This window comes from Vulpes lagopus, chromosome 23 (assembly GCF_018345385.1).
Source record: "Vulpes lagopus strain Blue_001 chromosome 23, ASM1834538v1, whole genome shotgun sequence".
Taxonomy (NCBI): Eukaryota; Metazoa; Chordata; class Mammalia; order Carnivora; family Canidae; genus Vulpes; species Vulpes lagopus.
The window spans coordinates 35,978,970-36,051,058 of record NC_054846.1 but is presented as its reverse complement, the minus strand read 5'-3'; positions in this window follow the sequence as shown (position 1 = coordinate 36,051,058).

The following is a 72,089-nucleotide window of genomic DNA, read 5'->3' as shown; positions in this document are numbered from 1 at the left end:
TATTGTGTTGCTACAAAAATTTTTTTCCATTAAAAAATCAATATATTGCATGTAATATTTTTGATAAAATATATGTGAGTGCATCAAGCTTGCTTTTATATGCTTATAATCTTACATGCATAAAAGGATTTTCACAGGTCACAATTTTGAAACTACCTCAAGATTTTAAGAATACTATCCAGAAATAATTATGTTTCTGGTAAGTACTAGATTCTACTTAGAAAGAGCTTGTATTATATAGAATTATATGTTACTTGTGTGAAGGAGAATAACTATGTTCACATGTGGGTAGTGCATTCATATACACATACATAGGTACTATATGATATATTGAATTTGGCTTATGACTTCAGTGATCTTCCCTAGTTTATATGTAAAAAAAAGAAATTATAAACAAATAATATTTACCTAAGTGGGTAAAAAAAAACCCTCTCACATATACCAAATTAATACCAAATTTTGTTTTCATCATTTATACTTCAAGTTTCTGAAAGGAACTTTTCATAAGCTATTAACACTAGTTTTTCATAGTAAATTTAAGTTACATTTTAAATCATCACTCTCATTTCAAACTAGTCGTTACTATTGTGTGTGTGTGTGTGTGTATGTGATTTTGTTGTGTATTTTTCCTACTATACCTATGCTGCTGAAAGATATTATTTCTTTTATAGTCTGGTTAATTGATTTTTCTTTAAAGAGTATATTTAGGTGTATCAAATACTTATATCCCACACTGTCACAGTTTATAAATTATAAAACTTTGTCCCTCGAACTATACTTTAATTAAAACCACTTAAAAATATATGTTACCAGGAAAGACCATAATAAACACTGTTTTTGTGCTTGATTCTGCATTTCTGAAATATTTTTCTACCTCTTATGAGAAAATGCTAGATTGCTCTTCCCCACTTGGCTGGTATGTACAGGGTGCAATGATTAGCTTTTGCTAGCAGGATTTCTAACAGCTTAGAGAAATATTGAAGAATATGAGGTGCAGAGTGTGGTGCTACAAAATTGGATCCACAGAGTTGCAGAAATATGCTATGTTTCAAAGCTTCTTTAAACAAGCTGTATCCATGCAAATACTCCCTATTAAACATCATTTATAGCAATTTGGTAAATTGTCACAACCAAAAAGTATTGGCAATGATACCAAAATGCTAAATTCAGTCCCTCATATCCTATTACTATACTATGCATGCTGACCGGAGACACAGTCCTGCTACTGCTGTGTGAGGGGAGAGCCACACAGGTGGAAGCTAGGATCAAGTGAAAGCCTGATTTTCTCCACTAATGAAATGACATATAGTTCTATATTTTCAAAGTATTCTCATACGGCACTCCAGACATATAGCACGTATGTTTTCTAACAATTATTACCCATATATCAGTCTAAGGAAATAACACAGAAGGACTGTGTGGGTATTTGTATGCATTCATTCTCATGCTCAATATTTTTTTTATAGTCAAGTCACATTACCATATCCAGAAGGATTCCTTAGCACTTATAGAACAATTTTATTGGTAGAACACGTAATATTTTGAAAATTGTTTCCTCTCTCCACCCCCACAGCTGTCACCCACAAAGCCCAGATTACTTCTTTCATGAAAGTCAACATGACATGTTTTTTGTGGGAGTTCCCATAGCAGTTTCCTCAAACAATGTGTTAGTCCATCTGATTTATCTTGCTTCCATTTCTAGTAATACCTTTACAACCCATGTCAGATTTCTAGCCCCAAATCTATTCATTTTCCAGAGCATTTTTAGCTAACCCTACATTTTTCAGACTATTTCACTGAAGAAAAAAAGATATGAATGTGCTAGAGGATTCTATACTAGATACTCATAACAAATGACATGTGAATAATAATAATCATATATTTTGAAAGCTATAAGGACTAAATGTATATGATTAAAACTCTAAGACCTATTAAAATGACATATTTCTGTGTCTTAAAGAAAATAACATACATGGATCTCTATTATAATTCATGATAACTAGTCTTAGAAGTGCCTTTGGTTCAGATGCTCTTAAATATATTTAAATATTTTAACCCGTATATTTTGAAGCAAGTATTTTGTATTGGAACTGCATTTTACACTGAACTCTATGTGCCTATATACCAATATAAACCAATAATCCTTGCATCCAGTACACAACTCAATAAATATAAATTAACAGTAATAGAATGTTTATATAAATTCATTTATTTATATTAATTTTATTTGATATCTAAGTATATATTTAAGTATTATACAAATCATATTTATATTAAAGTATATATTTGAAAATTTATGTGAAATTTTGATATATTAATCTAGAGCTAAAATGTTAATACATACTTACCAAGTATAATTTATGTAAATGTATAGATTTATGCAATATATATAAGCAAGTATATATTATTATATAAAAGAATTACCACATGTGATTAAAATTTTTTAAAACCATAAGTAGTAAACATATAAGGAATATATGAAAGTATGTTATGTACTATTAGAAGAAATGTGATAAAATAAAGCCTTATAAAAGTAGCTATATGGTGGTACCTAAGTCAAGAAAGATACTCAAATTTAGAGCTAGAACACATACAAATGCTGACATTGGCATTCATACATATATTCATAGGGGTATAGGTGTCCTCTGGGTCAAATATCTACAAATGGAATCCCTAGGTTCAAGGTAGGTGTGTAATTTTTCCAAAGTAGTTGTTCCAACTAACACTCTACTTGGAGTGACTGAGTGCTTATTGATCTATATTTAACCATTACCAACATCTGTTTCCTAAAAGATGCTAATTTAGTGAGTAGAAAATAATGCCTTCTGCTATATCACTCTGATTTTTGATATGTCTATCTCTATCCATCTATTGACCCATCTATCTCTACTTATCTACCTACCAATCAAAATATATAGGCAATTTGTACTTTCTCTTTGAAATTCTTTTTTTTTTTTTACTATTTTTCTAGTATTTGTTTTCTTTTCATATTGATTTACAAATGTTCATTTATTTTCTATAAGGTAACTAATCTTTCAATAGTTAATGTGTTCAAAAAGAGTTCATGGCATTTCTTTTCACTTTCCTGAAAGAGTTGTTTAATAATATAAATTCATAATGTTGGATAATTAGTGAATATTTTATTGCTTATTTTAATCCTGTATATGAAATCCTTATAAATATCATGAATATGGTTTCTTATACTTTATTTTGAGCATTTAATATACTTACATATTTACATATTTTCTTTGAATTTTAAATGCACATTTCGTAAGATAATGATCTAGTTCCATTTTTCCCCATGCAATAACCAGATACTTGGAATAAAAACAAGAAATAAAGAAATGATCCTTGTTCCCCTGTCCAGCCTATCTTTGTCTTATCAAGTACCAGTGAAAATACTCTTTTCAGTGTCACTTGGCTATTTTTGGACATTTGCACTTGTATTAAAATTTTAGAAATTCCATATCAAATACTACAAAACATATTTGTAATTTTAATGTGATTGAATCTATAGATCAATTTAGGGATAATTAGAATCTGCTTTACCTGCCTCTCTCCCTTTGTGTCTCTCATGAATAAATAAATAAAATATTTTTTTAAAAATCTGCTTTACCATTAAGCTTTTTGATTTAACTGAATGGAATATCTCTAGATTTAAGAATCCCTACCTTAGTATTTTTGTAAAACCTTAAAATTTTATCCATAAAGATTATTAATGTTTCCATTCTTATTACCAGATGTTACTATACTATTGTGTCATATAAGATAAATAGGATTTATCCCTGAAGATAGTCATGCCTCTTTGCCTTTGGGAACTTCATATGAGTATTGAGTCAATAGTCGAATTGCATTTGGGTTTTGTGGTTGATTAATGCTCTTCTGTGTACATGACTTCAAATTCCTACAGCATTCCTTCAAATTCCTTAATGTTTTATGTTGGGTTTCTAGGATTTTTTCAGTGTTTCTGCCCTATTTTCAGCAGTCCCTGTATGGAGGCATCCATTCCCATGCTCTTGTTTCATCCTTAGTACTTGATTACTGTTGAGGACAGAGTAGGATTTTTAATTCTCCTATTCTTACTCTGGTCTTATGTAAGCTATGTACAGCTGGAGCTCGATGATTTAATGTGGATGTGATGATATTCAGTCTCATTCTCTTAATCTTAGACTGTTCATAGTAGAAACCAACTAATATTTGCTAATAAATATGGAATTATTAAGACCAGTTTTTATGAAGTTAGTATAAAGTAAAATGTTTTAGGGACAAAAACCTTTCCTAGAATAATTTTTTACTTAACAAATACTCTTAGCTCTTTTGTCCTTACTTGTAAACAAAGAAATCTCAAATTTTAATTTAAAAAATCCAAATTTCATTTTATATATGAGCTTAACATTTTCAACTCCCTCTTATCTAATATCATCTTTGCTAGCATAGGAAATAAATGTATAGAACTTTCCACAAAGGAAAAAAAAATATCATTCAGAAAACATTCCTTTGGAAATAAGGTTATATAGTCTCATTTCAGGAAAGCAGTTTCAAGCACAATAAACAACTGGGAAAGATATAACATTTATACGAAAACAGTGCTGTGTCTAATTTATTTATAAATGACTATTCTACATATAATAAAATTTGATTTGAATACATAGGAGTTAGAATCAAATATTCATATTCTGTATTCATATAAGCTTTTAAAGGATAATTATATGCACTATTGTCTAATTGGAAATTTAAAGATATTCTATTTTAAAATATGGTTGAATGTAGTACAGCAAAATGAGCCCTCATTAAATCCAAGGATGATCAAAGTATTTTAAGTTCTGGACATAGTTAAGTGAATATTGAATTAATTATTTCTTCAAATAAAATCCCTAAGGATCTATAAAACATTCTAAATATCTTCTCTTTCTCTATTATCCACTTGAAACTTGGAAAATGTTCACATTTAGTTGTATAGTACTAAGTTATAAGCTACTCTTTGGAACTCAATGAGATAAGCAGTTGTTACTTGAAAGAATTTAATTAATTTTAATGTAATTTATTAATGATAAGCCTAGAAGATATATGGCTTCCTAAAGTTCTAAACAAGGACATTTTCAAATCTAGATAGTTTTGTCCTTGAAAAACTTTAATAATAATAACATCAATGACAAAAACAACACTAAACATTATGGCTACTATGTATTGACTCTTCCTCTATGACAGATACTGCTTAACTCTACATATATTATCAAACATTTCACATCCTCCTTTTATAGATTATTCTCTGAGATATCAGCAATTTGACTAGATTACAAAGTTCATTACTGGTAAAGTAGCATTCATACTCAGCCTGATTTGGGGGTTTTAGCCATTACCCATTATAACCTATGGGCTCTGAACCAATTACTAGGTTTTTAAAATAGGGCCTAATATATCCTATATTAATGTTCAAAATAAATACTTTAAAGGGAGGTCAGGATAACTTATAACCAATGAGGACCATCATTATGGCAGTAACAGTGACTTTCATCTATTCCCAAGTAAGAAAAAAGTGTTTTCTGGGAACTTTGATGTGGGTATTTAATAAAGAAATCACTTTTCCACATTTATAACACTTGAACTGTAAAACCCTTAATGCTTCACCATCATCTTGATTATCATATTTTCTTCACCACAGTACTGTGCAAATCAATATATACTGTGACTTGTCAGAGTCATAAAGTTAGTTAAAAATTAGGAACAAAAATGGTATCATGAATCCCATGGTTTCTCTGCTCCACCACACAGCTGCTTCCATGTATACAAATTTGCAGTGGTATTCTTTACTTCATACTTGCATTTGTACATCTCGGTCCAGAAACTTTCAAATCATAAATTAAAAATAAAAGTGGGAAAACATTAAAAATCATGTGAAACTAATACTATAATATAGCCAAGTTTAAAAATAGTTAAATCAAACAGAGACTGAAGTAGAAGGCATTATATGAAATGACTCCAAGATATTAGTTTGGAAGATAGTGACATTGTGATGAAAATGATGAAACTGGGGATCCCTGGGTGGCGCAGCGGTTTGGTGCCTGCCTTTGGCCCAGGGCGCGATCCTGGAGACCCGGGATCGAATCCCATATCAGGCTCCCGGTGCATGGAGCCTGCTTCTCCCTCTGCCTGTGTCTCTGCCTCTCTCTCTCTCTCTCTGTGACTATCATAAAAAAAAACAAAAAACAAAAAAAACAAAAAAAAAAAAAAAACGAAAATGATGAAACTAATAAGAAAATTCAAGTTGGTGATTCTAACCACAACTTCATAAATAATCCAACAAAATGACCAAAATAATCTCAACTGAGTTAGAGAACATTTAAGAGACAAGTGTATGTGTGTATGTGTGTGTGCATGCACAATTAGAATCGAAATATATATGTATTTAAGAAAAAAAATATCCAATTACCAAACTGTCTACCACATAGTACAGAGTTTTTATTCATTTAATCATTCATTTATTCATTCAAGACCAGGTGTTGGGGACAGAAGGAGAGGGAGAGAAAGACTCTTAAGCAGGCCCCATATCCAGCATACAGCCCAATGTGGAACCTGACCACATGACCTTGAGATCACGACCTTAGCCAAAATTAAGAGTCAGATGCTTAACCTACTGAGCCACCCTGTACCTCTTTAAAACACAAATAAAAATTACACACTTCTGGACAGTGTTGCTGCCTCAAGGAATTTCACTCACTGCAGGTTTTTTGTTTGTTTTGTTTTTGTTTCACTACAGTTTCGTCAAATTAGAAAGGCCTTCTGAAATGATTTTGGTCAAAATTCAACATATGTTATACGATGAATAATCTTTTTTGTACATTAAACTCTGACCCAAACTCAGAACAATAGGAGTCAGCAAAACTGACATATTTGCCTTCAGTGTAAAAGGGGGATATTATCACAGGGTAATAAAAGTCCTATATAATAAGAAGAGGTCATGAGGTCAAATAACGTTAAATCCAATGCCAGGTTTATTTGGGTGCCATTTTCTTTTGAATGTTAAAAAAAATCTGATACAAATGTTGAATGAAATATAGCTTTCCCCAATTTTCCTGTTAGGAAACTCTTCTACTAGCTAGACCTATTTTCTTTTCTGCTCTACTTCACTCTAAACTTTGATACAACTACATAATTAACAAGAGCTATAGATTATATCTCCCCTTTTCACCTTGCTATTTTGAATTCCATTCCCCTCGTTTCCCTTATGGGTTAGCTCTTATTGAAATATTCAGTTGTGACATGTAATTATTTATTTGATATGTTTATCTAGGAAAGAGCAAAGTACTTCTCATTAATACTTCAATATGCCTGGTATAGAGTAGATATTCACAAACATTTTGAAAAAATAAATTCAGTTTAATATTGCCATTCACCTGTAGAAGATGATGTTAAAGGACAGTAAAGTGGACAAGATAATCAAAATTTGACAGAAGTTCATAATGTTTCAGACATACGTGAGTGACAAAAGGATCCAAACCACCAGCACAACCCTCATCTGCCTTTACCACAGACTGGCCATTATGGATAACCAAGAGTTTTTTTCCACACTAACTTAGGTATCTATTTCTTCCTATCTTAGTGAGGATGTGGTTAACACACACAGGGCACATATTACTTGTTCAGACTAAAAGCTTGAGTCCTAGTAAAAAGTAATTCAAGTTTTAGAAAGAAACAGAATTCATGTTGTTAATTTGTTCCAAAGGTTAAGGTAAATTTAAAAAACAGAGAATGAAATTTTCTGAAATATAACATTCCCAAAAGTTAATTTATCATTTTAAATAGCTAGTCCACTTTGATTATAAGGATCAATTTTCATTGTTTTTCTTTTAAAAATTGAATGATTCAATAACAATCTAATCACCATTAAGTCAAAAATATATAGTGTTCAATCAGAATTTAATCAATTTTGTGGTTGTTACCAATGTGAATCCATCTTATTCTTCAAATGAAGCAGAATTAGTCATATAAATATTAAGGAACAATCATTTTCCCACAAAGTGTAGAAATTATGCCACTGACTTTTGTTAAAATAGTTGCAGGAGAAAAAGCATGAAATGAGGCTAATATTGGATCTCTTATAAATAACATGTTTTCTGCCTAGAAACCCTTAACAAAATTTTCTGTTTTTTTAAAGAAAAAAAGGAACTGTATATAGATATTAATCCTGTTTTCATTATTTTGTCTATAAACATATGAGATTTATAGTAATCAAATAAATATAGCATAGGTATGCAATCAAATGACTGATAGGGAAATTTAAATGTACTGAAGCGTCCCATATTGTGACTTTTTTGATTTTCTAGTAATATAAAATAGCATGTGCTACATACAAAAGAAACTTCAACTAGAGGGTAATATGGGAAAAAATTGTTAGTGATTCTTTCAGAAAGAAATATATTTAAAGTGTGCTAAATAGCTTTTAAGAAGAATATTTTTACAATATTGATGAGAATATTCTCATTTATTCATAAGAGGCACAGAGAGAGGCAGAGACATACACAGAGGGAGGAGAAGCAGGCCCCATGCAGGAACCCGGTGTGGGACTCAATCCCAGGTCCCTGGGATCATGTCCTGAGCCGAAGTCAGACGCGCCACCGCTGAGCCACCCAGGAGTCCCAAGAAGATTATTAATGGAATTCTTTTACATATTTCCTTTGCAAGGAAGAACGTAGGAGAGAAAAAGAAAGAAAGAAATGCCCTTTCTGACCCCTTTTCTCTTGATTTATAGTATTTTTATTCCCTCTTTATGAGAAACATTGGAGATTTAAAGAAAGGACTTATCAGCTAGCATAAGTGTGCCCAACCTAAGTGAAGATGCTTCCCTTTCTTTCTCTGATGGGATGCTGCATTATTTCTCTACTGCTCTCACACCTTTACTGTCTCTCTTCCGTAACAATGGGCTATTCTACTTTTTTCCTCAGAAATTTTCTGGAAGCATAATCAGAGACTGAGATCACATTGGGTCTTTAAAATCTAGGTGTTTTTCCTTCTACATAGCAGTTCTCTACCATTGCTATTTTTCGATTTTAATACCTCACAATGGGACTACCTTTGTAGTCTGCTGATGAACTTTTTATTGAAGCCCAAGATCACTTACAAAATTCATTAAGGCTTAATTTAATTGAGAAAAAATACTATGGCCATAGAACACAAATAAAAATATTGATTTATTTATAACACTATATATATATATCTGCTCAGCAATAAAAGTCCAGCTGTTGTGATTCATTATTTATTGATAGAATCCTTGCTCTTTAGAGATTTAAATGAGGAAAAAATAAGTTACAAATTCTGGAGCAAGTTTAATGCACCTGAATTACTAAAGTCAGTAAGAATGAATATAGATATTAACCCCAAAATGTATTTTAGTGAAATGGCTTATTAAAACCACTTTTCCTTTTTTCTTTCTTTATCATCACTTATATAATCAGAGGCTCATTAGTAATTCGGGCAATGTATTATGGTAGAATAAGAATTGGACTAAAAATGAGAAAACTTGGTTTCTAATCATGGCTTACTCATTGCCAATATTAGATCTGTAAATGTTGTTTTCTTCTGCAGCATGCCTGAACCCCATCATCCTGCATTTGTCATTACACCCAATACGTATGCTCCATTGTTATTCATTCGTTCAAATATCTGTTCAACAAATATCGATAAGATGCATGTCCTCAGGCTTCACAGTGCTTTAATTTCTCAGATGTGAAACAGACAACAAATGATACATATATATATATATATTTATTTATGAACAAACAGATAAGGAGACTGTGAAACAGAAGTATAAAATAAGGGGAAAAATAATCTAAAAGTTCGGGAAGACATTTAGGAGAAAGTAAATGTCTAAAGTATTTTGAAATTAAAAGTGGGCAAGAAGGGTCTGTAGAATTGAAGAGACCACAAAGGTTGAAGTCTGGAAGTAAGAAAGAGCATGGTCCATGTGTGGAACTAAAATAAGTTTCATTATCTCTAGTGTAGAAAACCTCCACTGTGAGCTTACCTAAAAATTTAACTTCCTCTTGTATGCCAGGCTACTAGAGACATTACAGTTCTCTTCTAGGTGTATACAATTAAGGAGTATGCTACAACTGAATAAGTTTACCATGGATAATTTCATATATTTTCCTTTTCTTGGCTTAGGATTCAGAAATAAATTCTAAAAAGAATGAAAGAGTAAAGAATAAGTCAAATATAGTAAATAAAGAAACTCCTTGGCTTAATATATATTACCAATAATTATGAAGCAATAGGTACCCATTTACCCTCTGACTATTTTGATCTATAAATATCATCTAGTTTGAAGCTACAACCTTATGGCAGGTATAATAAGACACCTTTTTTATAGGATTCCTTCCCAGCAATAGGTCTTTGAAATCTTTCTCATAAGTATGGGTGTCAAATTCCCAAATTCATAGTTTAACTTTCATTCTCTATGGCAGTGACACATAGATTGTAGGAAGACTTCGAAGCAGTACAGTTGTTAAGAACAGACTCAATAACAACAATGACAACAACAAAACAACCCAATTTCAAGAAGAGCTGTTTAAGCTCAGCCAAGAGAGTAAAAAACATGCTAGGTCCACTTAGGCATATATCAAACATGGCTTTCACTGCATTTAAATGAAGACTGAACAAATGAAGAAGGTGAAATAGAAAAAGATCTGATCAGATACCTCTGTTCAATTAATTAACACACTAGAAAAAGAGAAATACAGCCAAGAATAAGTTGATGGTAAAAATGATTATGACATATATAGTATCAGAGTTTAAGCTGACTAAATCAACTGAATGTCTTAATATAGAATTTGTTGAAAGTTAATAATCATAATTACTATTAATATGGAATGGATGGCTACCATTTCAGAATACTTATGAGGGTCCAGCCATTCTACATGGTAATCATCATTTGAAGTACTTCAGTCACAAGAGAAAAAAACAAACTGGCTAATTACATGTAGGAAAAATGGGAATGCCACCATTATGTCTTCTCACGGATTGCTTATAATAAATGAAATTTCAATGTATTATGATTTCACTACTTGGCCAAGATTTGTTCCAGGTGATTGAGAGTTAACCTAGTTAAAACAAATGAACCATATTATAATAAATATTTTCATGCACTTGAGAATGAGAAAAATGCAAAGGGAGGAAGTCAACTCTTGTCAACTTTATGGTTTTTATAGTCCTTATATACATTTTATATAGTGGAAAATTGTTGAGAGTTTATATGAGTTGTTTAGAAACTGAAAAAGTATATCTTTTATTTTTTTAAGATGTATTGATTTATTTGCGAGAGACAGACAGAGAGAGAGAGAGAGAGAGAGAGAACGAACATGAGCAGGGAGAGGGGCTCAGGGAGATGGAGAGAATCTCAAGTAGATTCTCTGCTTGAGACATGGGGCTTGATCTCACCACCCTGATCATGACCTGAGCCAAAATCAAGAGTCAAATGTTTAACTGACTGAGCCATCCAGAAAAATTATTTCTTGATTAGTTTATAGGTAATAAGACAAAAGCTGGCAGGTCCAGTTTAATAAGTCACTTTAAGACCTGCTAAAAAGTATATCCTAAAATCCCTGGTCTTAAGACTTCTGAACAATATCTATCATTCTACAAAATGTAAGATTTTTATAATGGATATGCAAATATATATATAAAAATATATACACATACATATGCACACATGTACATGTGTGTAGAGAGCTAGAATGATAGATAAAAATAATTTTTTACATCCTATTTAGACTTAATTATGCTTTCAAGCCAAATAAAATACCCTTTCCTGATCAAAAACTATATATCATTAGAAAATAAAAGACATTGCATTGAAGTTGTGAGAATTACTCTCAAGTTATGACCCAAAGTTGAAAGAACATTTTGTAATTATCACTATACTAGTTTTGTCTGAAGAGACATTGATCCAAATAATTGTATTCATCTTCTGGAAAATTACCTCAGAGAACAGATAGTTACAGACAATAAAAATGCTATGTATTTTGAAATTCTCAACATTCCCAAAGCTTTACAGCTCTGGTCATTTATACAAGTTGATCAAATGCAACAATCTTGAAGATGTTGACTTTATCTACTGATAAAGATAAACAAAGGACTTAATTTGGGGCTTTTACTGTATTTTCCAGGAAACCCCCCAAAACAACTGCACAACGGTCAACAATATGACACCACTATAACTGTGACCAATACACATGATGGCAAAACATCAAATAAATTAATCCTTAATTCTCATTTTTAACTTGAGCACATTTTTCTCCAAAGTTTAGCAGAATTCACTCTTAGAAGGATTTTCTCGGTGTAATGTAGTTTGGAATTTGTGAAACATAAATCTGTCATTCCAGGTTCACTTGTTTAACCAAAAGTGCTAAAGAATGTAGATACAATCGCTAAGGACTTTCTTAAAAGATGTAGTGCTCATTATGAAGCTGTATATGTAGGAAAGACACATTTCGACAGTTAATTCAACCTATAACGTACTGGGTGATCCAAAGGAAAATGTGGACACATGAATATAAGCTCAGATGTTTTCTACTGTATATGTATTCTTGGAGTTACTGCATTTGAAGATGAAATTTGAGACATAAATATTAAAAAAGGTACAAATATTGCAAAAAGCCAGAATAAGATTTGAATCATTTACAGTGAAACATCAAGTTTTAATTTAACCCTTGAAGAATGACTCAGAAAAATATGGAGAAGTTTATTATCTTTGCAACAATAAAATGTAAGGAAATGACTATTTGCAGAGGAAAAAACTGAATTTATAAGACAAATGCCAAAAGAAATGATAAATGATAGTGGTGTTACATCATCAGAATAAAATAAAAAGACAGTATTTGAATGCCTCAGTTGTTTTTATTAACAATGGACAATTATTCTAAATCAGTAGATAAAGTCAATGTAATAAACATTTAGAGATATTTTCCCTGAAAAAGAAAGCCTTAAATATCTTGTATCAAATGTAACAGAAATGTATGATAAACTATTTGGTGAAAATATTTTTGGATTACAAAATACTGGAAATCTGCTAGGATCAATTCTGAAGAAATATACACATAGACATTATGGAATATCTGGGTTTTATTTCAAAGTTTATTTTTTATAAATCCTGACTAATTATATTTAAGAATATTTTTTATAATTGTCATATCAAGTGAAACAACCTTTTGAAATTAAAAAAATATTAAAAATATTTTATCAATCATGAATGAAAAAATGGAACAATTTGGCTATGCTATTTATTAAACAGTAAATTAAAAATATAGATCTTGACAAAACTTTTGGCAAGTTTGCAGAACTTATGGCTCAAAACTAAAATTTGATAATCATTCATTTCCATGATAGACCAGTACTGTAGATATAAAATAAATTGTGGGTTTTTAAGGATTTTATAAAAACATAGATCATAAAAATTAAAGTGATTTAATCAGTAAATGTCTTTCTTTTTGTATAGTGATATTTATTTTATATCATTGATATTTATTTTAATTTACCGTTATTATTATAAGTACAGAATTTAACAAAAGAAAAAACTCATTGTATGCTTTACTTGACCATTATTATTACTTTATTTAAATTCATGATTATTTCTGAAAATAATTTAATCATATAAGGGAAATTAGTAATAAAAAGAGATTAGCTCTGGGAATCAAATACACTAGTATGGCACTCCCTTTTGGCTCATTAAAATCAATCTCCTCCCAAACTGTGATTCATCAGACTAACCCCAGCCTAGACTCAACATACTATTATTGTTCTGACTATCCTTGGACACAACATATACACTATTTGAATATCCTCTGGTTGCAGCATCCAAATTCATGCCAGCTCTAGAGAGCTTTTGCAGGTTCAACCTGACAGAGCATTGCTTCAAGATGGAGATCTTGCACTGTGAGTCTTGCCCTGGAATTTTCATGAACCATGTGGGAAATATCTAGTCAGACAGACCTGTGATCTGGAATTATAATGAGTATAAGAAGTTAATGTCAACAGGGACAAAAAAGTATTGGACACATATTTCCCTATTTTGTTTTTCTTTGGGTGGATTTGGTAATGTCCTCAGAAGGTTGCAGTGGGAATGGGTAACAGTTGCCCAGAGAACATCCAACTCCGTAACACATAATTACAATGGCTGTTCCTCCTTCCCTATTTCATTGACTCTCACTGCCTTGCATTCCACCTCCTACCTGGGATCACATTCTAAAATGAACTTACCTTATATAAACATTGACTTAGGTTCCATTTTCAGGGTGACCTTGAACTAAAGAACATTTAATGTGTCATCCTACCTGTTCCTTAGAGGCAAACTGTATTAGTTTATTAGGCATTTTTCATGAAAAAACAGGAGGTACCAGTGTCTCTATCCAGGAAAATTATTCATCTTGAAACTCACATTATAATGTTTAAAGTTTTTACATTGATTTGTCCAGTCATCTACCATAAAGTCTGTCCAAATGTTCTGTGACAACTGAATACAGCTGTCATGATATTTAAATAGTTGTTCCTTAATAGTTGTTCCTTAAATAGTTGTTCACCTCTCAATCTGCTGCTGTAACAGGTCATATGCCAATTTCCTAGCAAGTCTTACCTCCCTCTGAAGGAGTCATTCCAGTTTGCTCTCTCTTTTCTTGTGTCTTCCTTTGTTAGATGTTATTGTATTCTTTTGTACCATATCAAATTCAGAAACAAGCTTGACTGACAAAAAAGTCAAAATGATGCAGATGAAATAGCATCTTTACTACAGATATAGGTTAATGGGGAGGATGCAGCTTTGGTGAATTTTAATAATTGGTTTTCTATTAATGTACCAGAGCAAATCCTTCAATAGGGAAAACTGAGATATAAACCAAAATGTACAAAAAAAAAAAAAAAGAAAGAAAGAAAGAAAGAAAGAAAGAAAAAAAGGCAGCCCACCAAACTGTACAAACAGATGTCAATTCTTTGTTTAGGAAATGTTCTAAATTTACAGCTAGTATTGCTTCCTTGTTTTCTCATATTTTAATAATTATCCCTGAAAAATGGAAGTTCATCAGTCATAAAGCTTTAATTTTGTCATATGCAACAAAAAGTATTTTTTCAAATCTGAAAGTTTATTTTTAAGAAAATGCTTTATTTTCTGGACAGTCTGCTTTGAGAATGATAGGCTTGGGGAATTCTTATTGCAACATAAAATGACTTTTGTTTTCTCAGGTGGTTTCTCTCTTATTGCTTCTGTTGAACTCCATCCTAATCTTGATGACCCTCTTTGCTTATAAATCACCACTAGTCTACAGGGATTTATGTAACTTTTGACTTTGGAAAAAATCAGATCTATACAAAAAAGAGAAAATACGAAAAGAACAAATAATACCTTGAAAAACTCTCAGCTGGCTACAAGTTTGTGAATCATTATAATCATCTTCTTAAAATTTGTGTTCAATTAAGTATTTTCCATAATAAGATTAAATATACATATATATTTAGATCAGGTATTGTGATTGGAACCATTTTTCTCTATTGTCCTAAATGCAAGGAAGATTCCTTTTTTATTTTAAAGAGACTCCAACCTTATACTCATTCTTAGAGCAGATCCTGCTATTCTACCAAATTCTTCTGTGTTTAACATTTTTCCCTGTTTTTCTCTACATCTTTTCATCTTAAATTGGTCATTTTCCTACACCATGGTCATTTTTTTAAAAAAATTTCTCCATTTGGTATTTTCTATGGTTTACCCCTTTTCCCAACATTGTCTTCAAGATATAAAATTAATCTACTAAAAATTAGTAGATCTTTCTCCATCACAAGCCCAGGTTTATATACAAATAATGACAGGCTTTGGATAAAGGTCATTTGGCTTATAATATCACATCACTAATCTCACACGTATTCTTGCTGTTCCAGAAAACCCAACCCAGAAAAATAAAAAGACGGAAGCAATACTATTTTTCCTTTCAAGCACTTTTAAAAAACTCATTAATATGACCATCAAAAAAAAAAATGACCGTCAATCTGCCAACCTTCAATACCTAACACTCACATCGGAACTTTTTCTCAAAACCTTAGCATTGCCTGGTCCATCAAACCTCAACTACTATATCATGAACCAGTGCTAATTAAGACCTCACATCGAAATGCATGCCTTAAACTATATCCAAAAATCTCATAGGTATCCCATTTTTCCTGTCCTTTCTCTGAAACACTATTAAACATTCATAAGTAATTAATCTCCTTTATCATGCCTATCAACAAATTGTTTTGGCGGAATTCAGCACTTTGAATGACTGTGAATTAGAATTGTGTTCATGGGGGTGCCTGGCTGGCTCAGTTGGTTAATTGTCTAACTCTTGATTTTGGCTCAGGTCAGATCTCAGTATCATGGGATTAAGTGCCATATGGGGCTCTGTGCTCAGCAGGCAGTCTGCTTCTCTTTCTGTATTTTCTCCTCCCTCAGCTCATGTGTACTCTCTCTCTCTCAAAGTAAAATCTTTAAAAAAAAGAATTGTGTTTATGAAATTTTTTCCTGATTTTTATACTAGAAGGGCCCGTTTCCGTTATCTTACTGCAGGGATACAATTTTCTATGAGTTTATTACTTTTTCTCTGTCTTCTGAGGAGAGGTATTAACAGTTTTTGTTCCATATCATCTTTCAAGATTGCTCAAAGAGCAAACAGCCTCGGAATTTAGAGTGTCTACCAGAAGAGAAGGCATACTAGTTTGCTGTTCACATTAATAATGACAATGTCTCTTTCCAGGGCAAAGCAGTTTTTTTCCTCTAACACAACCCACTGTGTGTACAGGCATCACCCAGACCTTGTCATGTCACCATGTGGCATGTGGAAATTAGGTCTTCCAGAACTAGTGTAAAGAATATAATGCTGACCAATGCTGTTGTTGTGAGTCATACACTGTCTTTGTCTTATGCAGGCATCTTGTATCTTTGCTAATGTACATGAACTTTTGGGAAGGGTAACTTATTAGCTTATGCATAGGGCAAAATCTCAAACCTCAGTTCCTTCACAGATCTTGACATCTGTGTAAAATATGGCAGATTTTAAATTAAATTCTTTGCCCTAGTGAGCTTAAAAGTAAAATCTATTTTAGAAGCTACATTTAATATCAGTAATGAATCACTCCACTCTAGCATATAGAAGATTATTTTGATAGATTAACTAATTGCAACTATAATTTAATAAGCATTATCTATGGGTAAGGCATGTTAAAATGCACTTTAGAGACTGATTTTTTTTTCACAACAAATTGTTGCAGTTTGTTTAGTAGTCCCAGATATGAAGATATGGAAACTGACATTAAAAATTAAGTAACATGTTCAACATCATACAGGTGGTGATTAATAAAGCCAGATTAGTACCCATGTCTAACATTAAACCCAAGTTCTTTCCAGTAGCCTACTTTGTAACTTTAGAGTCCCAGTTGAAAGTAGACACTGATATTACCTAAAGTATCAGACTAGCTGCCCTTTTCTATATGAATAAGAATGTTAAAGTTGCTATTATCCAATAAGAGGAGAATATTGGATATCCAGTATCCAATAATATTTTAATTATTATTAAAATAATAAGTATACAGAGCTGAAAAGAAAAAATCTGTAATAAAGAAATACCTCTCTTCTTTTCTGCTACTCATAAATTTTCTTCCATTTCTAAAATGTCATTAGCCTGACATCAGAATTATAGCTACAGAAAACAAAGACCAGTGAGGAATTCTGAAATCCCTTGGATGACATCAAAACAAATTTAGAATTGTGGCAGCACTAGAAATCTTTAGAATTGTAGTCAGAGAAGATCATGGGAAGAAATAGATTTCAATTAGGTCATAAATTAAAGGGAGTAGGAAACTATCTACCAAATCAGACAGCTTTAAAAATGTTCTCACTTGTCTAATCAGTGTCTTGGGAGGAATCCAGGGCATATATATGGTTCTTATAAAATGATTTCAAATTTATGAATGATAAACAAATACACCAATAATTACAGCAAACCTAGCATAGCAAAGTACAATGGTTTTTAATTTTCCACCAAGTAACCTCAGCATGCCCATTAGTAAGTTAAAAAATAATTAAGTTAAGATATAATGAAGGGAGCCAAATCTATTTCACTAATACTTCATTGTTAATTTATAATATCAATGTCTTTTTTTAATTAAAGTCCTTATGATATTTAGGGGAACATGGTATATTTGATACTTTTAGCTAAAATGATTTCCGCTTGATAGTATTAGAATTTTAAGGGAATTTAATTTACCAATTTATAAGTTTGATTTTATTAAAATTCTCTAAGTAGTTTTGGGAGAGATTTTCCTGTTAGAGTTGGGAATTTTCTGTTATGCTTATGCGATGCCTAAAATATTTATCTGATTTATAAATGCAGGTAAAGAAAGTTTAAAGAAACATTTTTAGTTAAGAATAGAAACACCAAGTTGCTATATACCCTTCATTTCTGTGCATTTGAAGCAGACAGTGGCGTGTGCCTGTAAACACCAGAAATAGAAAATCCAAGGTGATGCTTATACACATATTAAATAAATTGTTGATGTATTCATTTCTCATGCTGAACTAACTGGCAGTAATATAGCCACTGTGCCATCACGTAGACTGAAATAATCACTGCAGATCTTGTAGAATTTGAAATGAATAGACCAACATATCACAAATCAGATTACCTCCACAGTGCCCAGAAACTCTCAATCTCCACTTTTAAGTGATATATGCCACGTTAAATCAAGTATATAAATTGTAGTTGATCTCTTATAAAATGTACTTTCTGCATCGGTCAGAAAATTCCCCACTGTTCAATTTTGAATTAAATATCTAATTCATATTAAACAAGTAAAATGAGTTCAAATATTAAAGAGAGAACCATTAGGATTGCAAGTACAATTTCAGAAGAAAGTCAAGCATCAGAAGGGTTTTCAAATGGAATACTGCAGCGAGGAAGAATTCTTTCTGAAGCAGAGTGGAGTCAGCAAGGCTGCCCATAACTGTACTTTATCACAAAACACAGACTTGCATGGCTGAAAAAGATAGTGCTTCAATGCCAGATAGAAACTGTGTGGTGAGCTTGGCAGCACAGGCAAGCACTTTTAGCAAAAACGCAGACAAGGAGTGTGGACGCCCATTCACTTCCATAGGGAATGGATAAATAGCTAGGCAACTAAAAATAGACAATGCCATGTTTTCTATTAATTGAAAATAAAATGATGCTTCTCTTCCCACTTCCTTTTGATGAATATTAATCACTTCATGCTACTCTAAAATTGGAAGCTGCATGAAAATATCTATGGTACATTAGAAAGAAGGTCATAATTTTCTACACTTGCATTATTTAAAACATGAGTTGTAAAATATTTTCATGTTCTTATGCACTTGTCTCATTCTAAATCAATTAGTCCAAGCACATGCATACATAGGTACCCATGAAGTAAATATTTTGTATCTGTTTTAGTGATAAATATTACTACCTACTTAAAAGACTACAAATTAAAATACAATGTCATTAGGAAAATTATTTAGGTGTATAAGCCACTGAGAAAGTTCTAAATCATAATGTCTTCTCCCAAATGAGAAAGAAGAGAGATATCATATTTCAAATATCACCAATTGTATGCTTCTCTCAGAGAGAGAGAGAGAGAGAGAGAGAGAGAAGCAGAGACACAGGCAGAGGGAGAAGCAGGCTCCATGCCGGGAGCCCAACGCGGGACTCGATCCCAGGACTTCAGGATCACGCCCTGGGCTATAGGCAGGTGTTAAACCGCTGAGCCACCCAGGGATCCCCCCCTGCATGCTTTTCGTTGTTAATTTGTTCACATCTTCTAATGAAGTAACACAGGCAAAAAATGTAATTAGTATTGGTGACAATATTAAACAGATACAACTTATTTCAGTTTCTAAAGTTATTAAGTGAGAAGGATGTATTTCATTAGAACATTCTAGTGAAAGTGGTTTTTAAAAGATTTTAGTCTCTTTCACATGTTTATGATTATTTCAATAGTATTTTCATATCTGTAAAGCATACAGTGAAAGAGTAGCAACTGATATAAATATGAATAGATCATATCATGATGCTAGAATTTTTAAATACATCATTAAAAGATGATACAAAATGAAATGATTATCTTTCTTCAGTGCAAGTCTTCTCAATGAATTTTCAAAACATTCTAATTTATAAGAACTATAAAACAAAATCCCAGGACAAAGAATATGAGATTTTGTCTTATCATTATTGAAAAATGAATTGTAACATTTGGCTTTGTGCTTTTCAGTATTAAATTTTCTTCTCGGGGCACATAATTATAGGTGACACATGAAAATAGGAGCTTGAATTGTATAATGCTATGACTGTCCTTGTAGAAAAATAATAAACATCTACAATCTGATTTATATTAAAGATGTAAAAGAGCAATTATAATTAAGATGTAAGTTTTCTCTTCTCAATGGCTAAGGAGCCATTTCCTTAAACTACATTTTCTTAAATTATGCAGTCTCCTGTCTGGCCAGAAGCCACTCATAATACAACCATTTACTTAGAGTCTGCCCAAATAGAATCACTTGGCTTCATTGTAGCTTTGTTGAAGAGCACTGCTTAGACATTCAGTTGTCTGAGTGCCAGAAGTACCTGATTTCCATTTCTTTGATTCCTTTGATCATGTGTACTTATATCCATAACTGACAATTTGCCTGAGCTGGAACTGCATGGGATCAAGTGGTCACAAGTTAGGAGGAAGCATATAGAGAAAGCAAAGAAGCAAATGCATCTTTATAACTAATAATTACATTAATATCTTACTTGCCTTTCAGGGCAAGGAAATCTTTCTCGTACTCTAATGAATACATTTATCTAGCGTAGATTCTGAGGTGTCACATCACTATGGTAATTTTCAATTATTGACATGTTTTTGACAGGTTCACAAGGATGATAATGGACATGAATTTTCAGGGAAGCTCTGTAAAAGACCAAAGTCAGTAACACAAATATTGACTTCTATGAATAAGGGCATGGGCAAGTTACATCATCTCATTGAGTCTTTTTTAACATTTATTTATTTTTATCTTAGAGAAAGAGAGAGAGAGAGAGAGAGAGAGAGAGAGAGAGAGCGCTCATGAGCTGGAGGGCCATAGAGAGTAAGAGAATCCCAAACAGACTCCACACTGAGCCCAAGGGGATCGATCTCACACCCTAAGATCATGACCAAGAGTCCTATGTTTAACCACTGCAACACCCAGGGGCAACTCACTGAGTCTATTAATATCATTACTATTACTCCCATTGTACAGTTAAACAAATTGAGGATTAGAGATGCTAAATATATTTCCATGTAATACAAGTGGTAAGTGGTAGAGCTACAATTCAAACTCAGACATCCTGAGCTAGTCTGCAATTTTCCCCATTATGCTATACTCTAGATATAATGGATCACTACTGAAGTTTTTGAAAACAACAGGTGACTTAACAAAGGCTATATCATGCTGGTGACAGATGCATGTAGTAGAGCTGACAGTTTGTGAAGTTCCTTCTAGAAAACCAGCAACACTATAAAGCAATTAAGATAGTAACTACTAAGCTGATGAAGGTTGAGGATTTGGAGCAAGATCTTTGTTAAGTGGGATAGAGTTATAAAAGAAATCAATAAATTGAGGAGCATATGAAGAACACAAGTATAATAAAAAAAAAAAAACAGACACAAGTGAAATATTCTTGTGAGATGAGTGTCACCAATAAGACAACCTCAAAAGAAAGGTTCTTAAACAAAAAAGACCATCCTCCTGATCTTTAAGAATCATCCTTCTGAATTAAAAAAGCACCAACACAGCAATTATTAGTTTCAAATAAAATGTTGTATATATAATTTGTCCATTCTTTTAAGTTCTGTTCAATTCATAATATTAAATAACAAATCCACAAATTTATTAACAGAGTGACAAAATTATCCATCTGCATTTATATGAAACAAAAAGTTGATGGAGAAGCAATTTTATTATCTTATAAATAATGCAATTAACCTTTAAATCATAGTATTTTTAAAAAATAACACAAAAGCAAAATTTGCCAATAGTTCAATTTAATTAACTCTAATTAAACTGCAGCATGTCACTAAATGTAATTACACTGCATTTTTCCTGAGGTTATACTTCATAAGGCATTAAATGCTATTATTGGTTATGGGTGTTTTATCCTCAATAAGTAAGCTGATACTTATTTATGGTTTTTTTATGAGTTAAATTAAACAACTACTAAATCTTTTCTAACATAATTTATTTGGATGGGTTTGAAAAAATTTCTAGAGTGATATAATATCTCCAATGGCAAAAACATCATATAAAGAAATCTCTATGTTATCAGGTACAATCAAGTTTGTTTCTACAATAATTGCATCATTTAAACACTTGAGAATCCTGTCGCTTTCCCAAATCTAATTTAACCTTTCAGATATTAGACTTTTTATAGCTTCTCACTGCTACTCCTCCCTAAGGAGTAGGTATGTGTGTATTGTAGGTCAGCAGAGATTGAATAGTTCTTAAAAAATTTAAAACTCCCTAAATTAAATTAATCTTATATTTTAGACCAAGCAATATTTCATTTTTACATTATTGTACTGATACCCATTCCCTATGTAGCTGACAATCATCTTAGCTGCCACTTGTTTACTGTCTGTGACAGTAAAGGTTGCCTCATATCTAGGAGAATCAAGAATATTTAAGTTTCAAGATTAGAGAGAGGAGGAGATTGTGCTGTCTAAAAGTAAGGTATCAAATGAGCAATCATGTGCTTAATTTGATAATTCACTTGAGTTAAGCCATTGAAAATCATAGTTAAAATGTAAATGTCTTTTGGGTAAAAGGACAGTTTTGACTTAATAATAGTAATAATAGGGGGATCCCTGGGTGGCTCAGGGGTTTAGCGCCTGCCTTCAGCCTGGAGCATGGTTCTGGAGTCCCAGGATCGAGTCCCATGTCTGGCTCCCCGCATGGGGCCTGCTTCTCCCTCTGCCTGTATCTCTGCCTCTTTCTCTCTCTCTGTGTCTTTCATGAATAAATGAATTCAAAAAATTAAAAAAAATAGTAATAATAACAATAACACCCTTTTTGACTAACCCTACAGTAGCAGCTTGAATAGGAAAATACCTCTGTACATTTAACAGACTAAAAAACAAAGGCCAATGTTTATGGAACACTTAGGAAATGAAGCTTCATTCAACTTGGTGTGTCTGCACCAGTAGGCTGCTTCTCACAATTTAATGGCATCAATTAGTTCTATGTATTAGCATTAGTTGCGAATAGAGAAATTAGATTCAGTTCTTTCTGATTCATATCATATTTACAAAGCCATGGACATTTTAAAATGTACTAAAAAGAATATGACAAAAGTTCAGTGGGAGCATAGAGAGGGGGGTGATTAACTTGGTTTGGGGGGGGTCAAGAATCTTTCTAAAGGTCACTTTTAGAGATTTAACCAAATTTGAAGTAAGGAGTGGGAATCATGTGCAGGTAGGAAATACTTAAGGTCAGAAGAGAATCTTACTAAAGACGGCTATAGGAGTTAATAAGTAAATTTTAGAAGTTTGTGAGGTTACATGGCTAAGATATAAAAATGTATTTTATTTCGAAAATGGAAATGAGCTATGAGAAAAGAAAATAAGAAAACAATGAAGTCAATTAGAATAAGAGATGAAATGCTTAGAAATGAATTTAATAAAACGTTCAGGACTAGAAGGTAGTCCAAGATGGCAGCACAGAGAGACCAGAATTCACCTCCCTCCAAAGATAGACCAGATCTACAACTACATATGGAATAATTCCTATTGAAAAGGAACTAAAATGTAGTTTAACAGGCCCCTCCAAAAGGGATAAAAAGGCCAAATCCAGAAAGGTAGTAGGAGAGGCAGAATAAATGGTCTCAGTAAAATACTTCCAACCCCCAGTCACAGTACCCCTCAACAGGGAGGAATCTCATGGGTCCAGAGCCTCTTCCTGAAGAGTGAGAGGTCTGTGTTTCACATTAGTCACCCCAGTCCTTGGGACCTGCACCACAGAGTAAAGGCCCCAAAAGAGTGTGGCCTTGGGAATCCATGGGGCTTATGCACAGAGCATCTGGGAGACTGTGTGGATCTGAGATAGTCCTTTTATGGGGCTCATGTGCGGACTCACTCAACTAGCAATATGAGAAGTGACGGGATTATATGATGGTAGGGACAGTAAGTGACGGTAAGGAGATTCACTTGCTGTATCTTAAAGCATCTGCTGGAGGGACAATGACCAGTGGGATTTTGGGGGTCAAAGGCACTAGCAAGTGCCATTTCTGCATTTAACACAATATTACAAGATCTGGTCACAGTGAATAGGAAAGATAGATAAGTAAAAGATTTCAGAGTTGAAAAGGAAAAAAGTAAAATTGTCTTTACTTGCAGATGACATGATACTATATACAGAAAATCCTAAAGACTACACCAAAAAAATTAGAATAAATGACTTCAGTAAAATTGCAAGATACAGAATAGATACCCAGAAACCTGTTGCTTTTCTATAGAGTAATAGTGAACTAGCAAAGAAATTAAGAAAATAATCCCATTTATAATTGCATCAAAAAGAATAAAATACTTGGAATAAATTTAACCAAGAAAGTGAAAGACTTATACAACAAAAACTATAATATTTCGGGTAAAGAAATTGAAAAAGATACAAATAAATGGAAAGATATCCTGTGTTCATGGATTAGAAGAATTGTTATTATTAAAATATCTGTACTATCCAAAGCAATCTATAGATTCAATGTAATCCTTATCAAAATTCCAATGTCATCCTTCACAGAACTAGAAAAAATGCTTCTAAAATTTGAATGGAACTAGAGAAAACCTGGAATAGTCAAAGCAATCTTGAAACAGAAGAACAAGCCTGGAAGTATCATATTTTGTGATTTCAGTCTACAAAGCTATAATAATTAAAACAGTAATATACTAGCATAAAAACAGACACATATATCAATGAAATACAAAAGAAAGCCCAGAAATAGAGAACCACACAAATATGGCAAATTGATTTACAACTAAGGAGGCAAAATTATATAATGGGGAAAGGACAATCTCTTCAAAAAATGATGTTGGGAAATCTGGACAGCCACATGCAAAAGAATGAAACTAGGCCTCTATCTTGTGCCATTCACAAAAATTAATGCAAAATAGATTAAAGACTGGAATTTAAGACTTGAATCCATAAAACTCCTAGGAGAAAGTATAGGTGGGAAATTCCTTCATAGAAGTCTTAGTGTTGAATTTTTTTCCCCTTACTCCAAAAGGCAGCAAAAGCAAAAACAAATACATGAGACTACATTAAACTAAAAAGCTTCTACCCAGCAAAGGAAATCATAAATAAAATGAAAAAGCAACCTACCAAATGGGAGAAAATATTTGCAAACCATATATCTGATAAGGAGTCAGCATCTAAAATATATAAAGAACTCAAACATCTTAGCAAAAATCAATCTGAAAAATGGGCAGAGGACCTATTTTTTTTTTCCCAAATAAGACATACAGATGACCAAGACACACATGAAAAGCTGTCTAAAGTCACCAATTATCAGGTAAATGCAAATTAAAACCTCAATGAGATATCACTTCACAGCTGGTATAAGGGCTATTATTACAAAGGCAAGAAATAATTAGTGTTGGAGAGGGGGTGGAGAAAAGGGAACCCTTGCACACTCTCGGTAAAAAGATAAATTGGTATAGTCAGTATGGAAAACAGTATGGAGGTTCCTCAAAAAATTAAAAATAGAACCACCATATGATCTAGCTATCCCACTTCTGGTTCTTTCTCCAAAGAAAACACAAGTTCAAAGACATATGCACCCCTATGTTCACTACAGCATTATTTACAATAGTCAAAATATGGAAATAACCTAAACATTCATAATAGATTCAGTGGATAAAGAATATATGGAGTGTGTGCGTGTGCACACACACATACACACACACACGCCACTGGAATACTACCTAGCCACACAAAAGGAAATCTTGCTGTTTGCAACCCCAAGGGCAGGCCTCAATTGAAGGTATTATGTCAAGTGAAATAAGTCAGAGACAGAAGGACATATATCATATCATTTCACATACACGTGGAATTAAAAAGCACAAATGAACAAAGGAAACAAAACACACAGACACACAAAATACATTGGTGATTACCAGAGTGAGGGAGGTGAGGATTGGAGAAATGGGTGAAGGGGTGACAGACAGTAACTAGATTTATTATGGTGATCACTTTGTAATGTATACAAGAATCAAGAATCAACTTATTGCTTTGTGCACCTGAAACCAATATAATGTTAGATACTAATTTTACCTCAATAAAAAATAAAAAAAAACATGTAAAATTTAAAAAGCTATGTAAATCAATTATATCTAGTACAAAAATTATATATATTCCTCAAGACTGAAGGTCTTTAATCTTGGTTAAAATCTTCTAATTATTATTATTTTTTTTTTTTTTTGCTTCAGGCTGGTATTTTTTGTATCTTGTTTGACAATATTTGCCTAACTCAAAGTCACGGAAATTTTGCCCTGTTTTCTCTTAGAAGTTCAATAATTTTATTCTTGCACATCATACTATGATCCATGTTGGATTTTTGTTTTAATGATATTATATATGTTATATATATTAAATTTAAAAAATATGGTAGGGGCACCTGGGTGGCTCAGTTGGTTAAGTATCTGACTCTTAATTTTGGTTCAGGTCATGATCTCAGGGTCATGAGATCAAGCCTCGTGTCTGGCTCCACACTGGTCCTGGAGCCTGCTTGAGATTATCTCTCTCCCATACCTTCTTTCCCTTTCTCTCTCTCTTTTTCTTTCTTTCTTTCTTTCTTTCTTTCTTTCTTTCTTTCTTTCTTTCTTTCTTTCTTTCTTTCTTTCTTTCTTTCTTTCCCTTTCTTTCTCTCTCTAACTCTCCCCCCTTTCTTAAAAATAAATAGATAGATATATAAATAAGGTATATTGCTGTGATATGAATTCTTGCTCTTCTCTATATGTAATCTTAGGCAGGTAACTTAATCTCTCAATTTCTAGTTTTCCTGCCTCTGAAATGGGGATAATAGCATCAATTTAATAGGGCTAGATTAAGAATTAAATGCTAGAACTCAATAAATAGTAGTCATCATTAAAAAAATAAAAATAAACAAAAATTAAGGTGTTTACACTAATCATATCCCATTATTGTACATATACTTTTTCCCTTTTCTCTCTCCACAGTTTACTACAGCACCGATCACTCTAATGTTATTGGCTCACTCTATGAAAATTTAATTGTTTTCACTGACAGTTAATACGATCCTCTTTGCCAAGCTGGCCTTACAACATGCAACTACCTGACATTATACATGGCAGTTTATTGGCCTGGAAGGGTCTTGAGTATGTTAAAGAAACACTGATATTTCTCTGACTTACCCTCAAATTTTCTGACATTAAAAAAAATTTACAATGTAGAACATTTCCTCATAAATTGAAATAGTTTATAAATTCATTAAAAAGAAAATAGCATGAAATTCAAGGAAGTCAGGGGAGAGGATTCTGAATCTCACCTCATTTGTTCAAAGGAATTTAAAATAAAATAAAATGATTTAAAACTTCAATTAGTAGCTATCTTTTTTTTTGTTGTTGAGAAGGCTTTTTTTTCTAAAAAGTTTATAATCATATTTAAACAAATGTTATATTTTGTTCTAAGACCAATGCTCTTTTACATGTTCTCTTTTAAAAAAATACATTTTCCTTTCTTCTTGGCAAGAAAAAAGGGGAAAGGAATATAGAAGAAATGAAGGAAAAACCTAGTGGAATTTCAGGAAATATTAATATTAACATTACAAAAGGAAATGTTAGTTTATATATGAATGAGCCCTTCTTAAGTCTTTCATATTTTCTGGTGTCTAGATCTTTTGGGAAAAGATTCTATATTGAAATCAAGAAATCAATTAAAAATAAATCAAATTTACAGTTACCCAAAAACATTAGACTTTTCACCCATTTTGGTTTACCACTAAGTCCTCTTTGTATTTAGTTCCTATTACAATATATAAAAATGAAGCACTTAGAAAATAAATAATTTCTTAACTCTAATTAATTTAACCCAACTTAGACTCCTATTTCCCTTAAATACAAATTTAAGGGAAATACATGTATTTACATATACAAATACATTTAAAAATGTATTTCCCTTAAAACTCTTTAAAGAATTTTAAAATATCAAAAATGGTTACCTTAGGATGATCATATGCATACGTGTGCTTCTGTGTCTAAGATTCATACTGGAATATATTTTTCTTTAAGATATACCCTATCAGTCTTCTGACATTTTTTCTCATCTAAATTGTTTTCTTTAGACAAAAACTAATACTCTGGGGTGCCTGGGTGGCTCAGATGGTTACACGTCTACCTTCACTCAGGTCATGATCTCTAGATCCTGGGATTGTGCCCCACATTGGGCTCCCGGCTCAGTGGGGAATCAGCTTCTCCTTCTTCCTCTGCTTCTCCCTCCCACTGATGCTTTCTCTCTCTCTCTCAATCAAGATTTGTGTTTAAGTATTACCTTGCTTTTGTGACTATTTCCTGCACAATTTGTGTGTCTATATATGTTACAGTCCAACTCTTTTTAAAACCACACTTTTTAAGGATATTCTTTCAAATAATGTAATACCAAAAGTTTCTAATTTTAGGTCTTCTGTCTAAAAAATAAGGGAAGTAGCATTCAAATTACTCAGGAGTACAAATTCCTGACTCCACATAATTACTTTTAAATTATATCCATCAAATATATGTTAAAGATAATTATTTACATATTTTGAAAAAATATGACTTTGAAATATAAAAGTTACTTAGAATTTTACATAATTATAGTTTATTTTCTCAAATACATTCGATTTTCTCAAATATAGTTTGAATTGGAATTTTCAGGCCTAAAAGGTCATGTCTTTCTGCCATTTCTTGAACAGAAGATGTATGTACCAGCATGTTGATGTGCTAGGCATATGCAATTGAACTGAGGTGCCTAGGCAAGCTCCCTGCCTCTACCTGCTAGTACACTGAATAAAAGCTTCCTATACTAATTCCATGGGGAGACAGTGCTTGAAGAGCTATCTCCCTCACTCCTTACTTATTACAAGTAATAAAAAGTTCTTTATTTTCAAAACCTCCATGGGTTGTGTTCAATTTGACTCATACCAAGTGGTGAACTCCTTGGATTTGCTTACAATTTCTGTGAGAATCTTTGTTGAGGTAATACAATTCCTATATATCTCAGAAAAAAAATAACAGGTACAAATATTTATATATTATAAGTATCTGTGAACAACTGTTGATAATAACAAAAGAATGAGAAACAATTTCAATGTCCATTAAAACAGGGGCAACCGTGTGGCTCAGTCAGTTGGGCATCTGACTCTTGATTTTGACTCTGGTCTTGATCTCAGTGTTATGAGATCCAGCCCCTCATCGGGCTCTGCACTGGGTGTGATCCCTACTTGGGGTTATCTCACTCCTTTTTCATTGCCCCTCCCCATAGCTCTCCTTCTTAAAAAAATGTTCATAAAAATTAGTAATTAAATGATTGTGGATTATGCATTCAACATCATCCCTAAATGTGTGTTCACAAATATAACTGTATGTATATGGAGAAAGATTAGAACATTATTTTGATAACCAATATAAAATGTACAATGCATGGTTATGTATTGGTTATCTGTAGTAAGTGGTTAAATTGTGTATGTAAAATGTAAGAAAACTGGACCATCTCTAGAGATTATCTCTAAAGATGAGAACTGATAGTAAGAAAACAACCGGTAAAAACACAAACACACACACACACACACACACACACACATGGCTTCTCCTTGGTAACAAACCCTGGGTCTCCAGACAGTGATTATTGTTCTTTGTTATTCAGAATACAATGTCAACTCCCATGTCCCAAAAGGAAATCAGGCATTCAAGACTTTAGAGATCTGTTGCTACTTATTCTATCTAGACAGAACCATTCCACAGTTTTCAGATATGTTAAATCCTATTACCAATTCTCCTACTCCATAGGATTCTGCTTCCTAATAACTGCAATTTTTGACATCTGCATTGTTTTACCTATGTCTCACTTAGCACCACACTGACGTTCCTTCTTTGCCTCTTTTATTTAAATTCACCAGAGAACATGTCTGATGGGGTTGAAAATCACCCTCAAATACATTGTTTTCACAAGATATCTCATCATAATATCAGACAAGGAATGCCTGATTTTATTCAAGTTTTAATCTCTGTCTCTACGATTTGTTTACAAACAATTAGGACCTATGGGATGTAATCATAGCAGAACCTTTATTTTCATACTACTGCCTTCTTTAAAAATATTCTGTAGGTATCTCCTCTGCTCCTGGATAAACTCTTGGGCAAATCTTAAGATCTTCCAGAATCCTCTTAAGTAATTTAAAATTTCCTATCAATTATGCCAAAAAAACACAGCCTTGATTTAGAAATAGTCTTACATACAGTTTGATATTATCACTCAGCTCTTCAATCCAAATTGAGCAGTAAGCCTTCTATTTTTTTTCCTTCCCCTAACTAGTGCAGGTTAGAAACAGGTTCTCTGCCTCTTAAAAAGAGCAAATACTTGGAGCCTTCATTCTTTCTTGCTCTCTTTATTTGCCACTCTGTTGCTATTTCTGACCTGCCAGGATCAGAGCAAAACTGAGAAAGAAAGGGGTATTGAAAATTTTCAACTTGGTGGCTGCTCTTGTAAAAAGAACTTAGCACATTTAGTGCTTGGCAAATATTTAAAGCTTACTCCTTCTCTCACATACCCACTCTGGACCCATCAACTCAAACTCTATTGACCTGATGTTGACCTTGATGTTCCTTTCCTTCAGCTGCCAATCCTTTTCCAGAGTCTGGCTTTCCAGTAATCTACTCTACACAATTTCTATGTCTTCCTTGAAGATAATACTCCTGACTTGAGTAGGACTTAATTCCATCCTGATTATCTCCCAAAGGGACTTGGTTATCTCCCATGTGGTCCACAGGAAGCAACTTGGCCTGGTAAAATATGACAGCACAGGCTACATTCAACATGGAGGAAACTCGTCCCTGAAAAAGTTAGTCAAAATATCTTGCTCTCTATCTTCCTCTTTGAAAGTCACAGTCTTAGTTAATGAAAGCATCTTTATTAGTTTCCTAGTATTAACGAACAAAGCACCGCAAACTGGGTGACTTAGAACAACAGACATTTATTGTCTTGCTATTCTGGAGGCTCAAGTTCTGAAACCAGGGTGTTGGAATGGCCATGTTCCCTCTGTAACCTTTAAGGAGAATCTACCCTTGCCTCTTCCTACCTTCTGGTAGTTTGCCAGCAATCCTTGGCATCCCCAAGCTCACAGCCTCAGCATTTCAATCTCTACCTCTAGCGTCACGTGACAGTCTTCCCTCCCGTGTCTGTATGTGCTCTTCATATAAGGATACCACTCAGTGAATTAGAGCCCACCTTAATGATCCCATCTTAATTTGACTACATCTGCAAAACCCCTTATTTCAAATAAAGTCACACTCAAAAGTACCTGGGGATAGGATTTCAATGTATCTTTTTGGAGGCTCAATTCAACCCAAGACAACATCTAATTAAGCTCTCCAAATGATCCCTCTCTCTTTAAATTTAAGGGCACTCACCCGGCCCATTTTCTTCTTAATGTATAGATGTGGTGGTAGGAGGGGGGCTTAGTATGGGCATAATTTTCTTTAAATAATTTGAAGTAGGAGCAGAGCATGCCCCCTCAGGATATGCCACTTTGGTATGTGAATGATTTCAAGCTGAAGATAATCAAGGCCCAGCAGACTCAAGAAGTCCTTTTTACCTCCCTTTAGTCCCCTAAAATAACTTAGATAAGGGGATTGGACCAGGAAGATAAATCTTACCAGAGATCACTCTTTATATGGGAAAGATTTATTTGCACAATAGGCAAATATTTGTTTGCCAAACATTTGCTCTTTGCATCTTCCTGTGAATTGTTTTCCTCCTCTTTGAAGCCCTACATCCCTACCCTCTTCTCCTTAGTTTGGGATGATATTTAAGCTTCAATTACCTGACTGCTAAAATGTTTCATATTTTTATGGGGCTCCTGTATGCACAAAATTTGTTTTTCTCCGTTTAATCTGTTATATCAATTTAGTTATTAGATCAGAGAACCTAGAAGGGAAGAAGAAAGTTTTCTTCTCCTACACTTCCAAATAAAACCTTCTCTTACTAATCATTCTTTTAGCCTTCCTATTCCCCTTCTGGTGTCAGTAAATTTTACTTTTTAAAAATTGTAAAACTGGTTCCCTTGAAAATCTTCTCTGAGGTCTCATCTCACTTTGGTATCTCATACATTTTATATTGTAGTGAGTCAAATGAACACATTATTTTACATATGCATTTAGTTGTGACAAATTTACATTGGTGGTGTTTACACCACCAAAATCAACATATAAAGAATGCCATCAACTCAATTAATTCCCTCTTGTCCATTTTAAGACTAGTCACCTCCCCACCTACTTTATATTAAGGAACTCATCTAGTACAGGCTCATTTTTATGGATATACACTTTCATCTGTTCTGAATAAGTATCTAGCAGAATTACTAGGCTGTAGGGTAAGTATATACTTGATGATAAAAGAAACTTCCAAATGATTTTCAAAGGTTATAGTTACTTCACATCCACATTGACCCTTGATATTGCCCATCTCTTTTAAATTTTGGTATTCTAATAGGTTTTTAGCTTTATTTCATTATAATTTTAATCTGCATTAACCTAGGACTAGAAACACAGGACTAAAGACACTGTTTTTTTTTTTTTAAATAAACATATTAGCTAGTAAAGTTTTGTCACGTGTCTGTTTAAAAGATTTGCCTATTTATAACTGAGTTAGTTGTGTTTTTATTGAGTGTTAGATTAAAAAAAATATACAAGTCTACACATACTTTAAAATATGCATGTATATACATATTGGACTGTAGTTTCCTTGTAATGTTATTGCCTTGTTTGTTATATCGTGTAATGAAGAATCATTACATCTCCAACTGTGATTGTAGATTTTTCACTTTCTCTTTTGGTGTTATCAGTTTTTACTTCATTTATTTTTAAAATCTTCTTGGGATCCCTGGGTGGCGCAGCGGTTTGGCGCCTGGATTTGCCCTAGGGCGCGATCCTGGAGACCCGGAATCGAATCCCACTCGGGCTCCCGGTGCATGGAGCCTGCTTCTCCCTCTGCCTATGTCTCTGCCTCTCTCTCTCTCTCTGTGAGTGACTATCATAAATTAAAAATAAATAAAATAAAATAAAATATTTCTTAAAAAATATAATCTTTCTTAAAATACTAACTACTTAAATAAGGCATTTATATGTTTATTATATAATATTATCACACATTGCTAGCTAACCTAAATACTTTTTAGGGTTTAATATTTATCATTAGAAGATTTTCAGTTAAATATTTGTCAATAAGAAACAAGAATAATACTTTCATAATATATTTCCATCAAATATAAAATGTGTTTATTAAAGTTATACAGAAATATGAAATAGAGTTCATCACTATGACTCTTTAGAGTATTGTCTATAATAGTAAGTGAGCCATTTGGTAGGCAAAAGTCACAGATACCCTGGTATGGGAATAATGGGAAAACAGCATGGGGTTGAGCTTAGGTGAAACTGAAATTAATTTTCACAGTTTAGTTGCCGGGTGGTCTCAGATGACATGGCTGTTTAATCTTAGCTAGTACAGGTGTGAAAGTCATAATATGAAAACTGACACATTCAAATAGAAAAAGAGACAATATTATAATTAGACTTCATACTCATGGTAAAGTGTGAAAGAACAAGCTTTTTTTCCACGGTGTTTCTGCACTTGAAAAAGCTACATAACTTTTGGAAGATAAACATGGACATTATACAGCTTTCATTCTCTGTATTATTTGTAACTAAAGGCTTTTTGGCTGAAGTTTATATTGAAGAGTTTTCATTTTACCAGTGCCTGAGATCAATTTTTAGAGCCATTCCAGTGTTGGAAATATGCCCAATTGCTTGGTGGGAGATCCTTTTTTATTCCATAGAGAGTGTTGTTTTTAAATTCAGAGCACATCCTCTCCCTTTTTCTATCTGATTAAGAGACAAATATGAAAAAAAAAAAAGAGAGAGAGACAAATATGATGTGGCCTGCTCACCATAGAATTGGCTGTGGAAATCATCCATTAGTTAGTTACTTCTGATAAGTTTTTACAAATAAAAATTTTATATATGATATTTATAATAGATAATATATGTTGACATATATTATTACATGTATGACTATACGTGGCTGACAAGATTACACTGCACTTATAAACATTCATAGTGTTATGGCCTAAACAGATACACAACTAACTTTACTGTTATTTTCTCTATGAACAAAGTATTGTGAAACTGAAAATATATGTTATTCCATTGATGACAACTCTCCATGCAGAATTACTGTGACTAAAATTCATATTTAGGGCTGTCTGAGTGGTTTAGTTAGTTAAATGTCTGATTCTTGATTTCAGGTTAGGTTATAATCTCAGGATCATGAGACCAAGCCTCACCTTGCACTCCTCACTGAGCATGGATCCTGCTTTAGATTCTCTCTCTCTCTGGGGCATGCATAGGTAGTTCAGCAGTTGAGCATCTGCCTTCAGCTCAGGGCATGATTCTGGGTCCCACATCAAGTCCAACTGGGCTCCTTGCAGGGAGCCTGCTTCTCCCTCTGCCTATGTCTCTGCTTCTCTCAGTGTCTCTCATGTATAAATAAATAAAATCTTAAAAAAAAAAAGATTATCTCTCTCCTTCTGCCTGCCTCCACCCCACTCCTGCTCTTTCAATCTCTCTAAAAAAAAAACTAAATATAAAATTCATTTTTAAAATTCTACTGGTAAGAAAATCCCTACTGAAATAGCTAATGCTTTACTGCCACTGAAATCATTGTTTTTTACCTATTCCGATTTATTTCTACAAAATATGCTGTTTTTTATTTCTCACACCAAAAGCCCATATAATTCCCTATGCCATACATTAAATAATTTATTAAAGATAAATAACTAATTCTTCATTATTGAGGCCATTAAACTTTGAATATAAATCGAAAGTGTTGCCAAGGCTATATATTAGGATTTAATCCATTTATTAAAATTATAAGAATAAGATGTAGTTTTATATTTACTACTCTATAATCCTTAAAATGACCTTTCCTAAAATATAAGCACACCAGCAAATTCAATCTGTGTTTATCCTGAGTTAAATATATGGAGAATTATTATAGTGTTTGCCTAGCTTAACAAATACAGGTACTACAATAATTATAGGATAACATATATTTTGTGTTACGTATTAAATAAAATATATGAACAAAAAACTAGATGTTTTTACACATAAACTTTCCTTACAATGCATAATATTAAAGTAAAATTTAAATCACATCTACTGAATGAATGACACCTATTACATTGCATCTAAAATCTTTTTTTTTTGCATCTAAAATCTTATGTAAATTAAAAATTTATAGACTTTGAGTATATAATGAAACCTTTGTTTCAGAAAAAAATAAATCAGTAAATTAACACAATTTTCATTATAACTCAAAATCCAGTATAGTTGCTATTAGGAAGCCATACCCAGTCCCTTTATCTTGTGAAGCTGACTTCCTTAACATATGCCCACAAAATATTACCAGCCTGTGGCCATGGGGGTAGGGAGAGGGAGAGGGATGGAAAATGAAAAGATTTCAATCCAAATTTGGTTGTGGTACACATCTTTTCTTCTCACATTCTGCTAAATGAAATTGATCACCACCTAACTCCATGAGAAGAAAAGGTAGAGATGAAAATAATGCTTCTGTGTGCCCAGGAGAAACACAAAGTGTATTTGGAGAAAACGTGTTTTTCTTTTGTCAGGAACACTAAACAAAAGAAGCAGAAAAGCTCACAACCATATGCATAAATATGACTTATATTTTTCTGGGATTTCCAGGGCAGCAGGGCTGTTGCAAATACTGGATGTGTTTGGCAAGAATAATGTAACTAATAAACCACAAGTGCTCTATTCACTTAAACTTTCTTTATTTCAGGAAATCAAAATTAGTGTCTCAAAGTGTAGACTGTGAGAGCTTCCTCTTCTACATGTCAAAATGTGTTAAATATTCAGAGTACTACAAAGTATTTCATAGTGGGATATTTCTTTTTCCTCTTTACTAAATTAGTTTGGTATTTCTTCAATGAACAAATTATCTTTCAAATGAAAACTAAAGTTGTCTTTTACTATGGACAAAAATCTGGGAAAAAACATATTTCAATGAAAAGTTGAAGTGTTCTAATAAAGTATCACTAAACAATTATAATAACAAAATATGAATATGGACATCATTGTGTTAAGTATTTTCATATATCTTATTTAGTTTATATGAGATATTACTCTAAAATGAGTTTCTATTATTAAAGAAATGAAAAGATCATTTTACACTTAATAGAGCCCCTTGTGAGCTAATATTGAGTCATGGACCACAGGAATAAAACAATAATTATTCTTCATTGTAAAATTATATTCTACTATATAATTAATTTACCATAATTGTCCCTGGTGACATATTATGTTCTTGGCTCACAGTAGTTGCCTTGCATCATGGTTATTTGTTTAATAATCACTACAGTAATCAAAAGTATGACAATATTTTTTGCCATTATTTTATTTACTGGTTTATAAAATCTTGAAACCAAGACATGCTAAAAATTTCTAGGTACACTCTTATACTATATAAATAGCTACTCTTAGGATTATTTATAAAAATTATTTATGAGATGTTTACCTGAATAATATTTGTACAGTGACCTAGCACTAAAGTAGAGTATCATCTCTATAAATCAAATGAAAGCTAGAACTTAAAAGTGGAAGACTTAAAGATTTTTGAAGTGGATTCCTCAACTACTGAAGAGAAGTAAAAATTAAAAATAAACACTCAGTTGTTAGAGTTCTCTAAGGTTGAGATTTGGTTACCAAGAGCTTTAACTTTTTTGTATATTTTATGGTAAGATTGCATTGCACTTCACTTGAATCAAAATATGAAAAGCATATATATTTTTGAAAAAAAAGCAAAAGTTTCCTTGAAAATTCTCTATCTAGATTTCTAAGGTTTATATACAAACCAAGAAAAGGTTTTCCAATGATTCTAAACATATCTCAGGACAAACATATCAGGTACTGATAAAATATTAATGGATACTAAAATGATTATTTCATAAAGTATTCTATGAACAATTCCTAATTTGTGACCATATCCTGGGTTTTGATATGTTCATATTGATAAAAAACAAAAAAAAAGGTTATCAGAAAGATGCCTGAAAAATCACACTTCATTTTGATTTCAAATGCATTTCAAGCATCTGGTACTGAATTTTAAAGCTAATAACTAATTTTAAATTCAGCACTCTATTATATATGACTAAAATCAGTATTATTATACTCTCATCAGAAATGTTGCTATTTTATGAAAAGTCATGTTTTATTTTGAAAAGAAATAATTAAAGTCATAATTTGAGATAAAACAAGGAACTTTGTATGCTTTTTAGTGCTCTTACAGATATACCAAGAGGACACTTTTTTAAAAATTTAAATCATATTTATACATGGTCCATCAAATATGGAGATGATTTTTGATGTTTGATGTTTCTGGATAGAGGGATGAGAGGACTATGATAACATAAGAGTGTCTATAAAAGTTTAATTTGTAGTAATAAATTTGCTTGCTAGACCAAATGTTAAGCTACTCAATGTCTTTGAGCCTTCAAATGAGCTTTATATACCCAATAGTCTCTCACTTCTTCATAACCATGATTGCTCAAAATAATCACAGCAGAGATGTATTAGGTGATTACAGTTTATGGATTAAATGAAATGAATGACAGCAACTTTAAAGGGACTGGGAAGAGAAACTCAGATAACAGTTATAAAGTAATTGCACTACCAGGGAAACAGTATAGTGTTTTTACAGTTGGTGACTCAATACCAATCTCTCAGTAATTCTAGATTCAGCAGGCAGTAATCAGTAAAGTTATATTTCAACTGGACAGTACCATCATCAACTAAATCTAATTGAAGACTACCTCTTTCAAAAACAGCATAATACACATGATTCTCAAGCTCACATGTACCATTCACTAAGATAAACCAAATTTGGAGCCATACCCCTTAATAAATATAAAAGAATAGAAATAATACAGTTTGCTCATAGACCATATTAGAATTAAGCTAGAAACCAGTAAGAGAAATATAACTGGAAAACACTGAAATATTTGTAGATTAAATAATTATTTCCCATAACACTGGGGGTTAAAGAAATTTAAAAATAGTTCAAACTAAATGAAAATAAAAATAAATCTTATCAAAATTTGTGAGATGCAAAGAAAACAGTGCTTAGAAGAAAAAATTATAACATTCATTGTATATTAGAAAAGAGAGATCTGATACCAATAATTTAAGCTTATACCTTAAAGAAGAAAACTAGAAAGAGGTTAAATGAAATTCCAAAGTAAACCAGATATAAAGAAATAACACAGACCAGAAATCTATGAAATTAAAAATGGGTATTCAATAGAAGGAAACTGGCAAACTTAAACCTGGTTCTTTGATACTAAAATTAATAAATCCTAACCAGACTAACCAAGAAAAGAGAGAGGGAGAAAAAAAAAAACACAAGTTATCAGAGACTAAAGACAGGCTATCACTACTGAACAAAGATATTAAAAGAATAATAAAGGGATATTATAAGCTACTCTATGTCCACAATATTGGTAAATTTGACAAAATAAACAATTTCTTGAAAGACACAAGTTACAAAAGCATACTAGAAGAAACAGATAATCTGAATAGACCTAAATCTATTAGAGAAGTTGATTCAATAATTAAAAGCTAAAACAGAAAGCACAAGGCTCTAAAGCCTTTACTAGTGAACTCTAATGAAGAAATGACACACACACACAAAAAAAAAAAAAAAAAGAAAAAAGAAAAAAAAAGTAACAACACAATTTTCTATAGTCACTTTGAGAAAACAGAAGAAGGGATACTTTCTAATTCATACTATGATGCTAGTATTAATCTAATAGGAATACCAAACAAAGACATTATAAGAAAGGAATATTACTGATCACTATTTTTCATAAAGTGATGCAAAAATCCTCAAAAATATTGGAAAAAAATCCAGGCAGTATATAAAAAGTATTATACATATAATGAAAAGGGATTTATCTCAGGTACACAATTTTCAATATTTGAAAATTAATTATTGGAATCCATCATATCAATAGGTTGAAGAAGATAAATCTGGAAAAACAAAACTTGTTAAATGAACATTTATCTTCCTAATGACTTTTTCACCATTTACCTCCCCTAGCCCAAAGGAGTTTTCTTTTGGTCAATTTTTCAACAATTTATTGTTTCTTTATCTAAAAGGTATAAAAACTTCCTGCTTTGGTCATTTCTTTAGGCCTTCATTTTCTTGTGAAGACAATGCAAATGTGTGTCATAAAAATTCTTTCCTGTTAAACATTTTTTTAAAAAAGCAGTCTATGAAGAAAAATAACACACTCTACCAATAGATGCACAAAAAGCATGTGACAAAAGCCAACACTGATCCATGATAAAAATTCTCAACAGACAAGAACTGGAGGAAAAGTTTCTCAACTTAATAAACACCTCCAAAATCCTACAGCCAGCATCATACTTAATGGTGAGAAACTGAATGCCTTCACACTGAGATTGGGAGAAAGCATGGATGTATCCTCTGAACACTTCTATCAACATTGAACTAGAAGTTCTATATAATGAAACAAAGAAAAAGAAAAGAGAAGAGAAGAGAAAAGAAAGAAAAGAAAAGAAAAGAAAAAAGAAAAGAAAAGAGAAGAAAAGAAAAGAAAAAAAAAAGAGAAAAGAAAAAAAGAAAAGAAAAGAAAAGAAAAAAAGAAAAGAAAAGAAAAAGAAATAGAGGCTTACAAATTGGGAAAGAAGAGGTAAAACTATCTTTGTTCACAGATGATATGACTGTTTATGTAGGAAATCCCAAAGTCCCAAAGAACTGGGACTAATAAGCGATGATAGCAAATTTGCAGGATACAAGGTTAATTGCCTTTCCACATAACAGCTTGAAACTAAAAATATAATGCTATTTACATTCATATCAAAATTTCAAATGCTTAGGTATCCATCTCACAAAATATGTACCATAAAAATATGAAGAAAAGACTGGGTAGCTTATAAACAACAGAAATTTATTACAGTTCTGAAAGCTGGAAGTCTGAGATCAAGGTACAGCATGGTCAGGTAAGGGTTGTCTTTCTGATGATGGACATGTCCTCATAGGGTGTAAGGAGCAGCCAAGGAGCTCTTTGGAATTTCTTTTGTAAAAGCACTAATCTCATTTATAAGAGCTCCACTCTGTTAGCCTGATCACCTTCCAAAGATCCAACCTACTAATACCATCACTTTTGGAAGTTAGAATTTCAATAGTTGAATTATAGGATCATCCAAACATTCAATATACAGCAAATACAAAATTCTGATGAAAGAAATCAAAGAAAGTCTAAATAAATAGAGATGTTTGATGTTCATGGGTAGAAAGACTCAATTATCGTTAAGATGTCAGTTCTTTCCAACATGATCTACAAATTCAATGCAATTGCAATCAAGATCCTAGCAAACTGATATTGTGTGGCTATCAACAAAGTAATTCTAAAGAAAAAGGCCAAAAATCCAGAGTACCAACACAATATTGAAGAAGAACCAAATCAGAAGACTGACCTACCCAACTCTGAGACTTTGTATAAGGCTATAATAATGAAGATATTGTAGTATCGGTGAAAGGATGGACAAACAGATCAATGGAAAATAATAGATAGCCTAGGAATAGATCTAACAAATATAGTCAAATCATTGTTGATGAAGGAAGAAAAACAATCCAATGGAAAAAGGAGTCTAAAAAGAAAAATGATAATAGAACTGGACAAACACAAAGAAAACATATATAGACACAGACATTATGCACTTTACAAAAGTTAACACAAAATGGATCATAGACTTAAATTTTCAATGACTTAAATTTTCAATTGTAAAATTTTCAATCTCTAAGATTCCAAGAACACAGAAAATCTAGGTGATCTTGAGTTTGGAGATAACTTTTTATATACAAAATCGTAAGAACTATACAAGGAAGAAATAATTAACAAGTAGGTCTTTATTAAGAGTAAAAACTTCTTCTCTGCAGATACACTGTTAAGGGAAATCACAGAAAAGCCACAGACTGGGAGAAAATATTTGTAAAACATACTTGATAAAGGACTTGCATCCAAATACGCAAGAATTTTTAAAGCTCAACGGTAAGAAAGCAAATAATAATGGGCAGAAGATAAGAATGCACACCTCACCCAAGAAGATATATAGAGGTCAAATAAGCATATTTTTTAAATTTTTATTTATTTATGATAGTCACACACACACACACACAAAGAGAGAGAGGCAGAGATATGGGCAGAGGGAGAAGCAGGCTCCATGCACTGGGGGCCCGACGTGGGATTCGATCCCGGGTCTCCAGGATCGCGCCCGGGGCCAAAGGCAGGCGCTAAACCGCTGCGCCACCCAGGTATACCCAAATAAGCGTATTAAAAGAAGTTTAACATCATATGACATTAGGATTTGAAAATTAAAACCGTAATGATACCAACACACACTGGTTAGGATGGCGAAAATCCAAAACATTAACAACATCAAGTACTGCCAGGATGTGGAGCAACACGAAATTTCATGCATTGCTGGTGGGAAGGCAAAAATATACAGACACTTTGGAAAATAGTTTAACAGTTTCTTACAAAGGCAAACAGTCTTGTGTCATCCAGCAATCATACTCCGTATCTACCCAAATGATTTAAAAACTTGTGTCCACACAAAAGCCTACACCAAATTGTTTGAAATATCTTTATTCATAACTGACAAAACTTGGAAGCAGCCAAGATATCCTTCAAAGGGTGAATGGTCAAACCATGGTACATCAATACAATGGAATATTATTCAACAATTAAAATGATATAAACTATTGACCCATAAAAAGACCCTGGAGAAACTTTAAATGCATATTGCTACATGAAAGAAGACAATTTGAAAAGGCTGCATTAAAAAAAAAAAAGAAAAGAAAAGAAAAAGAAAAGGCTGCATTCTGTATAATTCCAATGATGTGACCTTCCGAAAAGGTAAAACTATAGAGATAGTTAAAAGGTCTGTGGTAGCTGGAACTTGAATGGAGGGCAGGAAGATGAATATATGGAACATATGTTGGTTTTAGGGTAGTGAAAGTATTCTGTATAATACTGTAGTGGCAGATATATGACATTATATATTTTTCAAAGCCCAGACAACCATAAAAATTAAAAATAGAATCCTAATGTGAACTATAGATTTTAGCTAATATGTCAATATTACTTAATCAATTATTATTGTTTTTTTTTTTTTTTAAGAGTTCTTTTTTTTTTTTTTTTTAAATTTATTTATGATAGTCACAGAGAGAGAGAGAGAGGCAGAGACACAGGCAGAGGGAGAAGCAGGCTCCATGTAGGAACCCCGACGTGGGACTTGATCCCAGGTCTCCAGGAATACGTTCTGGGCTGAAGGCAGCTAAACCCCTGAGCCACCTGGGCTGCCCTTACTTAATCAAATACAATAAATGTACAATATTAAGATGTTAATGATAAGATAAATTCTGGGAGAGCAATGGGGACATATGAGAACTTGCTGTATATTCTGTTCAATATTTCTGTAAATCTAAAACTGCTCTAAAAAGCAATGTCTATTAATTTAAAAAAATAGTTTTTATGGTGTTTTTAAAACAGCATAATTTAGCCCATCCTGTCTGAGGGATAAATTGGTACATATAAGTGGAATGCTGCCTCAAAAATTAAAATTTATTATCTGTGGCATTGTTTTAGGGGTCAGGCAGCGGGAGTGAGAAAAAAAAGTTATGAGAGTACGGAACAGTATGCATAATTAATAGTCAAGCGGAAAAATATTTAGGTATTTAGGACATACACCAGCAATAAGTTAGAAGACACTTAACACAGCTAATATACCCCAGGGTACTGGATGATGGGACGTTAAAAATAGCTTGTTGGTAGCATGTGTTTCTTGCTTAGTTGTATTTGACAAGACTCTATGAGAAACTCAAAGGACTGGCCTTTTTGTAACCAATAATAAAAAGGAATAGAGAGAGTCAATAAATGTAGGCAGTAAAATGGAAAAGACAACTGATACTTGGTCAAAAATTAAATGAAAAAACTGTAGCTTCTTAGTCAAGAAATCCATGAAATAAAAAATCTAGCCTTGCCACAATGATTAAAACAAGGTCACGGCAATCGTATGATCCAATATTTCAAGCTGAAAATGGATTGACACTGCCTGACAATTCCTTTCAATTATAATCTTATTTGGCTCTTATCTGCACAATGATCACATTAAGAATGCATTGCTCAAAAGTGAATACCCATTATAGGAAATGAGCCAAGAACCCAATATTAGCAAGGTATTCCCAATTTAATGTGGTAAGAACATATTGCTGATATGAGGGACTATGCCGCACTTCATCTACTATGCATATCTACACAGCTAATATCCTCAATATATTCTGACTTTGAAAAATACAAATCACTCTTTTTCCAGTTCAATTTCTAATCTATATTTAAATTTATTATATACAACTCATGGCTTTATACTAGAATTCTGAGCAAAATGAGAAAGTTAAAAAATATTTTTATTTTTTCTGCTAAACCTCCTTACAGTAGAGAAATGACATGCAAAATGATTTCATCCTCAATCAAATTTTTAACTTTCTTCAACTGAGAATCACATGTTGATCGGAATTTCTCTCCATACGTTATATTTTAGTATGTACAAAGTAACTAAAATTATAGAATATCATTCAAACCTATACTAGAAATGATTAAGAGATCCATAATAAAAGAACTTGTGCTTGGGTCCTTTACATATTACCACTGAATTAGAATAATAAGAATAATAAGATCATATTTTTCTCTTAGGAGTATTACTGTGATACTGCCTTCTATTCTTAATAATAGAGTGGAGCAAATATAATAATAATCTAAAATAATATTATCCTATAGAGATAAAAGTAACAATTTTGAGATAAGAATTTATACTTAAGTTAAAATGATTTAACAAAAATCTTCAAAATCATACATATCATTTATTTTTAATTTGGAAGATATTTTTATTTTAAATATTAAAATATTCTATTACTGATAGTTTCTTGTAGGCAAAACTAAATATGATAAGGACTTTTTTTTACTTAACTTTTTCTTCTCCAGGATCTTTTCCCTTTCTTACTTTTAATCTGATACCTTTGCTTTATGGTATCATAGGCTCACAACCTTATTCACTTCAGCAGGGAGTATTGCATAAAAGAAATGCTTGAAAGGGTAATGGCATTCACTGCATCACTAATCTATTCTTTCAACTGTTGATTAGCATTGAAATTGATTTTGAACTACTTGTGACTAAAATGACATTAATCTAGCATTTGCTGTTAGAAACATAACACCTATTTCATGTTAGCAGGAGATGACACATCATTAATTTGATAACTTGATGTTGCAACTCCTTACAAGCTATCCAATATATTAGCTCAAAAGAACTTCATAAGAGAAAGTAACTGTAAATATCAGTTGAATATCTGAAGATGTCACCCTTTTTGGGGAAAGTGTTCGGACTAGGCAGTGTCAATGTATGCACCCAAATGTGGAATTCACATTTGCATCTTCCTCTTTATTATAACTCGCAATTCCAGAGCTTCTGATTTATTTGGTCAGGTATGATGCCAAGACATGATCAGTATCATTTAAAGCTCCTCTGGTTTAGACCTGGAAGCCAGTAATGAGAACCAGTTTTAACCCAATATTCATATATCCACACTGATGTATGCTTATCATCATGGAATCATTTATGTGTGCTCCAAAACCTTCTATAAATAGTAAGTATAAATATAAGTATTTTTACTCTTGGATCTCAGTAAGGAATTTTGTGCAAGTGAAAATTATAGTAATCTCTATATTTCCCTTATAATTTCTTTTTTTTTTTTAATTTTTTTTTTTTTATTTATGATAGTCACAGAGAGAGAGAGAGAGAGAGAGAGAGGCAGAGACACAGGCAGAGGGAGAAGCAGGCTCCATGCACCAGGAGCCCGATGTGGGATTCGATCCCGGGTCTCCAGGATCACGCCCTGGGCCAAAGACAGGCGCAAACCGCTGCGCCACCCAGGGATCCCTCCCTTATAATTTCTATAACAAATACTGCCTTACGTTAATGGCAAGAGTTTCCAACACTCTTTACTACAATGTTTTTATTCAGGTAGAAAAAATATTGGCATACATTTTTCTTTTTTTTTTAAGATTTTATTTATTTATTTATTTATTTATTTATTTATTTATTTGAGACCCAGAGAGAGAGAGAGGCAGAGACACAGGCAAGGGGAGAAGCAGGCTCCATGCAGGGAGCCTGATGTGGGACTCCACCCCAGGACTCCAGAATCACGCCCTGGGCCGAAGGCAGGCGCTAAACCGATGAGCTACCCAGGGATCACCATTTTTTAAATCTCAAAAAAAATCCTTTTTTAAAAAATAGAACCACACTAACAAAACAAAAACAAAAAAGCTTGAGTTTATGGTGTTAGAATGAGTATTCATTCCCACTATTTCATCTACTGCTGTTTACAACTACTCAGTGTTTTATTTTTCTCAAAAATAATAAAAGATTCAAAAGAGATAAAGGAAAACAAAACTAGGAATAAAAACAACTATGTTTCTTAAACAAAACAAAACAAAACAAAACAAAATTTTGGCGTTGATATCAGAGGCCAGGATTCTAGGGATGACTCTGATGCTTCCTTGCTGTATGATGTAGGTAAACTTTTAACTCTGCTTTTCTCCACATTTATAAAATAGGAGGTTTGAATAAGGCTAAGTCTATTATCCCTTTGAGGCATTTATCCATAACCCCCTGCCCTGAATCTATTTCTAACACATAAAAAAAATTAAACTCACTTTAGATATATAACTGAGCCACATTTAGTTTGATTAGCACTGCAAAAATGTTCAAAAATAGGGCAGCCAGGGTTGCTCAGTGGTTTAGCGCCACCTTCGGATCAGGGCCTGATCCTGGAGACCCTGGATCCAGTCCCACGTTGGGCTCCCTGCATGGAGCCTGCTTCTCCCTCTGCCTGTGTCTCTGCCTCTCTCTGTGTGTCTCTCATGAATAAATAAATAAAATCTTCTAAAAAAATGCTAAAAAATATTTGTGACATGAATGTTTTTTCACTCTACTACTTTACCTTAAAATCCACATTTTCCAAAACTTAAGAGTTTCATCTTTAGCTTCTGCTACTGTGCAAACCATTGCTTTTGCAAGCTCCTTATTCAAATTTCATCCCATCAATGTTACTTCAATAGTTACCATTATTAGATATTTTTAATTATATTATTATTACTGATAGCAATAACAGCTTGCTTTTTACATACATTACCTGATACTCTTAACATGCTTTCACATACATCCCTGCCATACTTTTTACATGATGTTGTTTTCAAGGAAAGTGTCATGACGCCATTTAATAGATGAAAAAACAACCTTGTTCTTTGAAAGCTGAAAAGCATTTTGAACATCTCTTCCTTTCCTCTTCATCACTACCCTTACTTTGATAAAGCAAACCAGCATGTTGTGAGCTACTTTCCGAAGAGTCCCACTTCACAAGGAATGAAAGGCAATCTTTGGCCAATAAGCAGCAAAGAATTGTGGCCCTTATTATGATAGCACTTGAGCTGAGTCCTGTCAACAACCGGGTGAGTGGTCTTGGGATTCAGTCCTTCCCTAGTGAAGATTCAAGTTAACTAGAGACTCAGCTGAGACTTCAGTTAAAGCCTCATGAGAGATCCTGAGCCATAGGACCTAGATAAATCAGGCCTAGATTCCTGAAAACAGAACCTGAAATAATACATAGTGCTGTTTTATGACACTAAATTTTGAGGTAATGTGATATGCAGAAATAGACAATCTTCTGCAACAGTTTAAATTACTAAATTACACATAATGTGCCATTCAGCTGCTCATGATTCTCAACTTTCTTTTTGGAAGTACACTTTTTGGAAGTACACTTTTTATTATGTATACATGACACACAATTTTCAAAGTGTAAATGTAATGGACAAAACATAGGAGTATCATTCAGAAATTACACTCTTTGTGCTCTAAAGGGAATCATTATTCCACCCAACCTCAAGTCACTTTATCTTTGCAAGGAAGAATTATGTAAAGGATAACTCTGAGTTGCTTTCTCTTTGTGACTTTTTCTTTGTGTATCTCCTCTGAAGTGGGAGAGTGTTTGATTTAACCGGTGAGGGCCTAATATCCCTGTAGTACGTTACCAGTGTTTGGGTTACTAACTACAGCATCAGGAATCTGTCTCTGACTCTGAGTTGTGCCACTGAATGGATGGATCATGATTTAGAAGAGAAGTCTCTTTCTACTCCCTGCTACCGGGTGGTTTGCACTTTTAGGGAAGTCTCAGATCTCAGAACCTTTCTTCTTGGGATTGATGGGCCATTCTTTCTCACACAGTCTTTTTAGAAGCTAAGGAATTGGCAAAGCAAAACTGAGATGCTCCATGAAGATATCTTGTTAAATGAACTCTGAGACCACATAAAGAAGTAAATTCCTCCCCCACGACTTGATGTCTCAATTTGAGCCCCCCAGTAGGAAAATCTCATTTGATACCAGCATAAATTTGTTTTGTGTCTTACATTTAATGAAGAATAAGCATTCTTAAGTTATTGGGTCACCAGTAATAAAGTTAATGATGACACCTATTTACTTCTGTGAACATGGTTTCTAAATAGTAGAAATCAGTGACTAAGAGAGCTAAGTGATTGTACAAAGAATCCCAAGTTCCAAATATGTAATTTACCTGTTTATGTTACACAAGTCATAATTCCTTAGATTTTTTACCTGTAAAAATAACTGGCACATTTGCTTTTATATACTCACAGATATTATAATGACTAAATAAGATAATAATATATATTAATTGTTGTATTTAAATTATTACATGCTATTCCAGGGGAAATAACAAATACAAACAAGTACATGATATTCAGGTAGTGTTTTAAAAGACAAACTCACATCTCCAAAATGGGAATTAAAAAAATATATTTAGCTCATTTTGAGTCCCTTTCTGCTTGCCATTCTATACTACAAACAACTGCCCTGATTTCCACCTCTGGACTTTTATTCTTATTCTCCTTTCTGCTGCAATGCTCTTCAATCTAATTGGATTTAGCTCCTGGCTCAAATGGTTGCCCTTTGTTCATCTGGGGCAAGCTGCTCTTTGGAGAGGAATCACCTGTCTATTCTTCATAAAAGATTAGCTTGTCCTCATTTCCATCACTCTCTGTCCCTTTATCCTGACTTATACTAAAATATTGAGCTTATCACTATTGTATATTATTTTTCTTTAGCTTTATTGTCATTGTCCCCCACAGAGGAGAGCTTAATCTTATGAGGATCATGACTTTATCATGTTCAATGGGTAATTCTACCCAAAAAATACAGAATCTATAATGTGCATAGCATTGCTGAATATATACATAATGGGCAAATGAACAAACTACATTTATTAGTAGATAAGGGCTAATTAAAGTATATCTTCTCTCCAACTACCAAGTTACTCCAAATGGTCAAATGAGGAGAGAATTGGTATATCATTTAGTGAGTAAAGATATAGTTGTAAACTGACACCAAAAAAGTCAAAATAAGCAATGTGAATCTCTGTCAAAATAAACAGATACGTTTTAAATAAAGTCAGAGGTTAAGTTAGTGTTAACAGTCAACAAACTATCAGAAAGAATATGAAGACATTGTAAATTAACATAAGAGAATTTAAAACAGCATGATACATAATGCAAGTCTGAACGAGAGTATAGAAGATAAGCGGACCACCAAAAAAAGAAAAGCCTTCTGAAGACACAAAAGGTACTTCATCAAGCAACTGCCAAAGGACAAGGTCAGAGAAAGCAAAACTGAAGGGCAAAAGACAGAGAAGGAAAGCCATTGCTGCCAGATAAAATTTATTTACCTTTTGCAGGTTCCAAAAGAGAAGTCCCAATCTCTTAGTAATTCACTACATCTGGTGTATTTTGACACTCTGAATACCAAGTGTATGATTTTGCATGCTATTTTTTCCATCCAAAGTCAAACTGATTAAAGGCACTTTTAACCCTTCCTTATACCCACTTGTTGACACGGTGTCTGGAATGTTCCAAATGCTCAATAAATGTTAATAGTAGATAAGCCTAACTTCTTTTTTTTTTCTAAAGATTTTATGTATTTGAGAGAGAAACAGAGAAAGAAAGCATAAGCAATGAGGGAGAGGCAGGGAGAGAGGAAGAAGCAGGCTCCCTACTGAACAAGAGGCCCAATGCCATGCAGGGCTCTATCCAAGGAGCCTGAGATCAGGACCTGAGCCTAAGGCAGATTCTTACCTGAATGAGCCACCCAGGTGCCTCTCAACTTCATTTCTGATGCTAAAGAAATTTTGCTTTATTTTTTTTTTCCTAAGAAGACATTTAACACTGTTTAAAAAACAGGATGGAGGAATGGACAGTATGGAAATATACTAAAGATTAAAGATCACTTTTAGAAAAATGAATTCATGATAAATTAATGTTTTCTGAACAAACTGTCAGAAAAGTTTAGCAGTGTTTAAGTAACACATTTTATTTTCTTTAATCTCCCTCTATAATCCAGAAATTACAGATCAATATGTGTTCAATTTGAAAATAAAAGGCTGAAATACTACCTCACCATAAAAATGATTATTCTGACAATGTTTTTGTGATATTTGAGGTGAAAATAATAGCAAGGGTCTATGGTACTGCCATTTAAAATAAGTAAACTAGTAAAAAATGAAAGACTCCCACAGAACAACTTGGGGACCATAAACATGGGAAAGCAACAATAAAAATCTCAGGAAGACAAACACATAAGATATGTTTCACTAAAGTCAAAGAAAAATGGAATTCAAGAAAAATCTCAGAGGTATGACCATGACCTTTAAAAGTAGCCATAAAAGGAATAAAATAAATAAAAACAAATATATATGTCATCAAGTATTTGATTCTCCTCCAGAGAGAGAGATAGGGAGAGAGAATATATGTGCACAAATGTAAGTATACCAGAAAATAGCTTCCATTTGCCACTGTGGGGTGTAATACACAGTGTACTGTTGCCATTAAATTGTTGATATGCCAGTCATTCTCTATTGTCTTTGTTTTGGGTTTCCTGGATAATCTCACTAATATATTCTTCCAAGTGAATTTTCTAACCAATATGCCTAGCTCAGGGCTCAAAGCAGGGACTTGACCCTTTTTAATTGAAATTTAAAACATTCATAAATTAATTGGGGAACAATTGAGTTTAGGGCTTTTGGTTTTGATTTTTCCTATCCAAGTGAATGATGTTTTTTTTTTTTCTATCTTTAAGTCTATTCTTGTGTCTTTAAAATATGTATTTCAGTTATTTGTATAGGTTCTCTAGTATTAAGTTTATGCCTAGGAATATTTCACCTTTACTATCAAAATATCTTCTTTCAGTATTTCTTTTTTTCATTTTATTTATTTATTCATGAGCGACACAGAGAGAGGCAGAGACATAGGCAGAAGAAGAAGGCCCCCTCCTGGGAGCCCGATGTGGAATTTGATCCCAGGACCCCCGGGATCACTACCTGAACCAAAGTCATATGCATAATCCTGAGTCACCCAGGCCCCTTTGTTGTTTTGTTTTGTTTTGTTTTGCTTATTTATATCAATGAAGATTGTTTTCAGTACGTTGGTTGAAAAAAACAGGCATTTAATATATTATTTTTTAATAGAGGTGTAATTGATATAACATTAGTTTTAGGTATACAATATAATGAGCTGATATTTGTATATCTTGTAAAATGATCCCAATAGGTCTAATTAATATATATTACCATATATAGGATAATTTTTTCTTGTGATGAAAACTTTTAAAATCTACTCTCTTACCAGCTTTCAAATATACAATACAACATGACTAACTGTAGTCCCCATGCTGTACATTTCATCACCATGACATATCTATTTTATAAGTAGAAGTTTTATATCTCTTGTCATCATTCACCCATTTCTTTCATCCTCTACCACCAGCTTCCAGGAACCACAAATCTGTTTCTCTGTGATCTTTTTTGTTTTCTGGCTTTGTTTAGATTCCTTACATAAGTGAGATCATATGGTATTTATCTTTCTTTGTCTGACTTATTCTCTTAATATCTGTTTTCATTTTGTAATTAACTATGTGATGATTCCAAGATGTCTAGTCCAGTTATAAGCAAGTAGAGATATTGTTTTTTCTAATTTTGATCCTACTTACTGCTTTGTTTCACCTCGTGGCAATAATTAACATCCCTAAAACTATATGTCATGAACTTGGAAGAATCTGTTAGTTCTAGGGATGCTGACAGAGATGGGAGACAAAGAATTTTGTTACAGCTAAGTAAGTAGACTGTTTCATATTTTTATTGGTTCTTCTTGTCCTCCAAGTTCTACACAGGGGTGATATAGAACAGCCTGGATAGATATTGTTTACACAGTGGATTTGTATCAAAACTGATGAACTCCCAACTTAGGATACCCCAAATCATATAAAGAGGAAATAAGTTCAAACCTTGCCCCAGAGAAAGGCACCTATTAACTGTCCTGGTTAGTAAACATGTCTGACCTGGCCCTGCTGGGAACAATTTTGTCCTGACTCTAAAACTGTTACTTATACAGACACAATTGAGATGCATTCTAGAACAAAAATTGAGATATGCAGAATGACCATGGAAAACTTTCTCCCAACACAATGTTAAGTAGTAGTGAAGATAAAAGATACCCCCCCCCTTTTTTTAACTTCTAAGTAAAAAACCACTTAGCATTTCTCAATTAAGTGTCTGGCGCTGGTGCTGAGGTATATTAATTCTAACATGTTAAATGAACATCCATTGATCCTGAACTGATTGTCATTTTAAAAAGAGAGCAATATTGGGATGCCTGGGTAGCTCAGCAGTTCAGCCTCTGCCTTTGGCCCAGGGCATGATCCTGGAGACCAGGGATGGAGTTCCACATCAGGTTCCCTGCATGGAGCCTGTTTCCCCCTCTGCCTGTATCTCTGCCTCTCTCTCTCTCTGTGTCTCTCATGAATAAATAAATAAAATCTTTAAAAAATAAATAAAAAATAAAAAGAGCCATATTTTGTCAAACAACTTTTTAGAATCTACAGAAATGATCGTGTTATTTGTATTTATAGTAAAATATAATGGATAAATGAATGGCTCAGTGGATATATTAATGGATTTTTATTTTATAGTTATGTTATATATTGTTATAATATATAACATTATTATATTGTAGGAATAATTCTAGAACTATCCACAATGACTTTATTCAATCCCTTCAACTTGAGTGTATACAGGATCTGTAACTTTATTCTAACCAACAGTATGGCAAAGGTAATGGGAAATTACACTTGTGATTGCATTACAATACATGGAATTTTTAAAAAGAGATTTTGCAAATATGATATAAGCCCTTAATTTATTTTAAGTTAATATAAAAGGGAGATTATAGGGGATCCCTGGGTGGCGCAGCGGTTTGGCGCCTGCCTTTGGCCCAGGGCGCGATCCTGGAGACCCGGGATCGAATCCCACATCAGGCTCCTGGTGCATGGAGCCTGCTTCTCCCTCTGCCTGTGTCTCTGCCTCTCTCTCTCTCTCTCTCTCTGTGACTATCATAAAAAAAAAAAAAAAAAAAAAAAAAGGGAGATTATATTAGGTAGGTCTGATCTAATCAGGTTAGCCACTTAAAAGCAGATCTAATTGTCAGAAATAGAAGTCAGTTAGAAACAGCAGAAACATTCACCCTCTGGCCATGAAGAATCTTGTTGTGAACAGCAAATGGGGACAGGTGGTTTCTTGGTATGGAGAACCTCAGCTCTACCAATGCAAGGAAGCAAATAATGCCAATTGATCTTGAGAGAGAATTCCAGCCCTCAGAGGAGACATTTGGATTGCAGCCTCAAGAGACCACGAGCAGATGAACCAGTAAGCTAATGCTTGAACTTGAGCCATGAAAACTGTGAGATAAGAGATGTATATTGTTTTAGAATGCTAAGCTTGTTGACAATTTGTTGGGCAACAATATAAATTAATATATTATGTAGTAGATAAATTACTGGATTTTATACAAATATAATGGATTTTCATGAAATAAATCCCACTTTAAAATATTTTTAAAGATGTTGTCTTTAGTTTGATAATACTTTATTTAAAGCTTCTACATAAATACTCATAAGTTGGTTTGTTCTGTACTACTTTTTTATGGATACAGTATGCAAGTATTTTAGACGAATAGAGGTCTTGATGAATTTGATAAGTATTACATGTTTATATTACCTAATACCATATTTATACTTCCTTTGCAGCAAAAGAATGCAGAATTTGCTATAATTTGCCCATAATAACAGCTAATTCTTTTATTCTTAAAAATATATGATTAAGAAGATATTCTAAATGTGTGTTAATTTCTTATTCTTTCCCTTTTTTTGTGGTTATCTTTTTTTATCTGAGTAATATTTTCTGATAATTCTTTCAACTTAGCCAGTGGTTGACAAATCTCTTGAATCTCTGAATATTAAAAAGATAATTATTTTGCCTTCCATTTGGATATTCATTTGGCCATTGGCACTTAGATTCAAAATGATTGATGATAGAGAGCAGGTAGGAACACCTTTAGGTTTTCTCATGGATATATTTCAAGCAACTGGAATCATTATGAAAAAATAGTAAATTTGTTGATGAATGAATGAGTGACAATTTCATCATTGCTCCTATGAATCTTTCTACAAGCACTCTGTATGGGTTAGCTATATTTTTATTCTTCTGTCTTTACAGGTTCCCCACCTATTGTGTAAGTATGTACACATACACATATGCTTATTTGTTTTTAGGTTTTTTTTTTTTTTGTAGAAATTTTAGCATTGTATACTATGTTTCTATATTCATTCTGTTCAGTACTTGGATGGTACTTTCTATCTAAAACAGTTTTCTTCATTTATGGTAAATTGTTTTTTATTATTTCTTTTATAATTTGCCATTTTTCCCTTTTATTCTCCTTACATTTGTATCATCTATTTTAATTTCTCTTTCATCTCTGTCCTGAATTTTACCAAATTTTTATGTAAAAAATCCTCAGTTCGGTCTTCTAGCTCATTATTTCCAATGTATTCATTGTATTCATTCTGCTATTATGCCAATAGCATATTACATAGCAATTACTGATTGTTATGTATATTTCAAGGAACTTTAATGGTCTCATCTTAGATCTGATTCTTTAGTTCAAAAACCAGCAGAATTGGGATGCCTGGGTGGTTCAGCGGTTGAGAGTGTCTGCCTTTGGCTTAGGATGTGATCCCCAGTGTCCGGGATCGAGTCCCACATCGGGCTCCTTGCAGGGAGACAGCTTCTCTCTCTGTCTAGGTCTCTGCCTCTCTCATGAATAAGTAAATAAAATCTTAAGAAAAAACAGCAGAATTAATGTCTGATGAAAAGTGATGTGTATTTAGAAAGGGAAAAATGCAGTTACAGGACTGCAGCTACAGTCACCCAAAAATGTGCAACAAGGGTAGAAATATGTATCTATTCCTTCCTTTACAAAAAAAAGAAAGGAAAGGAAAAGAAAAGAGGGGATCCCTGGGTGGCTCAGTGGTTGAGCACCTGCCTTCGGCCCAGGGCGTGATCCTGGAGTCCTGGGATTGAGTCCCACATCCCTGCATGGAGCCTGCTTCTCTCTCTCTGCCTGTGTCTCTGCCTTTCTCTCTCATAAACAAATACAATCTTTAAAAAAAAAGAAAAAGAAGAAAATAAGCAGGTCTATGAAGGAAAAAAATTAAAGGTATCAGCAAGAAAATACCCTTTCCCTTCTCCTTAATTTTGTTTAGTACTTAACCTCTCCTGACTCTTAGGACCCAATTATGTGAGAATTTAAAGGTATATCTGGATTATAACATTCTGGCTAGGAAAAAAAAATCTACTTTTGAGTTTCATTTTACATGTTCTCAGAGTATTCATAAGGACTTTGTTTTATTTGTTAAGATGAATTCTCTGCAAATGGTATTTAAGAATTCTGATAACAAGCAGTGACCTAATTCTGAATAGCTAAGAAAGAAGTGATGTCCCAGGTGTCATCTCAGAGGGGCAGAAATTGAAGCAGAATTGAAGCAGTTTTTCCATTATCATCCACATTTGAGGTATGCCAGTGATACTCGTTCACCATTCAAAGGTCTAAGGTGGTAATTAGATGGTGCATTCTTCCTCTATCATAGACACTGCAGCCTATAGAGAGGACTGATTCAAGCTTGTTGATTATATTACTTCAAGCTATTAAAGTGGGAAAGTGTTTATGTTCTGAAGTCACTTATTACACATCTGTTTTTGGTAGATTAACTAAATTATAAGCTCATTTGAATTTGTCTGCATAAATTAGAACTATTGATAGAGGAGACTGTTGTAGCCTTAAACATTTTACAGTTAATTTTTGTATGAACACTCTTTAAAAAAAATCACAAAAAATCACATACTGTAAATGAAAGCCAATTTAAATTGGCATTAAAATAGTCACCATTTCAGTATAATCACTCTGAATATAATGATATTTAGATAAAGGTACTGAAGTTTTACATTTTAAAAATATAATCTTATTGGATTTCTAGTAAGAAAGTAATGAAAAGGCAAGTGAAATATTACAGTGTAATCTGTATATTGTACTAAAAATTAAGAAAAGGAATTATATTTCTTATATCTTGCTTTTAAATATAAAGACTCTGGGAAACGAACTAGGGGTGGTGGAAGGGGAGGAGGGCGAGGGGTGGGGGTGAATGGATGACGGGCACTTGACGGGGGGCACTTGACGGGATGAGCACTGGGTATTATTCTGTATGTTGGCAAATTGAACACCAATAAAAAATAAATTTATTACTAAAAAAAGAATATTTTTTTAAAAAATCAAACTTTTCAAAAAAAACCTATGGAAAAGAGTTCTAAAAATCTCTAAATATGTTAAAATTTACTCTTAAACATTTTGAGCAATAAGGGTTACTTTTTTGGGTTGTTTTGGTTGCATTCCATGTGTGGATAATATACTTTAAAAGGCAACATATTTGTTGTATGATTAATAAAGATTATAATTACAAGTGTCTGAATTGAAATAAAGCTACAAGATTAAAATATTATTTGTCTACAGTATCAATTCCCATGAGAAAAGAAGTAACTTCTTAAAATACAAACTGGGCACTTATGTTCCCTGAAAGGCTGAGGGACGCTTACATCAATTGGTGATGCTACTCTTCCTTTCCTTGAAAAGATTTTTCACATATGTTGTTTTTTTATTTTAATCTTCACTTAAAAGATTTTTATTCTCAATAGTATTTAAGGTATGTGCGATTATGGTAGATGTATTGTAACTCAAGCTTTCAAAGGGAATTTTTAAAGGAAGAGTCTCATGTATCCATAGCTCTAATTTACAGGTAAAAATTCAGGTAAGCTCCCATTTTAATTAATATTCAAGAGCCAGATGTATTATTAATATTCAAGAACCAAATGTATTATAAATCATTTTCAAACAAAGATATTGAAAAGGAAGAAATAACTTCCCAGGACTGATCATTTTCTGACTGGCCGGCTAAAAAAATGTATTTTCTGTCTTTGAAATGTAATGGAAACTGGCTTCCGCTCATGGTTTAAGAAAATTCAGTCTGGTCAATTCTAAGGCTTAGACACTAAGACTATACTCCCACGTCTATTTTCAAAGGGAAAGTGACTCTGCCCCAAACAGGAAGGCTGCTATAGAAAAAAAATCCACCAGGGGATGCCTGGGTGGCTCAGCGGTTTAGCGCCACCTTCAGCTCAGGGCCTGATCCTGGAGACCTGGATCAAGTCCTACATCGGGCTCCGTGCATGGAGCCTGCTTCTCCCTCTGCCTGTGTCTCTGTTTCTCTCTCACGAATAAATAAATAAAATCTTAAAAAAAAAAAAAAAACATGTTACTGTCAAGTTACTGTCAATATTAAAAAAAAAAGACAAAAAAAGAAAAAGTCCACCATTTAAAGTCTCCATCATATAGTTGCAAACATAATGATGAAACCCCATCTCCCTAATAATGGTCAGAGAAAGGGCTGGTCCATCCACGAAGCACCAATGCTGACCTATCAGAATGAAGCTGGTACTGATTTTCCAACAAAGCACATTACTGTTGTATCCTCGCTCCTAATCATATGAGAAGAGAAATCAGTACTTCCTTAATAGGGTAGCTCAAAACGCCTTACCTCACAGGCTGGATCAAGCAACCTTAAGAATCTTAGAACACAATGACTGGTTATCATTTTCTGATTGTTATTTTTGTTTCTCCAAGGTATATCATACACCTCAATGTTAAAACGTATTAGAAGTTCCTCATGTAAGTAGCTTTGTCAAAATAATGTCATAAACTCTGAAACTTGAAGGAATTCATTCAAGGAAAAATAATGAGACTGCTTAATAACATTTCAAATGATAGATATATTTAAAGCTGTTTGATCAATTTAAATTAATTTTAATAATTAAAACTTCCCTACATGCCTTATTATTCTGCTAGTTCATCTAGAAAAAAAGATAATATATGCATATATTATATATGTGTTTATGTTTATATAAAATATATAGTATTTAGCATTGACTCTTCTTTGTCTTTATAAACAAAGTAGACTCACTTTCCATCGAGCTAAGTCAGATATTTCCAGAACACCTAGCTAAAAGAAGAAAAATAAAATAGATTTTTCCAGCCAAGGGCTGTTTCATTATTCCAGACAACACTTTGTATTGATCCTCCTCTATTTATTTCTAATTTTGTTGCTACTGATTGAGTTGAGCTCTAAATCTTGTGATGGCTTACATGCTGTTAGGATGCTGCATTGCTACCAGAAGAACAGGGTAGCAATGTTCTCATTTTAAACTCTAATTTAGTCTTATTTGCAGCAAATTAAGGTGCCTGATGTAGCATTTTAGCACTAAAAATGCTTTATTATATGTCTTTCTCTACTCACCCTCACAGAAAACACAGTGTATGCGGTCAATACAAATTTATGCATTAGATATCCACCACAGGAATTGTGAACCAGATAAACACAGATATTTTTCAACAACCTACCAATATACATGACACATAATGTGTGCCTATACGGTGATATTTCAAGTTGTCTATGTTCAAAACTTGCCAGAAAAGCAAAATGTGATATGAAAAGGGTTGAAAGACATTCCTTTCTAAAATATTTCTTTCTACCCTAGACCCTAAACTCTCACAACCATGTAAGGTCTTATTTTGAAGCGCTCTCTCAATGAAAGACTATGTAGTACATTTACTTAGGAACACACATTCAGATATATTGATATTTCACATTCACAAGTTTCAGGGTATAAAAATTGAGGTAGTGAAATTTATAAAAAGAATTATTTAATGAGAAAGAAAAGGAATTTAGAAAGAGGACAGAATGTGGACTATTCCCATAAGTAAGGTTCTATGCATAAAATGTGGTATAGGTGTTTGCTAGGGAGAATACTCAATAGGAAAAACAAGAAAAAAGAAAAAAATGTGGACTTTTAGAACCATGGAAAATTAAATATGTATTATGAAAAACTTTTTACATTTTGTCTTTTGATATGAAATATAAATGTTGCAATCCCTCCCCTTTACCCCTTTCTTAAAAAACTTATTACTCAATGGATGGCCTTAATTTTTGAATAGCCTTTGACAAACTCTGCATTTTTATTGAGGCTAGAGGTCATACTTTAATCATTTTGTATCCTTGAAACTAGCAAAATAATTCTTAGACTACATTTACTTCACTTGACAATATTATTTTAAAAAATCTAGCCTACAAATCATTTTTAAGAAAAAAAATTCTAACATTGGTAAGTTTGTTAAAATTATTTTAGTTACAATAAACCTCTCAAGCAAACATAACATAATTGTCCCACATTTATTATTCCAGAATAATGATGAGCAAATTATTTCTTCCACATAAGATAACTCATGACATACAATTTTCAGCAACCAGACCCTTCCTAGCATTCTTGTGTGGCCCTCATTATAGCTTTAGTCATCACGTCATCTTCAGTTTGTGGGAATTCCAGCTCAGAAAGGGCCAATCGCAAAAACTAACCTTTCTTTTTCTATAATCTTTATTTTTATCTCCAAATCTCACATCCACTTCTACCACCAGTGTTCTATTGGCTCATTCCAGTTGACCAAAATCTATAGTGAATTTGCATATCAATTAGTAACCCCTGGGATGAGAGTTAGGTAAAATATAGAAACTCAGACATGTTGTATGATTACCTTAAGCCACTTTCTAAACACAATTAGAAACTCAACTGCAGCTATTGTCAACGAAAGTCACTGAAATGTATGTGAAATTTCTAAGTGAAATTCAACATTATAAACTGACCTGAAGTTTCCTAGCCCACTTCTTGTGCAGTAAATAAATTTCAACAAATTTGTTTTAAAGAATATGATACAAAGAAGCAGCATTATAAGACCATTGACATTTTGCATGTATCTTGTATTTTAAATGAAGAGAGTACACAGGTAGTTTCATTTAACAACAAAATGTGTTCTTGGGTATAACCTTTCAACTTTACTATGTCCTAATTATATTTTCTGAAAATTTACTCAAAAGAGAAATGCACTTAGTGTAGAAAATAAATGAAACTCACAGCTATAAGTCTCATATCACCTAATGACATTGATGCATAATGTTACATTCAAAACTGAGAAACATGGTTATCCTTTGTTTAAAGAATTTTAAACACATGTATTTTAAAACAAACAAGTGTTCACATAACTTATTATTCCTACAAACATATACATTCACTAACGCTAAAAAGTTCAATATTAGTTCATATATACTTCCAGGGAAAGTAGAAACGAAATCAGAAAACTTTGTCTTTGTGACCATTTTTTCTTTTTCTCATTTTGGCTCTCTTAATCTTAGAAATGTTTCTATTTCACACACAAAAAAAATGTGATACTTGTTTGGCTACGTGCATTGTAGATTTCAAAATGACCCACATTTTAAAAATAGTATACAGTATGTTTTGCCATATAACATAACACAGTCTGATTTACAAGTAAATTAAATTTTTAAGTCTTCAAAAAAAAAAAAAACAAAGTAAGTTCATGAAGATCATGTAATAATCTAGCTTTACTTCAATACATGCCAATGTGGACTCAAGATACTCTTCAAGGGAGACAAATTTAACACTGCAATCTTTCCTGAGACATATCTAATAACCAAAAAGGCATAATTCTATGGTCTTACTGTGAAAACAAGTCTCAGCACAGGATCTGACCCTATATATGTTTGATTATACCTACATAAGTATGGACAAATATAGTGAGAACACATTTCAGGAATGAACAGGAGTGGATAGAGTGGTAAATATCAGTAAGAAAAAAGGAGAGGCTAATGGGGAAAGACAAGGAAAAAAGAAGAATGAACAAAGTACATGGTACATAAAAAAATGGCATAACCTAGTCACACTTATGGGATGTTAAAACATACAGATACAATGGACAGTCAACTTATAAACAATCCCAAATTTTAAAACATAACGCATCCATTTTATAACACAATATAGAATCAACAAGTCTAAATGTTCAAGTAAACTGCCTTCATATACACATATCTTGGTGTGTGTGCAGGGGAGGTTGGTAAATGTGTGTGTATTTGCCAGTAAATATGTAAGAAAATCTACAAATAAAATTTTGTAAGAGCAAATTAATTATAAAATGAAGCCTAGCTCCTGGAGACAATTGAAAACTTTAATTATTTGAATGTTATTCTTTTCCAAACATTTTATTCAATAAACATTCATTGAGCTTCTATATGGCAAATTCAGTGTGAGACATGTGGAATACAGCAGTGAAATGAATAGGCATGATCCCTGTCCTTAAGGCAAGTGTAGGAGACAAGAAATAAATGAAACAAACAGAAGTGTCACAAGTATAAAATCAATAAACATGATTTCTGGGTCATAATATAAGTGAACAGGTATATTATATAGGACAGTAAAAAAAAAAAATCTACCTAGGTCTGTAATCTGTAGGGATATGAAGAAGAAGGGAAAGTATTCACATTGGACTATACAGCTGTGACGGTGTGTTTTATGTTATCAGTTTGGTTAGGCTATTATTCAATCAAACACTAGTTATTTGATCAATCACATATGTAGGTCTTGCTGTGAAGTCATCTGCTAGATATGATTAACATTTATAATCAGCTGACTTTATGTAAAGGAGAATATCTGCAATTATATAGGTGACCTAATCCAAGTAATTGAAGGAACTCAAGAGCTGAACTGATTTTTTTTTCCCCCGCTAGGAAGAAGAAATTTCACCTATAGACTCTAACTTCAGCACATGTGAAAGAGTTTCCAGCCTGCCCTTCCTGATCGCCTGTCCAGCAGATAATATATGCACAGCCCTATGGATTCTGTTTCTCTAACGGCACCTAGCTGATACAGGAATGCAAACGCTTTGAAGAATGAATATGGTGTGTTCAAAGAATGAATATCGTGTGGCTGGAACACAGGGGGAAAAGAAAAAAGGCTAAGTAGGAGGTGCGTCAATGCATCATTTTGTTGAATCCATATAATGCTTGTGTAGATAAGCTTTACAATTTCCATTTCATAAAGGAAGAAAGGAAACTTAGTGAAGTTATATAATGTTACCACAAATTAAATATCAGGTAAATGGTACAGAACTGAGGCTAGAAGCCAGATTTATCTAAGTCCACATTCGTGATCTTCTAATTTTGTTTTGCTACCTTCTCATTCATATGTAGGAAAAACAATAATAATATGACAATGATGGACTAAAATATAACCAGGATGGTTGGTTCAAAAATCTAATCTCAAATTGGTTTCTAAACCCCTATGTCCCTCTATTCCTATTTCTTTATGGGTCATTTATTACTTGACTCTATCACTCCTATTATTCTCCATTTTTGTCATTTAACAAATTGTTTCCCTACCCATTATGAACTTATAATCTTTATATGTGACTTCAGCATCTACCTTATGTTATTCAGCACGGTATTTTCCTGGCTCTCCCAATGAATGTTCAGCACGGTATTTTCCTGGCTCTCCCAATGAATGAATCTACAAACCCATTCTACTTCCTTAACACCCTGAGCTTTGTCTCAAGACCATTCTACTTGTGAAATATTAAAGTTAGCTCCCTCTAAGTGTAATCTCTCCAGTTCTTCCACTCTGTGACTCAGTCTCTTCAAAACACCCAAATCCTTGACATCTCTAAGAGTGGTTATGTATCAGCCCTTTCCTATTCTTATCTTTCTTATATGTGGTTTGGCCTCCATAAGACACGTTTTTGTTTTGTTTTGGCATCCATCTCCTGCTCTCCACAGAACAGGGACCATGTAAATGTATATACTCTCAGCTGTTGTTACTGGGCTGCTGAACACTATTTGCAAACAAATTACCCAACTTTCTAGTGTAGGCTATTCAACAGAATGTTTCTTCAATGATGGAAATCTCCTATACCTATGCTGTCCAACTGAGTAGTAGAACCATGACTAGTGAATCTAAGGAGCTGAATTATCATTTTAATTGTTTTAAGTTTTAATTTAATAGACACAGAGCTACTGGTTACTATATTGAACAGCACAGCTCTAGTCTGATGTTATTACAGCTTTGTGGTTCCAACCTAACTGGGTTTTCAATGCACCCAGAAATCTTGATATTTGCCTTGTTAGATTTTTCTCCCAATCTTCAAAATTCTCAGAGCCAAGCTTCCCCAAGTTCTTTCAACTTAACCTCCAATTTCTTTTGCGCATTCAGTAAATGACTTGGACTTTTTAGCACAAATACTTCAATAAGCTATTGCCACAAATATTACAAACACCAATCATTTCTTTTCTGTCCTGTCACACTGGCTAAAATATCCCTAATCCTCTCAAAAAATAATTATTCCATATGTAGCCTGGAGGCCTTTGAAGATTTCTTAGTACCAATTAGCTCCCTTTTCCTTTACATATTTAACATTCCTTTCCTCTGGACCCTTTTCCTAACATATAAAATACTCAATTTTCTTGAAAATACACTTGAAAACAACTTGAAAACACGGCTAAAACACAAAATAAATCACTTACCAAATAAATTCACATTTTTCAGTCTTTAGCATGAATCCTTAGCTTTTTCACAAAGCTCCAAAACTTACCTGAATTTCTAATCTTCGCACTCTACTTTTCAGACTCTCCTGCCTCTGCTTGTCGGGTTAAATGTTCCTCTGGGCTGCTGTATGAGCTCTCTCCTGTTCTCACTCAGCCTTCTCATTGAACTTCAAGTAATAATTCCCAGCTGTGGTAGAGAGCTTCACTGCTTAAAACCCAGCTGTCCTCTTATTACCTCCAGAATCTGCCTCAGTTGCAGAGAATTACCTCTCCTGAGGGTAATCCAAGGCCATCCTTGTTGCAGAGCTCCCTACTAGATAAGATGAGGTGTGGTCAGGCCTGCATCACACTGCAGCTACCACTTCCACCCAGTTCTACTTCCTTCATATACACAACTAGTTACATGGAACAGGAACTCCACTTAAAAGAGCAATAAAAATATAAGCCTCCAGTGAATAAATTTTTTTTTAACGAGCAACAACTCTATGAGAAAAAACACACTACTGAAAGACTTATAAGTATCTTTGAACAAATAGAATGCCATCTCTTGTTCATAGATAAGTTTACTCAACATCATAAAGATGTAAACATATGTCTGGTTAATGTACTTCTTTAAAAATATATATGCAAAAATCTCATGCTTCACTGATTAACATATTTTATACATAATACAACCCCAGTACAATTGTCAACAAGCTGTTCTTTGTATTTTCTGGAACAAATATTAATAATAAATTCCTCTGGGAAAATTAAGATACACAAAGAACTTAATAAATCTCTAAAAAGAAAGAAAGAAAGAAAGAAAGAAAGAAAGAAAGAAAGAAAGAAGAAAGAAAGAAAGAAAGAAAGAAAGAAAGAAAGAAAGAAAGAAAGAAAAGAAAACCAAAAAACCCAGAGTCATGGCAGTACTGGGATACTGGATAGTCTAGACATTAAAACATGTCATTAGTGTCTGTTTAGGAACATGGCTATATTATTGATTTGTATCTGGATCTTATATCCTAAGTAAATACATTAAATGCATTAGCTTTTTTTGATTCTTTGGGTTTTTCTATATAGCAAAAGAGGTATTTTTTGAATAGATTCACTTTATTTTTTTTTCCTTTACAATCTGTATATATTTAATGCCTTTTATTTTTTGCCTCATTGCACTGCCTTTAGCTTCTAGTATGATATTGAATAGCAATGGTGAGAGTAGACATTCGTGCCTTCTTCCTAAATTTAGGAAAGATTACATTATTATGTTAAGGTCATCCTCTTACTGATTGTTTGCTAAGAAAATTTGTTATGAATGACTTATTTCTTTCAAATGTCTTTTATGTCTTAATTAAGCTGATCCTATGGCTTTTCTTCTTTAGTCTGTTATCTTGATTTCTGAATGTTGAACCAGTTTTGCATTCCTGGGGTGACTCCTACTTGATAGTGATGTACTATTCCTTGTATATATTGCTGAATTTAATACGTTAATTTTTTGGTGAGGATTTTTGCTCTTATTTTTATAAACTATATGAGTCTGATGTTTTCTATAAATGGTTCTATCTGGCATTGGTTATTAAGGAAATGTTGACTTTTGAGTAAATTGAGGATTGTTACTCCCCTTCTATTTTTGGAAGATATTGTTTATAATTTCTTTCCTTCCATTAGCCGCAATGAATTTCCACCAGTGCCTTGAAGCAACAGTTTTTATTGTTTCTCTCTGAAGATGAATTATTTTATTCTGAATGGGAGATAGGGGAGGTGGGATCTGGGCATAATTTGGGGAGTTGTTGCTTATATAACTATTTCCTCAACCAGTGCCAGGAGAAGAGTTTTCTTAGAATCTTTCTGATTTTTTTCTGTAATGTGGTCAGGTTCATGGAGAGGTCTAAAAAAGTTTGTATACTTCTCAAATCTTGCTGCTCCAATGGACTTCCCAAACTAGGTTAATCCAGCTTGGTCTTTAGCAATCAATGTGTTAAAATAATCTAACCTGTGTTTCTTAACCATTCCAAGTAAGCAATTGACAGGGACCGGTTTTGGTTGTTTTGTTTTGTTTTCTTGCTGCAAGTGGCTCTCTTCCCCAAGGTTTTAGGTTACTTAATTGCACTGCAACTGAAATGTGATGGGTTCGAGAAAAGTAATGTGCATTGTGTACCAGGTTTATCAATGTTGCATGGATGAGAATGATCCTTTTTCTAGCTCTCTAATCTCTGAGCTAAAACCAAACAGAATCTTTTTTAAGACAAGAAATCTGGTCTTTAAATTTGTCTTGACAACTTATTTAAGGAAATATGTTAACTCCTCAAAATCATCGAAACAATCTCCGTGCAAACGTCTTTTGTTTCTCTGATTAATCCTTTACGAAATCACCAAAATATGCTTCCCTCAAACATTGAAGTGTGTGTTTAATCTATTAAATTTCATGTTAATTGAAAGAACAAAAGTTTAAATTGTTTTTAAAAATATTTTAATTCTCTTTAATGCTTATATATTTAATATTTTGTAAGACACTACACAGGTACTACATACAATACAAATCCAAGAACCCTGGATAGTAAAACCCTCTTATAGATACTAAAAGAGTTTTTGTTCTTTAGAAACTGAAATCTTCCATTAAGCATGTAAGTGTCTTCCTTATGCATTTGTTTTCTTAAATATTCTTAAAAGCTCATTATTTATAAAAATTGAGAATGCCTATTATATGTCTAAAGTGTTTTCATTCACATACCTTAGCCTATTGCAGACAATATTTTCAGATGTTATCTATTATTAATCTATTTCTATCTGTATCATATCATATTACATTATTGTATATATTATATACACTTTTCTTTTCCCAATTCAAGAATTTAGTTGATAAGATAAAAAGCAAAAAGAACTTGTGGCTTCTTGCCTTTTTGTCTTGAAAGTCAAAACCTGTATCTAGGAAGAGGCATTTGAGTAAGGAAAGGATAGCTATACCTAGATCTCTATCTATCATCTATCTATCTATATCCATCAATCTAATCTAATCTAATCTAATCTATCATCTATATATTGCTATGAACTGACATAGCAAGTGTAGGTTCAACCTTGGATTAGGAAACAGCTCCCCTAGTCTGGGTTTGGGAAAGGCAAGGAAGCTTTGGAACAAGTAGGGATGTCGAAACAGAGGGAAAGGGAAAGAGAGTGTGAGAAACTGAGGCATGCTTCCCTTTGGTCATCTGGGTGGAATGGAGTTTCCCAATGCCACTGAGTCACAGAATTCAAAGAGAAAAGACACATGTTTTATAAAAACAGACAGAACCACAGATAGTCTTGTGACATTTCCTTTGTGGCCAGTTGAAACATAGGCCTCAGATAGGTGATGAATCTGAGCATTTATGTTGACTATGATGCTGTTTTAAACAATATGCTTGAATAGACGGTCTTTGCCCATACTCAGCTCTTTGAAATGTCTCTTTAAACTTTGACACAAATATGTTCACTAACACTGAGAACCTTTGGTCATGCAGTGAAGTGTTTAAAATGCATATTAATTTCCATTTTATAAAATATAGTTTTTGCATGCAGAGTCACGTGATCCATATGAGGTAGTTTATTCTGTACTACTAAACTTCCAATGTTTTGATTGACTGTAGGTTATAAAGAAAGTAGGAGATATTTACAAATTATTGTGTTATGCTGCTCACCAGTCTGGAAAGATGAAAGCTCAAAGTTAAAATGAATTTGAGTTTTAGAAAGTTAAGTTACAGTTCTTGCTCCTGTATTTCAAAACTATTGTTCTATTAAAACAAAATAAAACACTATTATTTATTTAGATTTATATCATTCAGTTAACTCATTCTTCTTTCTCTTCCTATAGGCTTTCCTTCTTCAAACTAATACTTTAAGAGAGCTGGAAGAGAATGAAAGAGAAACTGAATATTTGTTATCTTCCTAACGGTATTGTTAGGTTTCTCCCTATTCAGATTACTGAAGAACTTAAACATTTTCTAAACTACTTATACTGACAGAGGATACTTTTTTTAGGGCTATCATTGCTTCTCCTAATATAGATTGATAGCGGTATTTTTCTTAATTTAATTTTCACATTTTTAAAATGAGCAGTTTATTTTTATACTTTGCAATGCATGTGCCTTAAATGGGAGTTTGAAATATTAATGTTAATAATTGGTGGCTGAGAGACTCAGCTCTATAAGGCGGTGGAAGCGAGCCTTGGAAATCCCTCTCACAAAGATGGCGCGGAAGGTGAAGAAGGAAGCCCTTGCCCTTCCCAAAGCCAAAGCCAAAGCAAAGGCTTTGAAAGCTAAGAAAGTGGTGCTGAAAGGCGTGCACAGTCACATTATTATCAAGGATAATAATGATTCAGGTCTTGAAACATATAGAACTTTGCTAAATAAATATGTATGATTGGGATAAAGACAATTTAGAGACAAAGAACCATATACCCAGATACAGTGAGATGAGAAAATAGATGTATTCTGAGAATCTAAAGTTTCTATATCTGAATTATGCCCCAAGCTCCTTGGAGAGGGACACTATACTCAAAAGAGAAAGAGAAAGAAGATAATCTTATTAAACTTGTGCTAAAACATGCCCAGGGCACATTCATTAAATTGGCTCTTTAACTCTCTAGGCCTGATGAAAATAAAAGGGACTATCATTCTTGTTTTCTCTCACCTCTGGCCCCCTAATACGGCCATCCTGTGGACTTTTTCTTCAGAGCTTTCCTTGGTAGCTTTTTAGTCTATTTTCCACAGTATAAACATGCTTGCCTTAAGTTTTGAGTGCTCATATTGTGCTAGGCTCCATAATAAATATTTTACAGTTATCATTTTGATGAGCTGGTAGTATGATGTTGGACTGGCTGCATCGGACCTCTATGAAGACTTTTAGAAAAACAGAACTACAAGTACCACCTGGGAATTTCTGATTTAGTAGTCCAAAATGGTTTTGAATTTGTGCCGGTGTTTCTGTTGTATGACCCAGTCATCAAGAAAGGTATGCCCATACAAGGAAGATGTCATTTTCCATATTTTATAAATCTTCAAGTTGAAGATTATAAGTCTTCTAAAGCCACATAATTACTTAGATCAGAGGATGAAAAATCCAGCTCTCCAGGTATTTTTTTTACTTATTTTATTATTACTTTTTATTTTATTTTATATTTAGAGAGATTGAAAGAGAGAGAGAGAGTGAGAAGGGGCAGATGGAAAGAGAGAATCCTAAGCAGGCTCCACAGTCAGTGTAGAGCCCAATACAGTGCTCAATCTCACAACCCTGAGATCATGACCTGAGCCAAAATCAAGAGTTGGACACTTAACTGACTAAATCACCCAGGAGCCCTCCAACATGTTTTTATAAAGTGGTTTTGGAAGATACATATCCTCATTTTCCTATGTATTACCTATTATTCCTATGTATTACCTATTGTTTTTATACTATAATGGCATAATGGCATTATATGATGGCATTACTATAATGGCATACTGAATAGATTCATCAGAGATCATATTAGACACAAAACATACAATACTTTACTATCTGACCTTTATGTGTCTATAGATTGGCCATAATTCCTTAATCAAAAATTGGAAGAAAAGGGTATATTTCTCCCTCCTTCTTAATTTCATTAATTTATTTATTTACTTTGCTTAATTCATAATGTGACTTATATGTGACTGATGTTATAATTTTCAATAATTGCATTAACACTGATATTTGTAGAAATATCCATGCCACCTATTTTGTATCCACTGTCACATCACAAATAAATACTTTCACTCATTTACTAAGCTTTAATTTATGTGTTTCTAATCCTCAAAAAAAAAAAACTTGGCTTTAGTTCCTTATTTTATTAAGAATATATGTTGAATAAGAAAAAAACAGGTGTTGATGAGGATGAAGAGAAAGGGGAACCCCCTTGCACAGTTGGTAGGAATGCAAATTGATGCAGCCACCCTGGCAAACAGTATAGAGTTTCCTCAAAACGTTAAAAGTAGAACTACCCTATGATCTAGCAATTGTACTATAAGTATAGATCCAAAGGATACAAAAATACATATTTGAAGAGATACATGCATCCCAATGTTTACAGCAGCATTATCAACAATAACCAAACTATGGAGAGAACCCAAATGCCCATCAACTGATGAATGGATAAAGAAGATGTGGTATATATATGCAACGGAATATATCAAAAAGAATGAAATCAACCATCAAAAAGAATGAAATCTTGCCATTTGTAACGGCATGGATAAAGCTAGAGTGTATTATGCTAAGTGAAATAAATCAGCCAGAAAAAGAGAAATACCATATGATCTCACTTAAATGTAGAATTTAAGAAAGAAAACAGATGAACATGTGGGAAAGGAGAAAAGAAAAAAAGGAGAGAGGAAACAAACCATAAAAGACTCTTAAATAGAGAGAACAAACTGAGGGGTGATGGAGGGACCTGGGTGGAAGATAGTCTAAATGTGTGATGGGGATTAAGGAGGGTTCTTGTTATGATGAGCACTGGATGTTCTTTGTAAATAAGGAATCACTCAATTCTACTCCAAGCAATATTGCACTGTATGCTAACTTCCTAAAATGTAAATTTAAAAATTTAAAAACATTTTAAAAATCCAGATATCAAGCAAAACTGGGTAAAATAAAATCCCAATTCTATAGAAAAAAAACCTATTGACATTAATAATCACATTGATCTTTCTTTTATTCAAAATCTTGATGATGACAGTTTCCAACATTTAATAATTACTATAAGCCAGGCACATTATTTAATGTTATTACTATAAAGTTATTACATCAATAATTCTAACATAGGCATACTTTGTACACTCATGTTTATATTTTTAGAGAAGTAGATTAATGTTAGAAGCAGGATTTGAATCCAGGCAGGGTAACTCCCAAAACCCCTCTTGCCATTCTTAATTATTTAATTGTCTTTCCCTTTTTCCTATTATTCTTGTCTGAATAAATAATCTTTCCTTCTTTGTTAAGTAGATTTCTTCACCTACAGGTCTTGATCCCATACTCCCTCCTAGAACTTTGTCTTATTTGATGTGAGTCACCTAACAACTTGAATCATGCTTTCACTAATTCTTACTGACATAATCGATTCCAATGACTGGTATCAGGCTCATTATAAGAGCTGGTTAAATGAATAAATCTATTTCAATGTGTTTTTATCTACCAAATATGCAGTTGCATGATATATTCCTATCCTCTGGCTGCTGTGACACATGACTACAAACTGGTGGCTTATAACAACAGAAATGTATTTTCTCACAGTTCTAGAGGCTATAAATCCAAAGTCAGTATCATTGGGCTTGAATCAAGGCAAAAGTCAGTGAGACCACCATCTCTTTGAAGGTTTCAGTGGCTTTTGTCATTCCTTCAGTTGTGGCCATATCACTCTAACCTTCAAGTTCAATATTATTAAAACCCTCTCTGCTCCATGTTAGCTAGCATTGCTTTCTTCTCTCTGCATGTTAAACCTCCCCCTGACAACCTTTTATAGGGATACATGAAATTGCATTTAGGGTCCCCTGGGATAGTGCAGGATAATCTCTCCATCTCAACATCCCTAACTTGATTATAACTACAAACAGTTATTATTATTATTATTATTATTATTATTAGCCATGTAAGATAACATTCATAGGTTCTAAAAGTCGGAACATGGTCGTCTTTTGTGAGGACATTTTTCAGCCTACCACATGTAACATAGAAATTATTCTATCATTGATGCATTTTAATGGAATATATGAAAAAATAAAATAGTATAAACTATTCCTTTCAAATTTTATGCTACCTGTAACATTACATTTACTAACCATGTTCAAGGCACTAGGCTCGTAAAAGCTATAGAATTTTGTACTGAGAAATGTTTGAAGTTAAACATTACTTAGGGAGTAATTTAGCATGACTTACTCTATGATAAATGCCTAACTGTTGCATTTATGTGCCTGTTAAGCATAAACAATGGGATACTATTGTTTCTGGGAATAAGAAGTCCTCAAGAGCCACTGGAGTTGGCTCAAGAATTACCCATGAGTAATGTAACATACTCTCTTTCACTCAGTCACATCTGAGTCACATCAGATACCTGTCACATCTCTCCTCTTTCTCCTCTTCTTTTTCTTACTTCCATTTCTTTTTTTCCCTGAGAATAATCTAGAAGGCCACATGTGAAGATACTGGGCTTAGAATGACTGAGTCAGTGCATTATAGGCAATTATAACAGATATCTTTGTTCTAATGTGGAAGTTAACATTTTTGCTTTTTAAAAAATTTTCTTGCTGCTTTAGAAGGATTCAGAGTTTCATGGTAGCACTTCCATGTATCCTTCTTACTTTCAACATGTGTTGGAAACTGTTCCTTGTGTTTGAGGGGGATAGGAAGTTTGTTTGGTTGTTTGGTTGACTTGTCAATTAGTGTTACCAGTTTCATTTACTGTCTGAAAGCCTACAGAAAAACAAAACAAAACAAAACAGAAAGTCTTTGTAAATGAATAAAGAAGTGGCAAAGTGAGAGGGAAACAACATGTGATGGTTTATGGGTTGGGCTCAAGAATCTGGGGATTTGAGGCTAGCAGAGTTGCCAAAGGGCAGAGTAGTTATGGGACTTCCTGAAAAGTTCTGGCTTCATAGACCAAGAGA